The sequence below is a fragment of the Pavona decussata genome, unplaced genomic scaffold (genome assembly GCF_977016875.1).
Source record: "Pavona decussata unplaced genomic scaffold, jaPavDecu1.1 SCAFFOLD_62, whole genome shotgun sequence".
Lineage (NCBI taxonomy): Eukaryota > Metazoa > Cnidaria > Anthozoa > Scleractinia > Agariciidae > Pavona > Pavona decussata.
In genome coordinates, this window is record NW_028145483.1 from 618367 (window position 1) to 690455 (window position 72089).

The 72089-nt window shown below is 37.4% G+C and overlaps 4 protein-coding genes and 1 pseudogene across 10 annotated transcripts; 4 read left to right on the plus strand and 1 right to left on the minus strand.

Moving 5' to 3' along the window:
• Window positions 1–16323, plus strand: part of LOC146478856 (zinc finger MYM-type protein 1-like) — a 62001-nt pseudogene extending 45678 nt beyond the window's left edge.
• On the plus strand, window positions 13019–14526 carry LOC146478860 (neuropeptides capa receptor-like). Its single transcript, XM_085111529.1, has one exon. It carries the CDS (start codon window positions 13147–13149, stop codon window positions 14251–14253), a length of 1107 nt encoding a protein of 368 aa, XP_084967655.1. The 5' UTR covers window positions 13019–13146; the 3' UTR covers window positions 14254–14526.
• Window positions 16324–28925: 12602 nt separating the features above from the next.
• On the plus strand, window positions 28926–36296 carry LOC146478861 (neuropeptides capa receptor-like). Of its 4 annotated transcripts, none has more exons than XR_014865042.1 (2): window positions 28926–29040; window positions 36161–36296. XR_014865042.1 is itself a non-coding variant. In XM_085111532.1 (2 exons), the coding sequence occupies exon 2, from the start codon at window positions 33513–33515 to the stop codon at window positions 34446–34448; it is 936 nt and encodes a 311-aa protein (XP_084967658.1). In that variant the 5' UTR covers window positions 28972–29040; window positions 33458–33512; the 3' UTR covers window positions 34449–35448. The 4 variants fall into 4 exon arrangements, 3 of the variants coding, with proteins under 3 accessions (XP_084967658.1, XP_084967656.1, XP_084967657.1); XM_085111532.1 differs by lacking the exon at window positions 36161–36296 and adding an exon at window positions 33458–35448 and having other exon boundaries at window positions 28972–29040; XM_085111530.1 differs by lacking the exons at window positions 28926–29040; window positions 36161–36296 and adding exons at window positions 31033–31255; window positions 33458–35448.
• On the minus strand, window positions 35910–39502 carry LOC146478862 (uncharacterized). The gene is made up of 3 exons (XM_085111662.1): window positions 39307–39502; window positions 37696–38009; window positions 35910–36545 (listed from the first exon to the last, which is right to left on the minus strand). Exons 1-3 carry the CDS (start codon window positions 39500–39502, stop codon window positions 36111–36113), a joined length of 945 nt encoding a protein of 314 aa, XP_084967788.1. The 3' UTR covers window positions 35910–36110.
• A 4262-nt stretch (window positions 39503–43764) lies between these two features.
• Window positions 43765–59883, plus strand: LOC146478863 (uncharacterized). Of its 4 annotated transcripts, none has more exons than XM_085111604.1 (12): window positions 43765–43868; window positions 44556–44620; window positions 46018–46045; window positions 47258–47288; window positions 47834–47954; window positions 54316–54669; window positions 55958–56134; window positions 56340–56463; window positions 56911–56957; window positions 57326–57380; window positions 58163–58197; window positions 59767–59883. In XM_085111604.1, exons 1-12 carry the CDS (start codon window positions 43853–43855, stop codon window positions 59872–59874), a joined length of 1161 nt encoding a protein of 386 aa, XP_084967730.1. In that variant the 5' UTR covers window positions 43765–43852; the 3' UTR covers window positions 59875–59883. The 4 variants fall into 4 exon arrangements, with proteins under 4 accessions (XP_084967730.1, XP_084967731.1, XP_084967728.1 ...); XM_085111602.1 differs by lacking the exon at window positions 43765–43868 and adding an exon at window positions 44073–44457; XM_085111605.1 differs by lacking the exons at window positions 44556–44620; window positions 46018–46045 and having other exon boundaries at window positions 43766–43868.
• Window positions 59884–72089: the final 12206 nt, after the last annotated feature.

Genomic DNA, 72089 nt, shown 5'->3' on the forward strand with positions numbered 1-72089 from the left:
CTGGTGGTTTTGTTTCTGGTTGATAAGTTAACATAGCAATGTCTTCCAAACCTGAAGTCAACGCTTTTTGGTTTTTCTCCAATTGTTCAATCAGTTTGTCTTGTTTTTCATCAATTGTTTGTTTTGTTTCCTCTTGAGCTTTAATAATTGGTTTGAAAGTTTCTGATAAACCTTGTTGTAAATCTTGTTTATCATGCTTGTACTCCTTCAATGTATCTCTAACTTGTTTGGTTATTGTTCCAGCCTTAATCTTGGCTTCAGATAATTGTTTTAATCTCTGTAGATCCATTATATTATTAACTTATATAATGTATTGATATACATGGAAATCCCAAATTATGATAGACATGATAAAAACACTAATTTCAAAAGATTGTATGGTTACATGCCAAGTGACACGTTTCGGATGTTGATATGTGGTAATTCAGGATCTGGAAAGACAAATTTATTGTACCATATGCTAATGAAACCACTTTTGTATTATGATAGAATACATTTGTATGCCAAAAATTTGGAGCAACAAAAATACAAGGATATGCTACAAACATTGACTGATATATCAAATAGTGTCGGGTATAATGTCCTTGTTTGTAGCAATGATGATATAATTCCAGTGGAGGAATTGAAGGATGAAGATGCCCAGAAGATAGTCATATTTGATGACTTTATTTGTGAAAAAAACCAGAAACCATTGATTGATTATTTTATTCGTGGCAGACACAAGAACTGCTCTGTTATTTATCTGAGCCAATCGTTCTACAAAACACCAAAAGATATTCGACTCAATTGCTCTCATTTCTGTGTCTATGACTTTCCTAGCAGCAATGAAAGAGGTCTGATATCCCGTGAGTTGGGTGTCGAAAAGGATAAATACATTAAAGCAACCAAAGAGCCATTTTCATTTCTATATGTTGATAAGCCCATGAAGAGAATTAACAGGAATTTTTATGGAACAATATAACCAAATGATATAAATGGGAATATTCAACGAACATAGTTCATCGTCTTCTTTCACAACGGTTCCTCTTCAAGGAGCCGCTGGGCCTCAAGGAATAGGGTTTAAATTAACCCCAAATGGAAATTATGATATACAAAACAAAAAACTTGTTAATGTTAAACAAGGAGCTGATCCCAATGATGTTGTCACAAAGAGCCAAATACAATTGTTGGATAATGCTCCTGGTGATGTGCGAGCTAATAAAGCAGTAATTTACAGCAACAGTGGAAGTGTTCATACCAATAGTATCTATCTACAAGACACGCCAGACGGTGCTGGCAGCTCCAATGATGTTCGATTATTGACTGAGCATCAGTCTTATGAAAACATTCATCTTAATATACCAGATTTGAAAAACTTTGATGGCCATGGTGGACGAGCTAAAAGTGAAATAATGGTTACATCAACAGAACAACATATTACTGGACGGAAAACATTTTTTGATATTAGTGTTTTAAAACCTGATAATAACGATCAAGCGGCAAATAAAAAATATGTCGATGATGAGATTAAAAAAATACCATCACCTGATTTATCTACATATTTGAAAAAAGATGGCACTGTTGAAATGACTGGAAATCTGGATATGGGTAATCAACAAATTACTAATCTTGGAGCCAATATACAAAATACATATGATGTCGTTAATTTAGGTTTCTGTGATACTAAATATTTACAAAAAGTCTCCAATAGTGACCTCGATATGGACAATGATAAAATCAAAGATATGGCTCAACCAACTGATGATAACGATGCTGTTAATAAACACTACGTTGATCATAACTTTCTCAACAGGTTAACACCCAATGCTCTTGGTGGTGAATTAGATATGAGAGGTCATAAAATAATCGTTCTTGGAAATCCTTCCGATCCCAATGATGCTTCCACTAAAGCATATGTTGATACAGAAATAGCTAAAATACCATCTGTTGGAAGTGATTTGAGTGTATATTTGAAAAAAGATGGAAGTGTTGCAATGACTGGAAACCTTGATATGAATAATAAACAAATAAAAGATATGGCTCAACCAACTGATGATAATGATGCTACTACCAAAAAATATTTTGATGACAAATTGGAGCAAAGTCATCTTGTCAGCAGCCATAAAACAAATGAATTCAAATATCTTACAGATACCGATGAAAGCAGTTCAGAATATAATATCACAGTGTATGGAATAGCTGCTTTCAATCAATCCCCACATCAGAATAAAAAAGCTTATGATATCACATTGATTAAAGACAGTGGAAGTAATGATTACAGATCAAGGATAGGTTTCAATATTTATACTCTTGCTATTGGAACATACACAATTGTGTTTGAATTCTACCCACCAGAAATGACTAATATTCAATTATCATGTACTGCTTCTGAAGCATACATCCACAAAGCTGTACAGCGTGATTTCACTGCTTATAGCAAGCTATTGGTTCAATTCAATAACAACAGCAAACAAACTCCAAATTACATCTATTTGACGATGCATGGAACAGCTACAGCGACTCCAGTACAATGTCATCTGGTTGTTTACGGTGTCAAAGATTGGTCAGATAGCGTTTATCCAGGAGTGTATGATGGCTTGGACAATGTCATGTTTGAATATAAAAATGGAGATATGGAGATGAAAGTCAATATGGATATGAATAATAAGATTATTTCTGGTTTAATAAATCCGATATTTGATTCTGAAGCAATGAATTTGGGTTATTTTACCAACTTATTTAAAACGAAATACACTGGAACTATTGCCAGTGGTGTTTTCCAAAGAACAAATCCAACAAATAATTTTCAAATCGCTGCTGATGGAAATAACTTTTTCAATCTATACTCCATTGTTTTCCAAAGCAATCAACAAGTTGCAAATGCACAAATTTTGATAAATGGGAAAAAACAAGGTGAAACAACCAACACTGACACATACCACAGAATCGGGAACATAATAAGTGGAAGCAATACATTTGATTTGCCCAAATCAAGAAAATTTGTCAGTATTGATTCTATGTCAATATTGGATAATATTGGAGCAGGAACTGCTGTTAATGGAACTTTTGAATTGAAAGTATTATACTCTGATTATTTTGAAAGATATCATGCTGTCAATAAAAGTTGGTTGTCAAATATTGAAACTTCAAGTGTTGTTAACGGCAACATAAAAAATGGAGTTTTTGAAAATGTTCATGGTTTCCAATTTGGAACATTAGGGCCGGTTAAAATAAAAAATATTGTAATTAATACAAAAAATCATTACCAACTTTCTTTTGTCGCCATTGCTAACAGTAAAACTTTATTTTCCCATTTAATACAATTTAATATGAAAATTGGGAGAAATTTTGTAACTACAAATACAACAATCAAACCCATGATAATTCAAATGGGGATTTTTAAAAGAAGACCAGGGTTTACTTCTCCAATTATAAACCAAGAAGTCACAGGAACTTTTGAAATTTATTTATCAACACTATTAATATAATGCCATACGTTGAAGATGAAAATGGAAACCATATTCTTGATGAAAATGGAGATAAAATAGAATACACAGTAACTTATGACAACTTACCAGATGGATTCAAATATAGAGAACCAATACATCTGAATGATGATGGTCATTTGGATACAGAAAACAGACATTTAGTTATCAAAGATGGAGTTAATTCAAATCATGCAATTTCACTCCAACAATTAATTAACAACAATGAGGACATCATCAAACCATATATTGAAACACAAATACAACAAGCTCTGGCTCAGTTTAAAGCTCAACAAGCTCAGGAAGCTGTAACGTTTCTCAATAATCAAGTTGCAATGAGAATAGGAAGAAAAAGTGGTACAATACCAAAAACAAATTACAAGTGGATAAAATTATTGAGTAAAGATGACATTAAAGGAATCAATACATTGCAAGAGATTATTGTGACAAACACATATATCAGGAGAAATGACAGATATCATCATTCCAAATCCGATTTGGTGTCATCATCATTTGATCAATTGGAATTCTTCTTTGATGTGTCATTTGAAAACTATTATTGCTACTTCAACAATCATCCATCTGATTGGACAATGAAGTATTTTGTTGAATATATTAGGATACAATTACCTGACAATAACCACTAGGTCGTGGACTCCGTTACTTTATTTCATAAAATAACTAAATAAAAATATTGTAATCAAATTGTATAATGAAAGAATTGTCAGAATTGCAAGAACACATTCGAACATCGATGATAGATTTTCACCGTAAATTGAGTCTTCCAATATTACCCAGACAGGAATGCATGATAAAAAGTATCGTAATATTCACATATTTGTATGAAAAACATTACAACACAGGTTTACCTGATGAAGTTTACAAAGAGTTAATTCATGATGGAATCGGATTAATTGGGCCTGGAGATGGATGGTTAACAGCTATTCTCCATCGATTATTTGGTTGGCAACCATATATCAGGTCTCATGGAATACTACATGATGCTTATGGCCAATTTTACAACAGATATCATCATGACAAAGGATACATGTACACCATTAATGAGAAAAAAACATATCCTTGGATGAAAAAATGCATGTTTTTGGGTCAAATAACTGGTCTCTATTATTGCATCAAAAATAAGATAACCATATAATATATGCAAAAGAAGAAATTAATAATTGATTTCAATCATATTTCAAATCGATTATCAACAGAAGAAATTGATGAATTGAAAGCTTATTACATGACATATCACAAAAAGATGTGGATGTACAAAAGTGCATACAAAAGATTCAAAAAATGGGAGTTTGCTGGTAATATTTCATCCATTGTATTTGCAACTGGTGGTATTGCATCATCGGTTGCAACCAGTGGAGCTTCATTATTGGCAATATCATCGGTGTCTGTCATAATTCAAGCTTATATGAAGCATAAAAAAGTTGAAATCAAACTTTATCAATGCCAATATGCTTTTCAAACTTACGGACATTTATTAAATGAAATAAAAGAAATAATGAGAAATGGACATTTTGATAGAGATGATTTGACAAACAAGCTTACTCAAAATGATGATTTCATTTTGGATAATTCGCCGATTGTCGATAAATGGGGTGACAAATATGATAAAAAATATCAGATATTCACTTATGTTTGATTAATAATGTGCATGATTTGGGGGCCAATAATGTCCATAATTTTATCCCAATAAACATTGTATAATTTCATTGTTTTTTTGGATTTTGACAACTCAATTTGGGAAGAATCAATTTTCATTAATTGCAATATTCTATGCAAAAGATATTTCAAACTGATTATTCTCTTTCTTTTACCATTGATTTGTGGCAGTATTTTGTTTATTTCAACGAATATTTTATGAATTTTGAAATTGGTTGAACAACTGATTTCAATTTTGTTTTTCAAAATAATTTTATCTAATGTATGCGACAAATGGTATTTTCTATTATACACTGTTTTCTTGTATATTTTGAACAAATTGACATGAAAATTGATGTATTCCGTTTTGTATTCTTCACCAACAACCTGTCCACAAGCAACACACGTTAATTGACATTCCATGTTTTTCAAATTCTGTGATCCACAACAATCAGGCATTGATGGTTGTGTTTCAACTTTGGATTCATCATGATATCCACAAAATTCACATTCATCTTTGCAATGCAGGAATTGGCACAGAGATGATTCCACCTGCTTGGAAACATCTTTTGGTTTTTTCAATATTTTGGATTTCATTTTTGTATAAATATAGTATATAATATAATTACACAAAAATGTTTTCGAAAATATTGAAACCACAAAAGATGATACAAAGTCTCGAAATCAAATATTTGACAAAAAACAAACCAAATAATTGTAAAGATATTGAAACCAAATTTTCTCCAAAAACATTAAAATTAAATATCTCATCACAAAAGATGAGTCAAAGTGTTCAAATCAAATATTTATCAAAAAACAAATAAAAACCAAGTTTTGTCACAAGTTTTTGTTGCAATGTTTTGATCACAAGTTGATACTATCATTGGATAGCATAATGACCATAGGCCAATGAGTGTATTCCATCAGGATACAAATATCGTTTATCATCAAAACATGACAACGATGTCTTGTTGATGGTGTAACTACCAAGTTCATGATGGTTACTTCTGATTGTTTTCATTTGGTGAAATAATTGTTTCTCATTGAACAACACATCTTTGTAATCAAAATGTTGAATATCATTTTTGATGACATTCTTTTTGATTCCTTTGGCTGTTTTTCCACCATTGTTGTTATCTTTGATATATGAATACATTTTGGATCTCAATCCCACAAATTCAGTAATGGGTACACCAGCGGCTTCATCTTTGAATTTTCCAATAACTTTTTTATTTGTGGAGTCATAAAATTGATGATTTGATGGATAATCCGAGTTATCAAACATTTCTTTTTTATTCCAAAAATCTTGATACACATCTTCGGCTTCAATTTCATATGTCAAACTGTCTGTATCCGTAAACAGTAACTTAGCTTTGTTACCATATTTGTTTTTAACGAAATTGTAATGGAAATCGTACATCAATGTTTTGCTCAAATCAAGGATACACATACCAACATAGGCTGGTCTGTTAAGTGTCAACGATTCCTTTATTTTATGGACTGCAACCAAGTTTTCATTAAAGATTTTGCTATTGATGAATGTTGGTTTGGAAGTCATTTTCAATAATTGTTTCTCATTAGTCACCAGTTTAATGTCTTCCCGTTTTCTGATATTCTCCATTGTTTTACCGAAGACACTATTGTTCATCAGTTTGAAGAAATCTTTCTCAAAAGCATTCTTTGCATTAGTTCTTTGATGTGTATTGAAATCAATGTATGTCTTCAACCAAGGACTTTGATTAAAGGATAATACACGGTATATTTTAGTCAATTTCAAACCCAATTCACGATACAATTGCAGATTACGATAATGTAATACATATTTTGATTTGTTTGCCAATGTTGGAATCAGTTTTTTGACTTGTCCACTTGTTATTCCAAATTTTTCTGCAATTCTTTGGCAATAATCTGACAGCATATTTGGTGCCACTTTGATTTGTTCAGCGCCACATGGATAATCATTATGCAGGTCATGTAATTCATGAGGATATTCCAAATCAACTTCCAATAAATATCCAGTCTTATTATCTTTGGGAATCGTTTTCCAATTAATGTTTTTTATTTGCTGTTTATTCAACCATTTGAAATTCCCAGTTGGAAGATGTTGTGACATAGCCCAACCATAGAGATTGTTGGCATCCAAATACATGATATGTTTACTGGGTTCATTTGGATTCCAATTTTGCATGTATTTGTTGTTTGCTTTGCCGTATCTGTTGGCAATATAACTGATTCCTCCACGCATGCCTTTTTCAACGAATTGATACATATCCACATCACTGATTAATTCAAGTTGGACTTCAGTCATTTTCAACATTGCATCCCAAGATAATCCTGGAGATGTGAAATAATGACAAGGATCCAATCTATAGTATTCCAAACATGTTTTCCTGAAATTTTCAAAAACATCAGCCAGCAATAATACATCAGATTTGAGATATAAATCATGGTATTCGCCCATGGTTTTCAATTGAAATGTATTCCAAACATTTTGTGCATGACTGTATTCTTCATCAGTAATATTTGTATTATTCATTTGACTGTAAAATTCATCTTTGGTTGGTAATTGAGTATCATTGAATTTATCAAAATTACTCATATAATCATACGGATAAACTCCTTTTTGTTTCATTAATTGTAATTTACGACCTTTGAAAACTTCACTGGTATATTTGAAGGCATCTTCTGGTAGATTCTTTACAAGATTTGCCAATGATTGATTCATAAACTGAAGACTGTCGATAAATACTAAATTATAACCCAACATGAAGGCCATGTATTGTTCCATGTTATTTGGGATTACATTAATTTTGTGTTGTCTGGTTTCACCTTTTCTATCCACATAAGTATTGGTCTCAATAATTTTACCAATTTCTTGCATTATAAAATGACTATCATATCCTTTCAAATTATGAAATATTACAGGGATTTTGTTAGTTATTGTAAAATCCCTGTTACATTGATTATGGGCTGAGCCACGGAATTTTCCAGTAATATGGCAATGGTCTCTAACACGTCTATCATTTTTTGTGAATTGTTTGCAACAAATGTGGCAAGATGTTGCTTTCCGAAAATTGGATTCATCTTCTGGAGACATAACTAATGGTTTATTGAATTTGTATTTAATAGTTTGTCTGCAATATTTGACTTCATCAAGCATTGCTTGCATAAATTTGTAAACAGCTTTTTCTCCACGATAATATTTTATTGGTTTTGAATATTTGTCATCATAGCAGCATACAACTTTGTAACCATAACCGCAATCAGTGTGTTTTTGATAAGCTTCAGTAAAAGATTGTTGGTTAGATTGATTACAACCATGAATTGGTTCAGTGATTGCTTCAAAATCAGCATAAATCACGAATGGCGCTTGCATTTGTTTATTAAAATTTTTGAATTCTATTTTGGAACCAACTTCGGGCATTTTGATTGATTGTACACCATTGATTTCAATACATACTTCCTTGTGTTTGTTCAAAACTCGTTCTGATGAAAAACATTGCAAACAATGCATACAAAAATGTTTCTTATGTTGGGTTTTATTTTTACTAAACATGAATCGGTTAAAATCTTTGATAAGACAGTAATGTTTGTTTTCATCTTCTGAGATTAGCAATAGATTCATCACATTCTCAAACTTTTCTTTTGAAACATAAATTGGATAAGTTTGTTTGTTTTCATAACCGAATACGTTGATGTTAATATTGTTTTGTGTTTCAACTTTGTTATAATGTTTGACTGAAACAGGGAATTCAATTCCTTGGTAATCCAATTGTGGCATGAATGCTTTATCTGTTTTTTTGATTCTTTGTGGATTGTCATTTCGTGGATTCAAATGTCTAACGTGACACCAACGAAAGCATTCATTATCTTTATTCTTGAGATTAATCAATCCACTTTTGTTATGTTGTAGTTCAGTTGGAAGTTTAATGTAAGAACTTCCAGTAAGAGGCTCATATTTGATAATATTGATGTAATGTCCATTGATTGATTTAATTATCCAAGCTGAACCTTCACTAATCCATTTGTGAATATCATTCATAATTTGTTCAACATTAACATCCAAAGATTCTTGAAAATCATTGGCATTAGTTATTGTTTTTGGTTTACTATTAAAATATCCAATTCTGGAGACAGTTTGGTTTCCTTTTTGTTGTTCAAAATAAATTGTCAAAGTTTCAATAAATTTAATTCCTTTCATTTGAGTTAATAATTGTTTCATAAAATGAGCGATAGCTAATCTGGTTGAACTCATTTGAATCAAAGGATCTGTTTCATTTTTAATTCCAACTTCATAAGATTTGTTATATCCCTTGAATGCTCTTGCAACTTCTGTGATTTGGGTTCTTTGTGTTGGAACTGGAGCCATTTTCTTAGTCCTTGGTGCTGCTTTGGGTTTATCAGCAAATTGAATCGGAGGTGGAATTATGTTGTTTCTCGGCATAGGTTGAGGTCCATCTCTAAATTGCATTGGCGGCTTGATGATTGTATTCTCGTACTCTTTTACCATTTGTTTGACAGATTTTCGTGGATAGGGTATTGGTTTGACTTTCTTGGTTCTCGGCATTGGAACCGGTTTTTGTTTAGCGATTAACAATTCAATTAATTGATCTTTCGTCAATTTGGATAGATTATTTTTATCCATTTTATATATATATGTCATATTATTTTTATTTTGTGATTCCAGATTTGCTAATGGATGAAGACTGGAGGCAACATCCATGCCATGGAAGGACTGACGGCTTCGTTGATTTGTTTCTGTTTTGTGGCAACATGGCCTCAAATTCCATTTATTTTTCATGAAATCTAAGGTCATAATTACTGTCACAATATTTTATTAATTATTTACCAAAATTCAATGTTTGGTAAATGTTCTTGAAGTTGTTTTTTAAATGGAAAGTTACCATTTTTGATTTTATTGATTATTGCATTGTATTTTTTATCAATTTTTTGTTTTTCATCTTCTGTAAACTCGTCTTCTGATTCCTCCAATTCAATGTCCATTTTGATTGATTTAATTGGTTTTTCAGTTTCAATTTCAATCTTTGTTTTGTATTTCTTGGCTTCATGAGCGTGTTTAGCATTTTCTGAACGAGTCATTAATTCAAGGTTGTTGATGCAATTGTTTTGTTTATTGGAGTCAATATGATTGATTTGCATTCCATCAGGAATTGGATCATTGAATATTTCATAAACTAATCGATGAACATAAAAGTGTTTTTTAGGTAATCCAATTTGTTGTAATGTTATCAATCTATAACCACTTGATAGTAAATTTCCAATTGAACATCTCTTGGTTTTTTTATTAAATATTTGCCCGTCTTTATTGGCTCCAAAATTTGTATAAATTGGATGATAGTAAAAAACATCGCATTTCATTGGAACATTTTGTGGTGGTTCAATTTTTTTACCACATCTTTCATTGTTAGCATATATCATATTTTGTTGTCGGGTTACGAGTTCCAGATTTTCAATTGAGTTGTCTTGTTTATCATTATTAACATGGTGGATTTGATATCCATCTGGTATTATTTGTTGATTTATTGATTCCCAAATAAATCGATGTGATTTATAAATTTTAATTTTACAATCAGAACGAACAGTTGTTTCCAAATACCCAGTTAAATTTAATCTCCCTTTTCTTGGAACCAATCTCTTGCAATTAATAATGTAACCATCAGTTGAACATCCATAATTATGGTAAATTGGATGACAATAGTAAGTTTTTCCTTCATGAATAATAGTCTTTGTGGCTGGAATTTGCGTTGATGAATTTTCACTGGCAGGAAAATCCACATATTCGTTGTCTGATTTTTTTGTTCCACTCATTTTCTGTACAATAGTATCTATCACCAAAGCTTTAAGCCATTTTGGTTTTCAAATTCATGTCCAAATTACCCTCCAAAACCCCATTATTCATAGTCAAATCAAAACATAGCCAAACAACCCTTGAATTCATTGATGATTAATCATTGTAAAGTGGAAAATTAATGTCATCCAAATCGTTACACATTCTGTAAAACATCTTATTGATTATTTTATTTTCTGTGCGTGTAAACTCACAATCATTGTCTTCCATTGGTGGAAATTCCATTAATCTATTGACTGTTTGCAATTCTTCTTCAGAGTATGAGCTGTTAAAAAATTCTTTTCTGGCTTTGTGCATGTGTTTCATATTTTCAGAGGCTGTAACCAGTTGCAAATTTACAATTGAATTGTTCTGGCGATTGGAATCAATGTGATTTATTTGCAATCCAGGAGAAATATGTGTCTGATTTACGGCCTCATAGACGAATCGATGAGCGGGGCATGTATTGTTACGTCCTGGAGAAATTATATAATAGCCATTCTCAGACAAATATCCTTTTCTAGGTTCTAATCTTTTTCGATTGATTATATAACCATCAACTGAGGCTCCGTAATTTTCAAATGTTGGATGAATAAAATATGTTTTATCATTGTGATCAAATTGGTTGTTCATATAAATTAGATTACATAATTTTTCGAAACCGGTTATAATCGGTTTTTTTCTTCATCATTCAAATCAGCGATTGATGAGTTGGTTGGATTTAATCGATGATTGTTTGTGAGTTGGAGTCATTTATGAAAAACCTAAATTTAGCGTCTCCGTTGCAGGAGTTTTGAAAAACCGAGGATTTATGTTTTTAGGTTTTTGAGAAACCGAGGATAAAAATTTAGCGTCTCCGTTGCAGGAGTTTTGAAAAACCGAGGATTTACGTTTTTGACGTCTCCGTTGCAGGAGTCATTGTTGAATCAGGTATGAATTCAGTGAAATTTTCAAAAACCGAGGATTAAGATTTTTGACGTCTCCGTTGCAGGAGTCATTGTTGAATCAGGTATGAATTCAGTGAAATTTTCAAAAACCGAGGATTTAGGTTTTTGACGTCTCCGTTGCAGGAGTCATTGTTGAATCAGGTATGAATTCAGTGAAATTTTCAAAAGTGTTCCAAAAGCGGTAAATATCTAACTACTTACATCTTCAAAATAAGATAAAAAAATGTGGAGTGATCGTACAAAAATCGCTCTAGGAGAAAAAAACTTTTCGAAAAAAAATTCGTAGACACGTTTTTGTTGTTTATATGTTAACCTAGCTACTGTCCAAATTTGAAGGCACACGAACAAATTCCCTGTGAGTTTTAGCTCTTTAAAGTGTCTCATCCAAGTAAAAAATTGATTTGAGTAAACAGTGCTAAACACTCGGCAATTTATTTTATGTTAAAATCCTTGGTATATTTTGATAGCCAGCTCTACATGCGTTAATTTGATATATGGGTTTAGGTATCTACAGTTTAAACTGGGCGCACCGTTCATCGCCGCCATATCGCTTGGACGCGAGACACCTCTGAAGGTATACAGTAACCTTAATATCGAGTGACGGCAGGAAAAAGTTCATTTAAACAGTCTGAGGAAATTTAAATGAGCCTATTTTTTTACTTAAGTCAAATCATTATTCGTGTCATGAACGGAAACCTTTATTACGATCCTTTTTAAATTTTATCCCATTTGGGGGCCCTTTTTTAATTATGTACGTATTGACAATTTAAATATAAAAACAAGATGATTGACTGATGGACTCATTGGCTGACTACTTGACTGACTGAGTGACTTAGCATCTCACTGAACTACTAACCGACGGTCTGACTGTTTGATTGACTGACTGACTGACTGACTGACTGACTGACTGACTGACTGGCTAAATGAGTGATTGACTAAGTGACTTAGTGTCTCACTGACTGACTAAAAGACGGTCTGACTGTCTGACTGATTGACTGATTGACTGACTAACTGAGTGACTTAGTGTCGCACTGACTGACTAACCAACTCTCTGACGGTCTGACTGACTAACTGATTCACTCACTTGCTTCATCGTCCTCGGTTGGGGGCCATTTTCTTCAGTGTGTCCTAACCATGCATTATTGTTGCTTTTTCGGTTACTTACAGGTTTAAATAGCTACTGAGTTTCTTCAAGAAAAAAAGAAAAGAAAGAAAAGTCACCTTTATCACAATGAACAATTCTACCCAAATCAATTCGAGTGATGACACGCGGTGCTCACAAGCCGTTTCTGTTTTCTTCACAACAGTAATGGCTGTAATCACCTTTGGCGGTTTGATTGGCAATCTTTTGGTGTTTATTACTGTGTACAAAAATCTAAACCTTAGAACAAGCACCAACTTCTACTTCGTCAATATGGCGGTTTCTGATTTTTTTGCAAGTCTCACGGCCTGGCCGCAGTACCTCACTGAAGAGATAATCACAAGCAAAGGAAGCCTAATTCAAGGTCGTCTGGCCACACCTGTATGCAAAGTAGGAATGTATGTTAGAATAGTGTCCACTACAGTATCCATTCTTAGCCTGGTGTTGATCGCTGTCGACAGATTCATCGCTACGGTGTATCCCTTAAAAGCCACACTGCTGTCAAGTAAGATAAGAATAAGTCTGTTGTTTGCAGTATGGTTCATAGCCTTAGGCTTTTGTGTACTGATGTTTTACTTTTACATAGTTGAAGACGTTGGGGAGGAAACATTCTGCAGATTTGCATGGGACGACACTTTGGCGCTTGTAATCTACCACACAGCTGGCCTTATCATGCTAACTATTGCACCGTTAATTACTATAGTCATCTTGTATTCTCGTATCATGGGCGCTTTAAGACAGCGGCCTAAGCCAGAATGCAGTGCAGGGAGCAGTACTGCTGGACAAAAGAGACGCAAGCAGAGCCAAAACATCATGAGAATTTTCAAATCGATCGTTATCGCTTATTGTGTATGCCTCGTTCCTTTTATGGTTTATTTGATTTTAAAGATGATTTTCCCCAAACTTTTTACCAAAGATAAGTGTAAGTGGATTTTTGGGTTTTCATATTTTGTATTTCCGTCCCTCAGCACAGCAATCAACCCAGTTATTCTGTTTACATTTAGTTCTAATTTCCGTCTCACTTTGCAAGCCTTCTGTTCATCTTCATGCCCTCTTGAAAAATTTCGATCGTGTTGCAAATGGAAAAATGGCTCAGTTTCGTCTCTCGACAAAAGCGTGGAATTAGCAGTACTATCAAGATACAGAGAGAACGCTTTGGAAAGAAGAAGACAGTGCAGAGAACAAGGACTTGAGTAAAACTTATCATTAAAATTGGTACATTCCGTTTAAGAACTGACTACTCTGGCCTGCTGGTTCTGACAAATGGAAAGATATCGGATAATTTATTTACTCAACTCAACTTTACAAAGGGTATAGCATGAAAAACTTTGAGCTTGAAAAAATTCCACCCAGGGGTCCTTTTACAAAGCAAAACAGCAATAGGTTTACAGATTAATGAGTAACTACGAGCTGGGCCCGGTTGTTCGAAAGCCGATTAACGTAAATGCCCGATTAAAAGTTAATAACCGAGGTTTTCATTTCGCTCGTTAAAAATCTCTTTGATAGCAAAGTTTAAGCTTAAGGCAAAGCCCTGAAAAGGCGAAGTCAAAACTCATTATTGGTTAGTAATTAAACTCGAATGGAAGTTCAGGGTTAATCACTTCAGTATTAGCTTAATCGGACTTTGAACAACTGGGCCTTGAAGCCGGTTTAAAGGGCAATGTTGTAATAATGCAGGCCCGTAGCAAGGCTAAAACAACTGAGGGGGCTTAGCAAAATGGTGAAACAAAACTACCACCCCCCTTCCCCCCACTGTCACTGAAAAACAGACTGATTTGGGAGTTTAAGATGCAACGAGAACATAAAAAAACCCGGTACATTAGCATGTTTTTGCCTTTCCTTTAACGTGGACTACTACGTGAAGTTTCCTAATTTCACGTTTGAAGGACGACGTAGAGAAACGACGACAAATTTTTCTTTCTCTTTTTAAACTTGGAGTCGGGCAGTAAGAATCCGACTGCAGGATAATTTTTTTTCTCTGGTCTTGAAGACATATTTGTGTGGCTTTTTTGTGTGAAAACGCAGGAACACTAAATTGTTATAAACTAAGGACATTTGTATTGCTTAAAATGAGTGGATGTCTTAGAAAACAACTAGTTTATTTCGACAGCTTTCACGGCTTCAGATTGGTTGATTTCAATCCATTTTGATTCTTATTTCCGATTCACAAGATAGGAGTGCCTGTTAGCGAAGGAAACTGACACGGAGTAAACAGACTATTCAACGCTGTGAAAAGGCACTTGCAGCGTCAGAATTCAACATTAATTTGTTTTAATTATATATTTTTGGGCACATTGCTTTTTAACTTCCAAAAATTCTTGGGGGACTCAAGCCCCCCCCCCCCCCCTGCCCCTCCCCCCGCTACGGCCCTGTAAAGTATTAGATAGCAAAGAAAAGGCTTTGTCAAAACTGAAGGACAAAAATCTTTCCGAAAAATCTTTATTGGTTAGTAATTTTAAATGGTCAATGCTACTGAGCAGCCTTTTGATCAACCGAGCTGTTCTGCATATGCAAAGATGGAGTTCCTTTTGCTTAAGGTCCTCAACTCACAAGAAAACTCCAGAGAGCTATACAGTTCATGGAAATATCTTACGCCGATGATGTCGGTGATAGAATGTTAACTGCCCAGCTGGAAATTTTGAAATTGCTACTGAAGGAAGGTGATTTTTTTATGTTTTGACGATATCGTAGTTAAAATCAAAGAGTTGCTTACCCCAGAAAGAAAAATGATAAACAAAGTTATTTCAGTATGCAAACTTTTATTGGTAAATCCGGCAACAAGTGCATCTGGTGAAAGATCGTTTTCCACTTCCCAAAGATTGAAAACATGGCTTCGCTCCACAATGACACAAGAGTGATTTAGCAACCTGACAATATTAAACAGTCACAAAGAAAGAACAGAGAGACTTTCTCATGTAGATATAACTAACGAATTTGCCGACCGTAACGATAACAGAAAGATAAATTTTGATATGTTTAACGAATCTGATACACATTAAATATCAGCCACTTCCGTCGTTTTTGTTGTTGTTTTTTTTGTTTTGCTTTGTTTTCATTCTGATTGATGCACCATTTATTCATCGTTGTGTTGAATACAGTGGAAGTTAAATCGTTTGGATTCCTGGTTTATTTTAGAGCTGGTGCCAGTAAAGGAGATATCATTGTATGATGGTGAATTTAAAGATCAGAGAAAATAAATTTATATCAGTACGTCTCCATTAGGCAACAGTATAGTGATTAAGGAAGTCATTGATTACATTTAAAATGCATTTCTCGGCATTTGAGAGAAGTTAAAATCAAAATTATCCGGGGAAGCATGCCCCCGTATTCCCCACCCCCCTCCCCCCCTTCGTAGTTGACCCGTCTTACTCGTTTACCTTTCAAGCCCCCTCCCCCCCACCCCTCACTCGAAAACTTGCTTCGTGGGCCCTAGTTGCAAAATACTTTTACAAGCCGCAACGTATCTTGTAACGTTTACTGCAGCCAACAGAAAGAGGAGAGAAAAGGAGGGTGCTGGGATCGCAATTTCATCCGCATTTTGTCTCACAGCGCATGCACGCCGTTGCGAGTTGCAAGGAAAATCTTTCGTGTAAAACCACTTTTAATTTCTCATAGAACGCATGCAATTGCAAAGGAAACATTTATAAACCCAGCCATTCTTAATTATAAATTACTTTTATTTACAAATTAACAATCAAATACAACACGCTAATTGCTATTTCGGTTCCATATGAACTATTAAATTTTTAAGAATCCTACTTACAACGATTAACACACGGTCTGTGACTGTTAACTGTTTCGTCATTTCATGTTTAATCGTTTTATACAACGTACATTTATTTACACGAATAGTTCTCTCTAGTATATCACACTAAACATTACATTAACAAATATCGAGACTTATTCTCCCTCGGTTTTGACTCATTAGGGCTGGAATCTGCGTTGAACGCGGCTGTGCGGAAATCTTGCGGGCTCAGCAGGTCTGATCTTGAACTGATCCGGGTGGAACAGAGGTAACGCAGAGGTCTGATTGCCTCTAAACTGGTTTGACTGGACTGACGAGGGATGGCTGGCTGGTTTGTTCGGTCTCTTGCATCGTTGATCTTCAAAGCTTTCTTTTACCAGTGGATAGGTGGTGCATTCAGCTTCCTTCCAATGGTCTGACTGAGGGGATCCGTTCACAAATTGCAGTCTTCTCTGATGCGTTACTCTGTTTTCAGGAAGCTCAAACTGGTTTGACGGAGTGGTCTGACAGACGGACGTCACCTTTCGTTCTAATTTTCTTGACTTAGCTCGTCGGTTTTGAAACCAATACTAGAAAAAGAAGAAAAAAACTATCATTAATTGCGTAATTAAAAAGCTATAATAATCTGAAGAGGCCATTTCCGAGTTGCTGTGAACCTCACTATGAAAGCGAGGCTAAGTGAAAAACATTTCATATGAAGATTAGTTTTGTTTGCATATGAATGAAAACTAATTTTCATAACAAAAACTTTGCACTTAGCCTCGCTTTCATAATGAGGTTCAAAGCAACTCGGAAATGGTATATTAAAGACTTCACAGAAATCGAACAAAAGCAACTTAATTTGTAGAGTGAAAAAATACAGAATGCCTTAGGTTCCCAAGTTATAAACAAACTTTACTGCACGATGTAATAAAATAAATTATTTAGATTTGAAACCAGTTATTTTACTAGTCTGCTCAATGATTCCTTGTTTAAACAAAAATCAAACCAGATTGTTATATACCTAGACTTTCACTCAACAAAACGAGCACTGTGATTGGCTGATTCTTGTTCACGTCCCCATGATCAAATACAAATGTATCCCGACCAGGATACAATTTCGCAGCTGTTGCCCTCTCAGTTGTTTGTTTAATTTGTTTGTTTGTTTGTTTGTTTGTTTTGCTGTGATGGTTGATGGGAAAGTCTAAATATATGGTACCTCGGGAAACTAGTTAGTTTTGTTTTCCCTCGAGTCCTGATGTTTCCCTCGACTTCGTCTCGGGAAACATCAGGACTCTCGGAAAACAAAACTAACTGTTTCCCTCGGTACCATGCATTACTTGTAAAATGTAGTATGAAAGAAATTAAAACGAAACACGATTGGTTGTTAAACCAATCTTGCTCAGCGCAGTTATAAAATTAATCATTTCTCTGGTCGGTATGAAGCAACGATTATGACGAAAACCCGGCTACGTTTTTTCTACAGCACAATCGGTAATCAAACAAGTAACAAGAATCACGAAAGCCTTTCACTTTAGCGATACTAACTTAACATAACTTTGTTTTCAAACATACGCTCTACTCTTTCACAATAAACTGAATGCGACCCTTCAGACCGTTACGTTCCGTTTCATAATTAATGCGCCAAAATTTTTCACATTGCCGTTTACATTTTCCACTCATAAACTTTCAAACTTTATTCAACATTATTCAGTGTCAACTCACCTTTACACTTTTGGCCGGTATCCCAAGTCTCTGCCCCAGTTTCTCGTCATCATCACCAATCAAATATGGCCGCCGTCCGAACGCTTGTTCCAACACCAACACTTCATTCCGCGAGAAGATCGTGCGCTGCCGCTTCTTCGGTGCCTGCTCGGAATGAATCGGTACTGGATCGGGATCGCTCTCAGAATCGCTGCCGGAACTTGAGATTTCGGAATAAGGAGTTAACAATAGGCTGGTTTCTTTGTAGTTGGACCGAGGACATGGGGAGTCGGAGTGAGGCGATAATGGTGGGCTGGTATCATTATGGCGTTCTGCAAGAGAAACGTAAAAAAATTAATTAATTAGACTGAATAGCTCAGCGAATTACTCTTTCGAGTGAGTTCGCTGTAACTGAGAAACCTTAATCATGACTGGTGACTCAGTTCTTTCTGTGTTCAAACTGCCATTTTTTAATTCATGGTAATAGGCCCGCAATGAATATACTGAGGGAAACCTACGCAAGGATCGCCTCAAAATTGCCTGCAACCAAACTCCATGCAATGGTTTAAGTTGTACAATAAACACTACTCAATACTCAATACACAATGTAGATGCAAGGTCTGTTAAAAACTGAGCTGAATGGTAGGAGAATTAAACAAAATAAACACGTTCTCAGTAAACCTCAGCCCGGGAACGTTCTTAATATGATCTTATTAATTTTCTTCATTCTGGGCTGCAATGTTCATACATTCAACTTTAAGGTTCTTATCACAAAGATTTTTATAAAATAGACCGGAGTGTAACTTGCCGGAGCCTGGTGAAGACTGCGTGACGTCATTGTCTATCTCAAGGATACTGCAGATGGAGAAGTCAGTAAGCGATCTGCTGGAGACTGGTGCACGAACGGAGAGATTACTTAACAGCTCACGTGGCCTTCTAGCATGCGCAGAACGTACAAGGGAGTCCACAAGTGCAACAACTGATTTAAACTGATTACACTCCATTTCAACTGTAATCGTCTAATGACCTTGTTACTGTGAGTGGGTCGCTCAAACTGATCCATTTGAACTCGAACCTTATTTATACTATGCCTGCCAAACTACCGAACAACGAAGCCGGCGGTCCAACAAACAAATTGTTTGTTAGCTTTCGTTGCCGATAACAAAGAAGTTCACAGTCATCAAGCTTTCGCGTGCCGCTCTTGCCGCGGTTAATAGACTGTTAACGTTTTGGACACCGACAGCGGTACTGACTGCAAAATTCTAACAAAAGGCTCGGTTTTTGTCGGCATAGTGGTCTTGTTAAGTGTGAATATAGAATCAGCTCCCGCCGAAACAGTTTAAAGTATTTAGTATAACTACGTCAAAATAAGTAAAAAGCAGTTGTAGGTATGACCGATTATAATTTTGACTGAGTTAGCACGGTTTTATGACGCGAATGAAGTCCGGCATACTAAATACTGGAACGCACCCCAAGAGAAAATCTATACCACTTAGGAAACGAGAACAGACTCGCTGCTAACTGAACAGATAGGAAAAGTGTATCTCAATAAAGTTGACTAATAAGCCGGATTATTTCGCTTCCAACAGTCTACTCAGTTGTGATGGAATATTTTACGCCTGGTGAATAAAGGAGAATGATGTATTTTTTAGTAAGTCACTTACTGAATAATACATCATTCTCATTTATTCACCAGACTTAAAATATTCCCTCACATTTATTCCATTGCGCATAAAGTAAGTTTGCCGAAAGAATCGTGTCATCGACACTCAATCGTGCACTAAAAGGTCGATCCTCGACATATCTCCAATCGTGGGTACCTTTAGGACGGTAAATAAACCAAACTAATTGCAGGGCGGACACTTCGGCGGACGGTGCCGAGTTTTGCCACGGCGCATATATTCTGAATAGCAGTTATCCACAGCAGAGCGATCGCATTGGCTCAGTGCCCTCTGTCACAGAGGATCAAAAGCAGCTTGGCGGACGGACATGAACGTTCTGGTCCCGTTTTGAGGAAAGATACCGAGTCTTACCAGCTTAACCTTGAATGGTGCGAATTACAATCCCTTAAGCTGAAGGGGGAACGATTAACGTGGACGAATAACTTTGAATCGTTAAAGAATTTTGTGGAAAATGGCTTGAAACTACAAGGAAAGTGGTCGTCGCCCAGAGGAAACGTAAAGCAATTCAAAAGTTCCAACAATAATCTCGTCATCAACTGGTATAAAAAGAAACAGCTAACCCTTTGTTTCCAAGCTCAAGATGGTCCCGCCTTTAAGGACAAGTTGGTCAAGTTCATTCAAAATAAACTGGGAACGCCTCCAACAACCGAGCAAGAAATTCCGCCTTCGCAAGAAGCCAATGGCATCTATAGTAATCAACTAGCTTCGACCGCTTCGACCGCCGACGCGGGACTTGAGAACAGTATTCAAGAGCGATCGAACTCTGATATCAGTGCCGATATTGAGGGCTTAAAACTGGATTTATTAGCGGAGCTCCGCACGCCGGAGGCGTGCGTGCGGAGCCCCATAGCTAAGAGAATTTGGTAACCCGTGAATGCGAGAAATTTTGGTTTGGGTATGACGTCACTTTTGTCCATCCATACGACCGTACCCCCGTACGTACGACCGTACGCAGCCACAGGAAAACTTAGCTGTGTAAAGCCGTGCTGCGACCCGCGTTTGTTTGGCGGGAAGTTGCATCGCCAACTGCTTTAATTAAGAAAACAAAAAGATCTTTTGAAGAGCACAAAATACAAAGTCAATTTATGTGACCGACAGCGGGAGAAACAGCAAGACGTCTAGCGGCGGGAGAAACAAATCGACTGGCAGAATCTTGAGGTGAAACCATTTTACTCCGATCCTGCGTGACGAAACTTGGATTTTTGCTCTTTACCTGAAACGTTCCGCTCACTTGACGTTGTAAAACAAACGAAAAAAAGTTAGCTATGGAATAAATAGGACTTGTTATTGTCCGGAGAGGCGAGTATATTCATGTAATTTTGTTGACAAAACTTTGCTGGTTTGCTGTCTTGCAAGATCTTGATTTCTTGCCCCTGATTTCTTGCAGTGTTAACACGCCGTTTAATTTAAGCTGAAGCTGCGAAATACTGCTAACTTCAGAGGAGTCTTTTGAGATCATTTTTTTCGGTCCATGTTGATTAATTCCCTGGGAGTTTTATTTTCTAATGGGGTGATTTTCCGCCTTTCCTCGCTTTAGAATTTGGGGTGATTTTCCGCCATTCCCCATTTCGCCGTTCCACCCTTCCAGCTTTTAGCGTCACCGGCATCCGAACATTTCTACTCCGATCTGGCGCGTCGAAACGTTGGATTTTTCCTCTTGAAGTGGAGCGTTTCGCTCACTTAACGTTGTAAAACGAACGAAAAAATCAGCAATGGAATAGAAGCACTGGTCATTCTCAGAAGAGGCGAGTATATTCTTGTGATTTTGTTGACAAAACTTTGCTGGTTTGCTGTTTTGCAAGATATTGATTTCTTGCAGTGTTGACACGCAGTTTATAAGCTTATAAAGCTATAAAAAAAAGTTACTGCTAACGTCAGAGTAGTCTTTTGAGGTAATTTTATTGGTCCATGTTCATCATTTCCCTTGGAGTTATATTCTAATCTCGTCCAATTTTGCCTTCCAACAGCGGGAAAAAGGGCAAGGCGACTAGCGGCGGAAACGCCACATCATGAAGAGCGGCCGAAGAGAAATCATTTTTATACTCTGTTCCGACACGACGAAACGTTGGATTTTTCCTCTTGAAGTGAAACTTTTCTCTCACTTAACGTTTTAAAACGAACGAAAAAACCAGCAATGGAACAAAAGGACTGTTTATTCTCCAAAGAGGCGAGTATATTTATATCTATTTATGTGACAGTATATTTTTGTTGACAAAACTTTGCTGTTTTGCAAGATATTTTTTTCTTGCAGTGTTGACCATGCAACTCATTTAACTTTTAGCTACTGCTTACTTTACAGCAGTCTTTTGAGCTCGGTTTCTTGGTCCATGTTTGTTATTTTCCTTGGAGCTTTATTTTCTAATCTCATTCCATTTTGCTTCATTTAAGAAAATTTTATTCTCAGGTAAAATAGTCAGTCAAACAAACGTCTCGCTACACAGTGTCGTTGACATAAACTTACAGTTTATATAAACTGACAAGTTTTTCTTGCATAAGCTTATATATTTCTAATTTTAGCATTTATTTGTGACAATCTTTACAGAGAACAAACACAAATACTTAAAATAATAGGGTATAACGGCAAAGATTTAGATGTGTGAGTATTTTTGCCTGAGCTGAAATTAAGTCTTTTTAAACAATGTTAAAAGCGAGTGTAAAACTAGTGTGATTTCATTTTCATCAAAACATGATTTCATTTTCATCAAAAACATGTCCCCTTGCTTCTTGTAGGTGACTGGTAATTAGCCCATTCTTTTCATTTTTCAACTTTTTCTCAGTGTGTGGAAGGGAGTGTTTTTTCAAGTAACTCAACTGAAGTGTCGAGTTCAAAAACATAAAGAGATTTTAACCCTCCAGATAGTAGTAAGGTCTAGTAACTCTTGCCAATAATATTTTGGGTCTCGGGTTCGTCGCTTCTCGACGGTTGCTTGATTTTGCAAATCTAATAATTGGAGAAATGGAGATGTTTGAAATTGTCTAGGTATATTTTAACTAGCTCCTCAGAAACCAAAAAGGTACACTGTTGAAGAAAAGTCTGTAATTTTTTTCACTGTGTTGCAGCTTTCCTTCATTGAAGGATTTTTTTGTGCGCTCTAGGCATTAAGTATTCAACTGGTTGTGCTGTTCCATTAAAAGAAGTAGCCGGAGATTCAAAAACACTTTAATTTGTACCTTAATTTTTCTTTATCCGAGAAAGGGCGTGGAATTCTGCCCATTATGGAGCCAGCCAACCATTTTTACATGAAGCGCATTGCTGCTCTTTCTTAACCTTGCAGGTGTCTTTGTCAAATTCCAGTTATAACTCTCCGACATCATAGTGATAGTCACAAATTTTAGCAAAATAATTATAGCCGGGGACTTTTGGATGCTTTCATGTAATCATGATTAGCCGGGTCCTGTTAACAAAAGAAGAAAAAAATAATGGCTGCTCCTCCCCCTCTGTTACAAATTCCCTTTAAAATGTAATCTGTTAGAACAGGTGCATCGTCAGTGCGCAACGCTATGTCATGAGCAACCCTCTGGACATGCATTGCTCTCCATTCTTTATGTTTGTGATTTTCATAGTCAGCTAGTCACAGATCTTCTAAATTCCTTTGTCTGTTTTTCATGGAATGTTACAACATATAAATTCCCATTTTATCGAATTGCCATAGATAATGGCATCTCCAACTGTAGAATTAGTCCTTTCAGTTTCCCCCTGGCCACTGTCTTTGTGTGCTTGATGAATCCTGATGCAGTAATTAGAGTTCCAAATTCTGGACAATTTGGCATCTCTGAACCTGACTGGACAACAGCATTATCTTAAAAAATTAATAATTACTGCATCATAAATACTGTCCATGCAGTATTTATGATAAAGACCACATTAAAAAATGTCTGTTATTGGATTTCATCTCCAAAAGAATTGAATTTTAAAAAGAATCTATTCATATCTTGTTACAATCAATTTGTATGATGTGAATTTTTTTTTTTTAAGAAAAGGAGGTTATATGGGGCTAGATAGATGTAAGTATTTGCATGAAGGAATATTAGAATGATTCCTTGGCAAAGCAAAAAGCTATTTACATTATGTGGTTTACAACATAACAGCTCTGCATTCTCTGGAGTCATGCAGTGAATATCAGCCTTATCTTTTTAACTTTTAGTAAAGGATTTTTGAAAGTGAAATTTATTAGTTAATTGTAAGTTCACAAATGTAATAAAATTTTTATTAATACTCCAGAAATGCTTGTATCAGCCATTTTAGAGCAGGTTTTAAAGTTAAAAAGGGTGAGAGAGGAATTGGGCAAGGTATTTTACAATGGCTTACAGGATATCTCATGAAAGGGTGCCAGAAAAAAAAATATTTCGAACATCATTGGGTGGGAGAGGGGGAGGGGGGCCTTTCAAAACATGAAAGGGAAAAAATAAAAATCATCATAGGCCCTCATCTGCATAAATTATGTACCCTCCCTCTGGATTGTTTTGGAATCTGCCACTGCCTGGACACAAAAGCCACACACAGCGGGTGTAACCTTTTCTGGTAGAGTTTAAGACCTGTTGTTTAAATTGTGACAAAAAAATAAATTGATGTAAGCTTTTTATTTACCATCACAGATACATACCTGTAGATGTGATGAAAACACTGTATGCCTCAAGAATCACTTTGTTAATGGACGTTCTTGTTGAAGCAGTTCATAAACTTGTAAATTATGCATTCTTGTGCGAACGTTTCTGTGCACTTTCCCCATCAAGGGATAGATCCAGTTGTGTATTAAATTTCTTACCTTTTCGAAAATGTTTATGATGGCAGGAGCTAAATAGAATGGGCATCTCATTATTACTCAAAAGAAAATTCACTGAGTAAAGATTTGATTAGTTGGCCAGGTAGGGCTATTGCTCCAGCATGGTCAGTACAACAGAGATTGGCTACTGGATACCTGGGCCTAGCTGTGTTTATAAGCAACAGAGCACTGTAACTCAATCATTCTTATAGCTATTCAATTGAGAGGAGAGGAGGTGGCTGATATTCAGGCCATGTTTAATGCAACCAGACCCTGGCTTCTGTTGATAACTGTGATTAAAGATAAAACATCAAACTTCCTATCAGCCATCTCTTTTAATTAAAAGAAAACTTTAAAACTTGGTAGTGAGTAAAGAATTATGAAATATGTACAGGTATTAATTTTTACAGTGCAATCTCAGTTATTTGAAACTCTCAATTCTTTCAATAAATAGTTGTTTTAAATTCTCTTGAATTGCTTCAGTCAGATTTTTACCTCCTATTTTTGGAACAAAATTATGTTTCCCTTTGAGGTTAAAAACAATTATTGGTATTCCACTGTAGTGATTTACATATCATTATAACAAATGTTATACCCCAAGTCAATTGTTTTCTTTTACTTACTTTTGATCATCCTATAATAACTGTTTATTTTTCATGGGTTTTGTGACGTCAGTGACCAGTGCTACAGTTTTCTACACCTTATCACATAGTCTGGTTTACCTTTTTCAGAAACAATTAAGGATATATATATATACCTACATAAAAGACTAAAATAAATTCTACATTACGTAAAACCGCACCTACGCTAGCGGATTTACATGTAGGAAACAGGTGAAAAGGTGTGCAAGGTGTTACATATTTTGTGCTTGACATAATTTTAGGGCCCACAGTTTTAGCTAAAACTCCAGGGGTGGGGTATTAGGTAATGTTTTGAGTTTATGAAGGATCCCAAGGGGTGGGGATATTATTCAAGATTTGAGCAAGGTTTTTTCCAGATCCCCACCTTGTCCCGGGGTGTGTGTGTGGGGGGGGGGGGGGGGGGGTTTCGTTGACTCATGCATTACTGCTGTCGTTTCCCTGAACAAAACAGTATCACTTTGCACTCTCAAAACAAAAGGATTAATGTGATTGACAGGAAGTTATGAAAGGTTCATGTTTTTCCTATCCCTTCCAAAACAAATGGGAAAATTATACTGCATTCTTAGATAGAGTTAAGAGCAAGAGAGACATCTTGACTCTCTTAAATCAATATCAAAGGCATGGAACTGAGCACCTAATTTGAGTTAATACAAAAACAAAAACAAAAAAAAAACAACTTCATGTGTACAAGAATAGCTATCCACCTGGGAAAATAAATTTTAAAAAAATGAGCTTTTTAATCTAATTTATTGAATTAATCAGCTACAAGTACAGTATTAGAAAATAGAAAAATGACACAAAGCTAACTTGACTTGAAATATTTCTCCTGTATTCAAACATCTCCAATGTGCATCTCCCTCAAATAGAACCTGAACATCAAAAAAAAAAATCACTCAATTTGAGTAGGAAACGATGAAATCTAAAATATTTTGTAAATCCCCATTAAATGACTCGATTTTCAATTGGTCCGCAGTTTGAAACGATCTCTTAGTATTGTGCATATTATGTTACCGACCACATAAATTCATATAACAACACTGGCCTACTATTGTCCGTATTAGCTTGCCATTTTAACATTATCTTGATTAAAGATCAAAGATTTTTTTTAGAAAATTGCTCTTTCTTCAGAAAAAAAAAAAACACTTCAAACAGTACAAAGATGTGCATCCATACATAAAGATTTGAAGTTATCTTACCTCCTTGATTGACAAAGCCGTCGGACCTTTCGCATTCCACCGACACAGCAAAACCCCATCTACTTTTGACATTTATCAAACTAAAAATTTTCCTTCAACCCAACAAATCTGCTGTAGAACGGAACATTTTTCACACAGTCAAGCAGGAAAAATAACAGGAGGCGTAGGAAAACTTCGATCGCTTCCAAACTAGAAAACTTCTGCAAAGTTTCCTAGCGCTTAAAAATATCCTTGCTATTCTTGTCAACCATCCTAGTAGCAGAAGACGTCTAAACAGTGCTATTTTTATCCAAATCTCTAGAACAACTTAGCAAAGAGCCAAAGACAACTAAATTCGCCCCTTTCGCCGCCATGTTTGACGCGCTGGGGCTCTGGGGACGAGATTGGGGCACAAGCGCAACCTGGAAAGATCACCTCCTTCCCCCCCCCCCCCCCCCCCCGGGGGGGTACTCTCCTATATAAGCTATATAGGTATGTGCCGCCCCAAAGGGTATGGTTTTTCAGCCGTTTTGGTCTGAAAACGGGTATAGATTTTGACCATTACGGTCTGAAATCGGGTATGGTTTTCAAGGGAACCACGAGAGAGTATAAACGTATTTGCCTTTTCAATTCCAAATGAATAATATATCATTCGAGCTGAATTTCGGGTAAATTTTACCAATTCTTGATTTCGGAACTGATGTGAAGCTTAATTACGCTACAAGTCAGGTCTGAAAACGGGTATGGATTTTAGAGACCAGGTCTGAAAACGGGTGTGGAAAATGGCATGTTTTGGTCTGAAATAGGGTCAGGATTTGGAGAACCGGGCGGCACACCCCTACCGAGAATTCCGAGAAGTACCCCCGCGGGCCTTCTCCTTACCGCGGTGAAAGGAAAATGAAGAAAAAAATGCCTTCTGTTACAACAAATCAGCATTGAATAATTTTGCCTTCTGTATGACATATTATTGTTATTGTCGATGGGAAGTTTGATTCATATGCACTAAAAATATATCTCAGTGCAGAAAGAATGAGGAACTGGTAAGGTTACTACGCTCATATGAAAAGAAGATTTCTATAAATGCTATGAAAAAAATTGGAGCTCCGCTTTTAGGCTTGGCTAAATATATATATTAATCCTTCAGAAAAAGGTTGAAGCAAATACAAGTTGACAAAATGCCAATTACAAGAAACCGCTTTCAGCGCCGAGTTCCTCGATTACAAAGAGAGGTATGAGAAGCTGCTATCGACGTTATCTAAAAAAGATAATGAAATTGAGGTGTTGGAGGAAACAGCTTATAACTGAACCTACTCGCATAACTGAATCCTCTTCAACATTAGTTGATTTAATTTATACAAACTATACTGACAGGGTAGTCTGTTCCGGAGTCTCTCATATTAGTATCAGCGATCATAGCCTTATTTACGTTTATAGGAAATTATCTCTCGCTTTTCCTTCAAAAGGGCATTCAACCATTTCTTATAGAAATTTCCAAAATTTTAATCGAGAGAGTTCTCGTAACGATATCGCTTAACAAGACTGGTCCTGTATTGGTTCTGAAGATCCAAATGTTTTGTGGACTGGCTGGAAAACGAATTTTTTGGATATTGTTAATATTCATGCGCCACTCCGAACTAGACGTACCAGAACAAATAAAGCACCCTGGATCAATTTAGAATTAAAGAAAGGCATGCGTGATCGTGATGCTGCCAAAAGAAAAGCAATTACATCGAATGTTCCACACGATTGGGAAAAGTACAAAAAGTTTCGAAATATAATAAACAATGACATCAAAACTTCTAAAGCATCTTATCATTCTAATGGTTTTATTCAATTTAAGGGTAATCCTCGAAAAACGTGGCAAACCTTTAATGAGCTTACATCCCGTCGTGTGAATAATACAACGGTGAAAGAACTGAAATTGAATGATGCCATTATCTCTAATTCTAGTGAGCTTTCTAATGCTTTTAATGGCCATTTTTTCAACAATTGGGCCCAGACTTGCTAATGAAATACCTCCAACTGCTAATAATAATTCAAGTTATATCAATAATATAAATGTAAATAACAACAAATTCAGCTTCTCTTCGACTAACTGCAGTATTGTTTTCTCACATCTAAATAAATTATCTAGATCTAAAGCAACAGGTGTTGATAATATTTCTGCTAAAATTGTACGTGAATGTGCTGATCTTATTTCAGTTTCACTATGTGATCTCTTTAATAAATCTTTAGTCTCTGGTATATTTCCTGATGATTGGAAATATGCTAGAGTTACTCCGTTGTTCAAGGAAGGTGAGCCATCTGATCTGAATAATTATCGACCTATTTCAGTCATTTCCGTTATAGCTAAAGTGTTTGAAAGGATTGTTTATGATCGGTTGTATAACTTTTTGACCAATGAAGATATCATTTCTAATCATCAATCGGGTTTTCGCTCGTTACACTCAACTGTCACTGCCCTTCTGGAAGCTACGGATAATTGGGCCTTTAATATTGATCGTGGTAATGTTAATGCTGTGGTTTTCCTCGATTTAAAAAAGGCATTCGACACCGTTGGCCATGATATCCTTTCATCTAAAATGAACCTTTATGGAATACAGGGTACAGCTCTTGATTGGTTTAAGTCATATTTAACTGATCGTATGTCTCGTTAATGGTTCTCTTTCTAGAATCTGCTCACTTAAATGTGGGGTACCGCAAGGAACAATCCTTGGCCCCCTTTTATTTCTTATTTATATTAATGACTTGCCAAACTGCCTAACTTCGTGCCAGCCTGGGATGTATGCCGATGACACCCACATCACTTATGCTGGCGTTGATGTGAATTCAATACAGTTAAATCTGAATCACGATTTAGATAACCTAAACAAATGGCTTATTTACAATAAACTTACTTTGAACACTGCTAAAACTGAATTCATGCTAATTGGCTCTAGACAAAAATTGAGTTCTTTGTCGAACCAACTTGAGCTCTCGATTAATAATGTTCCGATAGAACACGTTTCCTCTGTCAAATCGCTTGGAATATTTATTGATGAAAATCTACGGTGGCAAACACACATTGATAAATTATCTAAAAAGGTCGCTTCCGGAATAGGAGCAATAAAAAGAATTAGACCTTTTGTCCCTCCACCTACCCTTCACTATATGTACAACGCACTAATTCCATCTCATTTCGATTACTGCAATCTTGTCTGGGGTAATTGTGGTAAAACATTATTTGACAGGCTACAGAAGCTTCAGAACCGTGCCGCTCGCGTTTTAACCTTTTCTAGCTATGATGCTGACGCTAGTCGTTTAATTAGACAACTCGATTGGAAAGACTTGAGTGCTCAATTTCAAATACAGAAAATTTATCCTCTATATTTGTTAAACGAAATGAAACGCGTTACTCCGGGACTCTGTTAACAAACTATTTGTCCCGTTTCCGCGCACTAATTTCGTGGAAAACAGCTTTACTACTTATAGCGGAGCAGTTCTCTGGAACAGCCTGCCCTATGATGTGAGAGAAGCTAAATCTCTTTGTCAATTTAAAAGATTAGTTAATGTTCATTTTTAATGTTATAGTACTAGTATACACGGCATTCATGAAAAACAGGTTTTAGTTAGATTGGTTGTAGTTAGGTATTGAATTTTGTTTAGGATAGTTAGCGAATTTCTAATTTTTATACTCCTGATGGATTTTACCGTGTTTAAATAAAGATTTATTTATTGATTGAATGATTGATTGATTGTCAGATATCGGCGATTTTATACGTCATTCGCGGCGATCGGCGAAAATCGGAATCGTTGCACCGATGATCGACTTTCGCCGATCGCGGCGATCGGCGTATAAAATATCGCCAAGTGTGTCGCTGGCTTCACATCAGTTTGGGCGATTTTATCACATGACTTTTCAAAATTGCCACATCGTCGAGATCGGCGAAAAAAATCGCCAAGTGTGTCCGCTACAATCGGTGGCGAAAATCGCTTGCGATTTTCTTTCTTTCCTTCTTTTTTTTTTTTTTAATAATTTTAATTCTTTACAGAAAACAAAATAAATGATTAAAATACTAGATACTACTTGGAAATAACTACTTACAGAGATGACATTAACTATTGTACTAGACGAAGCTGATTATGCTTACAATACTTTACTAACAATGTTGACACTAATAGTATTTACAACAAATTACAATGAAAAGAAAAAACAGAATAAGATGGTACAAAAGGGAAGAAAACGAAAGGCAGATAACACGTGTTACTTACACAGACCTTACTCAAAAAAATTGTGCAAGCTGAAGAGTTAATAAGACAAAAAAATATTATTAGGTTGATTACGGAAAGCATTACTACTATGTGAGAGCGAAGATAAAGCGCATATTACTGTGAGAAGCTCATTGGTGACAGCGTATGTACGAGATGGTTGGCAGAGTTTGAAGATATTGAAAGATAGCTGCAATTGCTTCAGAAGAAGCGATTTTCGCTGATGATCAAATTCGCCGCGATCGGCGTATAAAATCGACAGGTGTGTCGCTGGCTTAAGGTTTTTACTTCTACTCCAAATATCTTTTTTTTTTTTGTTGTTATTCTTGTTATTATTTTGCACTTGTATGAGAATAGGCCTGTAAACAGAAGGGAACAAAGGACTGGGGATAATAATTTGGCGTGCGTTTCCTCTCGTTTACGTATTGAGAATATCATCTGACATTTTTTATCCAAATTAGATACTCAGAATTTCTTTATAAGAGAACATCATTGTTACGTTTAATATACATGTTTAGCTAAACGATAACAGATAGTCAACTATTTTGACGAGCTCTACCAAAAACTAAACCTTTATGTTAATTGATATCGACTGACCGCAGGAAAAAGTTCATTTAAACAGTCTGAGATAATTTATACGAGCCTATTTTTTTCCTTAAGTCAAATTATTATTCGTGTCATGAACGGAAACCTTTAATACGATCTTTGTTTAAATTTTATCCCAGTGGGGGCCTTTTTAGTACGTATTGACAATTTTAATATAAAAACGCTGGGTTATTTAACTTACATGGTTGTAATTTTGCATAAAACAAAATAATTCCTGAGGAAAATTTCTTACAATGAAAGAAGCAATATTCATGGGAGAAATTTTGAGTATGTTAACTGTCAAGATTATACTTTACTTTGACTGGTGGTTTGAAGACGAAATGTCAAGTCGGTTCAGATCGGCCAAAACTGAATCGAAAACGAAAAAATATGAATCAGGATGTCCATTTTTGGTTGAAATCAAAGGGAAACAGAAATCATACCGTTACCCGGTCAGTATCTAGGTATTTTACTACTAGCCCTTTAAAGTTCACTAACTTGTTTCCGTTCTTTTTGTTACTTTAACCTTGGAAAGGTTCGATTCATGTTTGTGTGTTTTCGTTTTAATTTGCGGTTCGAGTTTTGTTCACCGGTTTGGTAGAGCTTGTCAACCGATTTCGAGCGCTGGGCAGGAAAAATGAGACCCTCTTCCCCCTCCCTTCTCGTTCAGTTACTTATTTTTGTTTTTAAAGTGATTGGGAACTTTTCCTCTCCAGTTTGGAATGTTTTCTCCTCTCCATAAGTTAGCAAGTATAAAAGCTATGACAATAAGGCTTACTCACTGCACCTTGTATGAAATTCCCCGTAAGTTCCTTTAAATCGCCTTAAGCTAACATAAGCTAATAGAATTAGAAGTATTGCTAGTTAATACTGATTCCATTTTCCAACACTGAGAAAGACAAGAAGACAATTTAATGACCGCTTTTACTAGGGCATGGTATAATGACTGGTATTTCATAGCCGGTAAGCCAATCAAAAAGCTGGAATTGCATTATCCACTGCCGAGTCCGGGTTTTGATATTTCACTGATATTATACTACATCCTTTTTTACATCTTACTTGAAGACAGCTTTCCAGTGACAGAGTGGTCGAATTTTAATTGCCAAATACTTTAAATTTGCCGAGCATTTCCTAAAATATAATACCTAAAAGTACCTGAAAATTACCTACAAGTTTTACTAAGCACTCTCACCTCACTTTGAGGCCTCCATTTGAAGAATAATAATTGCATTTTATTCAGTTTGAAAACTCACTTACTTGCTTACTAAGCTTCGTACTTACCTACGGACGGACTGACTATCTAACTGGGTATGTGACTAAGTATCTGACTGATTGACTGAATGTCTGATTGGCTATCTGACTATTGGCTGACTGACTGACTGGCCATCTGTCTGACTGACTGGCCGTCTGTCTGACTGACTGTCTTACTGACTGGCCACTATCTACTGACTGACTCAGTGTCTGTCTGTCTGGCTATGCGACTATCGGCTGACTGACTGACTGACTGACTGGCCGTCTGTCTGACAGACTGACTTAATGACTGACCACTTTCTGACTGACTGAATGACTAAGTATCTGACTGACACTCTGACTGTCTGACTGATTGACTATCCGATTGACTGCCTGACTGACGGACTGATTGGCTGACTACTTGACTGACTGAGTGATTTAGTATCTCACTGACTGACTAACCGACGGTCTGACTGTCTGACTGGTTGACCGACTGACTGACTGACTAACAGAGTGACTGAGTAACTCACTGTCTGACCGTCTGTCTGACTAACTGATTTACTCACTTGCTTCATCGTCCTCGGCTGGGTGCCATTTTCTTCAGTGTGTTCTAATCATGCATTATTGTTACTTTCTCGGTTACTTACAGGTTTAAATAGCTAGCTTCTTCAAGAAGAAAAGGAAGAAAAGTCACCTTTATCGCAATGAGCAATTCCACCCAAATCAATTCCAGTGATGACATACGGTGCTCAGAAGCCGTTTCTGTTTTCTTCACAACAGCAATGGCTGTAATTACCCTTAGCGGTTTTATTGGCAACCTTTTGGTGTTTATTACTGTGTACAGAAATCCAAACCTTAGAACAAGCACCAACTACTACTACGTCAATATGGCGGTTTCTGATTTTCTTGCGAGTCTTACGGCCTGGTCGGAGTACCTCTCTGCTGAGATAGTCACAAGCAAAGGAAGCCTTATTCAAGGTCCCCTGGCCACACCTGTATGCAAAGTAGGAATATATGTTAGAATAGTGTCCAGTACAGTATCCATTCTAAGCCTAGTGTTGATCGCTGTCGACAGATTCATCGCGACGGTGTATCCCTTAAAAGCCACACTGGTGTCAAGCAAGATAAGGATAAGTCTGATGTTTGCAGCATGGTTCATAGCCTTGGGCTTTTGTGTACCAATGTTTTACTTTTACAAAGTTGAAGACTTTGGGGAGAAAACGTTCTGCAGATCTGGATGGGACGACACTTTGGCGGTTGCAATCTACTACACAGCTGGCCTTATCATGCTAACTATTGCACCGTTAATTACTATAGTCATCTTGTATTCTCGTATCATGCGCGCTTTAAAACAACGACCCAACCCAGAATGCAGTGCAGGGAGCAGTACTGCTGAACAAAAGAGACGGAAGCAGAGCCGAAACATCATGAGAATTTTCAAATCGATCGTTATCGCTTATTGTGTATGCCTCGTTCCTTTTATGGTTTACGTCATTTTATTGATGACTTTCCCCGAACTTTTTATCAAAGATAAGTGTAAGTGGATTCTTGGGTTTTCATATTTTGTGTTTCCGTCCCTTAGCACAGCAATCAACCCAGTTATTCTGTTTTCATTTAGTTCTAATTTCCGTCTCTGTTAGCACTAAGTTTAAGCTTAAAGCAAAGCCCTGTAAAAGCTTAGTCAAAACTCATTATTGGTTAGTAATTAAACTCGAATGGAAGTTCAGCGTTAATCAGTCCAGGATTAGCTTAATCGGACTTTGAACAACTGGGTCTTGAAGCCTGTTCAAAGGACAATGTTGTAATGATGTGTTAGCCTTTTCTTTGCGTTAAACTTAATTTGCTATCTATGTCAAAACTAAAGGACAAAAATCTTGGCGAAAAATCTTGATTGGTTTGTAATTTTAAATGGTCAATGCTTTTGAGCAGCGTTTTGATCAACCGAGCTTTGCTGCATATGCAAAGATGGAGTCTCTTTTAGTGAAGGCCCTCAACTCGCAGGATAACTCCAGAGAGCTATACAGTTCATTGAAATATCTTACGCCGATGATGTCGGTGATAGAATGGTAACTGCCCAGCTGGAAATTTTGAAATTGCTACTGAAGGAAGGTGATTTTTTATGTTTTTACGACATCGTAGTTAAAATCAAAGAGTTGCCTACCCCAGAAAGAAAAATGATAAACGAAGTTATTTCAGTATGCAAACTTTTATTGGTAAATCCTGCAACAAGTGCATCTGGTGAAAGATCGTTTTTCCACTGCCCGAAGATAGAAAACATGGCTTCGCTCCACAATGACACAAGAGCGATTTAGCAACCTGACAATATTAAACATGCAGTCATAAAGAAAGAACATAGAGACTTTCTCTTGTAGATATTACTAACGAATTTGCCGACCGTAACGATAACAGAAGGAGAAATTTTAGTATTTTTAAGGAATCTGATACACAGTAAATATCAGCCACTTCCCCCGGTTTTTTTTTTTTTGCTTTGCTTTCATAGCTCTGATTGATGCACCATTTATACATCGTTGTGTTGAATGCAGTGGTAGTTAAACCGTTTGGATTCCTGGTTTATTTTAGCGTTGGTGTTAGTAAAGGAGATATCATTGTATGATGGAGAAAACAAAGTTATATCAATTTCTATTAGGCAACAGTATAGTAATTAAGGAATTCATTGCTTAATTTAAAATGTATTCCTCGGCATTTGAGAGAAGTTAAAATCAAAATTATCCGGGGAAGCATGCCCCCGTATCCCCCCCCCCCCCCCCTTCGTAGTTGACCCATCTCACTCGTTTGCCTTTCAAGCCCCCCCCCCCCCCCCCCCCCCACTCGAAACCTTGCTTCGTGGGCCCTAGTTGCAAAATACTTTTACAAGCCGCAACGTATCTTGTAATGTTTACTGCAGCCAACAGGAAGAGGAGAGGAAAAGAGGGTGCTGGGATCGCAATTTCTTCCGCATTTTGTCTCACAGCGCATGCACGCCGTTGCGAGTTGCAAGGAAAATTTGCCGTGTAAAAGCACTTTTAATTTCTCATAGAACGCATGCAATTGCGAAGGAAACAAATATAAACCTAGCCATTCTTAATTATAAATTACTTTTATTTACAAATTAACAATCAAATGCAACACGCGAATTCCTATTTCGGTTCCATATGAACTATTAAATTTTTAAGAAACCTACTTTCAACTATTAACACACGATTTGTGACTGTTAACTGTTTCGCCATTTCATGTTTAATCGTTTGATACAACGCACATTTATTTACACGCGAATAGCTCTCTCTTCTATATTACACTAAACATTACATTAACAAATATCGAGACTTATTCTTCCTTGGTTTCGACTCAGTAGGGCTGGAATCTGCGTTGAACGCGGTTGTGCGGAAATCTTGCGGGCTCAGCATGTCTGATCTTGAACTGATCCGGGTGGAACAGAGGTAACGCAGAGGTCTGATTGCCTCTAAACTGGTTTGACTGGACTGACGAGGGATGGCTGGCTGGTTTGATGGTCTCTTGCATCGTTGATCTTCAAAGCTTTCTTTCATCAGTGGATAGGTGGTGCATTCAGCTTGCTTCCAGTGGTCTGACTGAGGGGGTCGGTTCACAAACTGCAGTCTTCTCGGATGCGTTACTCTGTTTTCAGGAGGCTCAAACTGGTTTGACGGAGTGGTCTGACAGACGGACGTCATCTTTCTTTCTAATTTTCTTGACTTGGCTCGTCGGTTCTGAAACCAATACTGGAAAAAGAAGAAAAAGTATCATTAATTGCGTAATTAAAAAGCTATAATAAACTGAATTAAAGACTTAAATATTGAGCCAAATATCTTAATAGTCTACAATCATGCAGTTAAAATATCAACAGAAATCGAACAAAGGCAACTTAATTTGTAGAGTGAAAGAATACAGAATGCCTTAGGATCCCAAGTTATCAACAAACTTTACTACACGACAATAATAATTAAATTATTTAGATTTGAGAGTGGAAATAAACAAAAAAAACGAACGACGTTTCGGTGTCGTCATGAGGCCGTTATCAATGTCGAAGTAATTGAAATAAAGTCAATATTTTATATTTTATTTCAATAACTACGAACTTGATTGGCGCCATGACGACACCGAAACGTTGTTCGTTTTAATTTTATCGTTTATTTTCACTCTCCTAGCATGAAAGAAATTAAAACGAAACACGATTGGTTACTAAACACATCTTGCTTAGCGCAGTTTTCAAATTTATTACACCCATTTTGAAATTACTGGTGATCCTTGCAATCTGATTGGCTCTCAACAGTGCGACTTATTCCTAAATTGCACCATTTTTGGATCCAATTCGGAACCTTCCTTAAGCCCATCAAAATGGAAATGAAGTAACAAAAATAGAAATGTAATACTGACAATAAAACTCTGTGATTTCAAAATAGGTGTGATAAAGTGGTAATTGAACTTTGCATCGTGCAATTTTGGTCTGAAATCATACTTGTGATTTCAAGTCGAACTCGCGCTGCGCGCTCATTCAATTTTGAAATCACGCGTATGATTTCAGACCAAATTACACTGCTCCACTCAGTTCAATTGCCATTATTAATCATTTCTCTGGTCGGTATGAAGCAACGATTATGATGAAAACCTACGTTTTTTCTACAATACTACATGTATCGGTCATAAAACAAGAGACAAGAATCACGAGAGCCGTCCATTTTAGCGATACTAACTTAACATAACTTTGTTTGCAAACCGTTACGCTCTAATCTTTTACAATAAACTGAATGCGAATCTTCAGACCGTTCCCTTCTGTTTATAATTAATGCGCCAAACTTTTTCACAATGCCCTTTACATTTTCCACACGTAAACTTTCAAACTTTATTCAACATTATTCAGTATCAACTCACCTTTACACTTTTGGCCGGTATCCCAAGTCTCTGTCCCAGATTCTCGTCATCATCACCAATCAAATATGGCCGCCGTCCGAACGCTTGTTTCAACACCAACACTTCATTCCGCGAGAAGATCGTGCGCTGCCTCTTCTTATTCGGTGGCTGCTCGGAATGAATCGGTACTTGATCGGGATCGCTGTCAGAATCGCTACCTGAACTTGAAATTTCAGAATAAGGAGTTAACAATGGGCTTGTTTCTTTGTAGTCGAACCGAGGACTTGCGCAGTCGGAGTAAGGCGATAATGGTGGGCTGGTGTCCCTGTGGCGTTCTACAAGAGAAACGTAAAAAACGTAAATTCATTAGACTGAATAGCTCAACAAATTACTCTTTTGAGTGATTTCGCTGTAGGAAACCTTAATCATGACTGGTGACTCAGTTCTTTCTATGTTCAAACTGCCTTTTTTTTAATTCATGGTGATAGGCCCGCAATGCGTATATAGACAAACGTATACGTGCCAAGGATCGCGTCAAAATTGTCTGCAACCAAACTTCATGCAATGGTTTAAAGTTGTACAACAAACACTACCCAATACACAATGTAGATGCTAGATCTGTTAAGGCTACCGTATACCTTTAAAGGTGTCTCGTGTCCACGCGATGTAGCGCGTCCGGTTTAAACTGTAGATACCTTAACCCCTATATCAAATTAAAGCTTATAGAGCTGGCTATCAAACTATACCAAGAATTTTGAAATAAAATAAATTGTCGAATATTTCACCTCTAAATGCGAGCGTCTGGATCACCTTTTGAAAGCTTCAAGTCAAAGCGAATTTCGGTTTTCGCTGAGTTAATTTGCACCTCAGTTTCCGGACCCGAAGCGCTAAAAAAAAAGGTGTCTGCGTGTTGCCATATTCAATTGCAGCGAAAAAGGATAACTAAATGTGGAATGATCGTACAAAAATCGATCTCGGAGAAAAAATATTTCAAAAGAAAAAATTTGGTTTTGTTGTTTATATGTTAAACTAGCTACTGTCCTAATTTGAAGGCAAACGAACAAATTCCCTTTGAGTTTTAACTCTTTAAAGAGTCCCCTTCAAGTGAAAAAATTGATTCGCGAAAACAGTGCGTAAAATTAGACAATAGAGGGTGTGCACGACGGCCATGTTGGAGGACCGAAACAATACAATGATTTTCCTTTGGGAAATATATTCTATTTTTATGCAAGTATCTTCTATTGTTTTAGTCCTCCAACATGGCCGCCGTGCACACACTCTATTCATTTTCGCTTGGACGGAAGACGCCTCTGACTGGTATTCGGTAACCTTAAGAACTGAACGTGCTTGCAAAAAAGGTAAACAATTCTCGTTTATAATGTGGACGTGGCCTAAATAGTAGATGTAGTATTTGTTAAAATTAATAATAAGATAATTAAAATGTGTATACGTGATATGTACTCTTGTAGCTTGGGTCAATTTGACTATACATATACATTTACTTAGAAGCAAGTGGACAAAATAAACACGATCTCTTATAAACTTTCTTCATTCTCGGCTGCAACGTTCATATATTCAGCTTTAAGGTTCTTATCACAAAGATTTTCATAAAATAGATAGAGCGTAACTTACCGGAGCCTGGTGAAGACTGCGTGACGTCATTTTCTAGCTCCAGGATACTGCAGATGGAGAAGTCAGTAAGCGATCTGTTGGAGACTGGTGCACGAACGGAGAGATTACGTAACAGCTCACGTGACCTTCTAGCATGATCAGAACGTACAAGAGAGTCCACAAATGCAACAACTGATTTAAACTGATTACACTCCATTTCAACTGTAATCGTCTGATGAACTTGTTACTGTGAGTGCGTCTCTCAAACTGAATCCATTTGAACTCGAACCTTATTTATACTCTGGCTGCCAAACTACCGAACAACAAAGCCGGCGGTCCGACAAACAAATTGTTTGTTAGCTGTCGTTGCCGGTAACAAAGAAGTTGACAGTCATCAAGCTTTCGCGTGCCGCTCCTACCGCGGTTAATAGACTGTTAACTTTTTGGACACCGACAGCGGTACTGACTGTAAAATTTCAACAAAAGGCTCGGTGTTGTCAGCATAGTGGTCTTGTAGTGTGAATATAGAATCAGCTCCCGCCGAAACAAGTTAAAGTATTTATTATAACTACGTCAAAATTAGTAAAGGCAGTTGTAGGTATGAACAGTTGCAATTTTAACTGAGGTGTTACGGTGTCGCCGGTTTATGAAGTCATGCTAAATAGCTGAGAAAACGAGAAGAGACTCGCTCGTAATAACAGATAGAAAAAAAATAAGCCGGATTGTTTCGCTACCAACAGTCCTTGCTCGTTAAAGTAAGTTCACCGAAAGAATCAGTGTCGATGGACACTCGATCGCTACCCTGGGTACCAGAGATTTTTGTTGCGCGGCGGAGACAAAGACTTGACCGAAACCGGAAACCGCGCCTGAAAAGTCTCTAGTACCCAGGGTACTCGCTCGCAGGTGCCTTTTGACGTTGCCTCGTTTTGCTACGCGCATATGTTCTGCGCATCTTTCTGAGAAACTCAGGTTTCTTAAGGACTGGGTCAACTAGAACAACAGCCGGCTATTTTGCGCCGTTTATGACTATGCGCGGAAAGCAAATCTTAGCAACGGCTATTTGCATCATAAACTGAATAAAATAAGGAGTAACCATGCGCGAATTTTTCAAAGAAAATTAAGCTTTAATTTGGAAAAAAAATCCCATACAATGTTATCTATTTTAAAGCTTTTTAGAATTATTTTTGCTTCGGTTATCTTTGAAAAGGTGTGGTTATGCCAGTTTTCCTACTGGATTCTAAAATCCCTTGCTAAGATCTGCTTTTCCGCATAGTCATATTAAAACCGCGAAAAAATACCTTTACATTAGAAGACACCGACCTTAAATACACATCACCTCAAATAGATCATTATGTGTGCGATCCCAACTTTCACCGGCGCTGTACACTCCACTCAATTAACGTAAGGACGGTGCCATTCTCGTCCCCAGAGCCCCAACGTTTTTTTTTTTTTTAATTGTTGAACGAGTGGCTCTGGCTCCATCTGGCTGTCGAAAACCTGATGCACTATAAGGTAAAAAATGCTACGCTTCTGCGCATTTGTTTTTACTTCCTAATACTGAGCAGTACTGAGCAATAATAATACTGAGCAAGCGCACTGGTAATTTATCACACTGAGCGTGCGCTACCGGATGTCGTGAAATTCACGACATCCGGTAACGGCTGTTACCAGGGCCTACGATCCAACCGCTGACCAGAAGATCGTAGGCTCTGGGAACGAGCCGGCTACTTTTGCTACTGCGCATACGTTTTGCGCATCTCGAGATACTCGGTCTCCTATGGATATTTTTGCGCGGTTTAAAACTACGCGGGGAAAGCAGAATTTAGCAAGTGCTCTTGGTATCCAAAATGAAAATTTCGGGTAACTATGCATTTTTCAGATATAATAAAGCTTCAATTTGGAAAAAAAAAAACGCCTCATAAATTGCTTTGTATTTTACGACCTTTTAGAATAATTGTTGCTTAATTATCGCTAAAAATGCGTGATTACCCCCAGTTTTCTTTTTGGATTCCAATAAGATCTCCTTTTCCCGTATATTCATAAATTGCGCAAAAATACTTCGGTATTTGTAGGCACCGTCCTTAACTGATGACTCAGGGAAAACCGCGAATTGTTACTTCTTGAGCAGTAAATGTACACCTTTTTGCGGCTTTCGATGTCCACTATAATCACTTAAATAATATTGCTAAGCACCTACAATGAGGAATAAGAGGAATGACGGACTCCTGGGGAAATGTATACGATTCCGTTGATAAAAAAAAGGTATACCTTCCCCATGGAAAGTAAACGATTTCAGCATTTTTGTTTGGGCAAAAAGGAAAAAAAAGATCTCCGAAAGCTAAAACAGAGATCATTATCAGTGTAATCATAGTTAATAAAAGGCAATGGTTTTGAAGCCTGACAAGCTTCTTTGTTATATATTTTCGTTAGCATTTTTGGCCTTGACCGTGCACAAACCACAATAGATTTAAATTTGAAATGTGTTGGACCAACTGACCAATAGAAACGTTCTTGTTAAGATATTCAACTGTAGTGAGATCGTTGAAACAAAGGATTGCGCACGGTCGCGGCCCTTCCAACATAAATTGCAGCACTATTGTTGTCATGACAAGGTTTCATAACCAGTCTCTCAATTAACTATGGTGTAATCGACTTCAATTCTATACCCGCTATATTTCTCTCCCTCCCCCTCCACGCCCCCTTACCCCAGCCCCCTAAGATTTTGAAAATCCAACACGGCGGCTACGAATAAGCTATATCCTGGATCAACAACAAATTTGGCTCGAGTTTAATTACACAACAATAAAGACTTTTCTGAAAGTTTTTTTTTAATGTTTGGTCCCGAGTGAAACAGTTAGTTTTGTTTTCCCGGGAGTCCTGATGTTCGTCGAGGGAAACAATAGGCCGGACTATAGGGAAAAGAGAACTACTAGTTTCCCGAGGAACCATGTAAATGAAGTGATCGATCAATTTTAATAAAACATATTCCACTCGCGTTTGTTGGATATGAGATGAATATAGCTAACTCTGCGCTAGTCACCTAATTGGCTATCTATCATCTCATATCCAACGCGCGCTCGTGGAATAATTGTTAAGGGTGCGTTCGATTGACACCATTCCGGAAGACGCTATTCCAATTCCGGAATACATGGAATGTATTCCAAACATTCTGCTCCAGAGAGCAGAATACTTGGAATAATATTTTTTTTTTAAATCAACAAACAAAATGGCTTCCGCTGCGTGCGAGCAAAACAAAATTTTACTCAAAAAAGGATACTCCTGGAGTCGGGAAGAGACCCTTCTCCTCATTTCCTTGTACGAAGAAAAGAAAGAGATGTTCCAAAATGTTAACTACAAGAAGAAACAAGTCTGGGAAGTGATTGCGGCGATAATGCAAGCGGAGAGTGTCGAGAGTGGTCGAAATATTTCGCTGCGGGCTGACCAGTGCGAAGGCAAATGGAAAGCTCTCACCCTTGCCTTTCGCAAATGCGAAGATCATAACAGTCAAACTGGCAACGAAAGAAGAGAATGTCCATTTTACAAGGAGCTATCGGAAGTGTATGGCTACCGGCCTAATGTCGGCTGTCTGCGTGTTATGTCGCGGGCATTATTCCAGAAACGGAATAATCGTTTTATTGACGAAAGGATGGAATAGCTATTCTGGAATAATCCGGAATGTATTCTTATTCCGGAATAGGGTCAATCGAACGCACCCTAAATATATAAGTACCGCTTGCTTATTTGGCAATCGAGTGAAAAAGTTCGATAATATCAGCTCGGCGCCATTTTGTCCACTTGATCCGTCTGAGTGCGTAGGCCGGTCCGTGGCTGTGTTTCGCTTTGGACCACACAGTGCGCGCTTGAAAATTCCAAATAAAAAAGAAATTCATTTGAACACTAGCCATAAACAGTGTAGCTACAATCTCGTCCCCAGAACCCCGCGCGACTTTAGGCCAGCTAACCAAAAGGAACGCAGTCTCTGGGAACGAAATTGATGTAGCTAGGGCAAAGAGAATAGACAGAAATTGACATGGCTGAGCTGTGAGCTAAAATTGAAGACTAATCTTGTTCATCTCTGTTGTGAGATTATTGTCAGTTAAGTATGAAACCTCCATAACAGAAAGCCAAATCTTCAATTTACCAAGGCAGCCAAATGCACTGATAAACTAATAGGAGCACGATTAAGAAGATTTCATGCTACTACAAAGATAAAAGGACCAAAAACGCGCGCCCTTTCAGATTTGAATATTTCCGTTTCTTGCACGTTAAGTAATTTTCAAGCTCAGGAGCGAGAATTATTTCCGACCTCTTACAAAATATTTGAGCTAGCGCTGACCCAAATATACTTGGTCTCTGTGAACGGACTGTGTAACCTGGCTTTTTGTTATCGTAATTATGACAATTAATCAATTATTGTCGAAATTATGACGATTCATCACACCTGACGTCATAAACGTAATTCCGTAATTAGTATTTCCTAGTCAGAAAACGTGCAAACGCGATTGTTAGGCTGCGGTAAAAAAAAACTTTGTTTTCAACGAGAATTTCTAAAATTGGTTCATTCAAGATGCTTGAAGTAACAGGTTAGTGTAAGGAGTTTCTCTACTAAATTATGTAGAACGTCGCAGTTTTCCATTTAAATGAAAAAAAAAAAACAGAAACTTCCGCCCAACTGCCCATGTGCGGAAATTGTAGGACGCGTCGGGAAAAAAGAAGCACTCCCGATTTTGCCCATTTTGGGGTCCGAATGTACCAGATAATCTCGCATGTCTTCTAGTTTTCGTTTTCGAAGTCAGAAAAATATGAGACAATCAGAAAACAGAGAAATCCGTGGTCTGGAATTTTCCAAAGATGTACGGCCCAGTCGATCGGCCGATGCAGAATTTTGTGTAAGATCAGGAAGCCCAGCGATAAAAAAGGTTGGGGCTGGGACGGAAATGCTTCACTGTCTGAATAAAGATCGGCGTCCTCTCTTTTTATCGTTTATCTTTGGGAACAAAGGTGAAGAATTTTCCCGCCAAACATGCGCACACATCACAGACGAACTGACGTCAGCAGTGCTCGCGCTTCCTGTTTTCTTCGTTTTTCAGTCTCTGGTCTCTGAAATTTCCTGCATTCGATTTAAAACCGTAAGGCCTTTTTTAAAGCCTTCCCTCAACTCAAAATCCAAAGGTTCGCTGTCTCCTCCTCCACAGAATTTATGAGATTTTTCAAATTTTTGCTTAGTTCAAGCTCGCGGCTTAGCTTTCTTTCTTTCGTTTCATTTTCAGAATCTTCTCCAGACCAAGGAACACCTGAAGGAACAGGATTCGAGAACCCTAACAAGCTGAGTCAGGTTAGTAATCCATATTTTTTGTTTCAATAAAATTCCTTACAGCTCTTTTGTATTTGAATTCTACGGACAACTTTGAACTGACTGGAGAAATTCAAAATTGTTTGAGGTAACGAAGCAAAAACCTTCACAAACAACCTTTTATTCTTACAAGAAATCAAATGGGTCGTGAAATGTTCGCTGTGTTTAGTTAGTCTAAAAAGCTAAACAGAGTCAGGAGTTCATTACCCCAATAGAACATTCGTTTCAAAATACTTTTCTACGTCTTTCAGATCTAATTTTTAGCCAAAAATTACCACTTGAAATAGACCTTTTAGCTCCTTTTCATGATTTTTGCATGCCGCCATTTTAGCAGATTTTAGCTGAGGATCAAACAAGACTAAAATTAGAGTAAATTCGTAGTGTTTTAGCCGACTTCTAACATCTGCAATTTTGTCCGAAACTGACGGAATTTCAAAATTAGAACTATTTTACTGTACATCATTCATCTGACGTTTCGACGTTCGTAAACTGTGGCAGTCGTAAAAATTCTTCTGATATCGCTCGTACTTTTACGTCAAGTTTTAATATTAGTAGGGCTTGAATACAGTTTTAAACTTTTGTTTACGACATTTTTAGCCTCTTCCGTATAGAGTCTGTTCTATATTTAACGAAAACAGTCTTCTGACTTCTGACTAAGAATTTTAAGAGGAATATATGCCATTAAAATGCGACAAATATACTAAACGAAAGAGGCCATTAAGGTTTTCCTTCTGAATTATTAGAAACGAGGCCGTGTTATAAACCTGTCGAAAGCGGTGGGTCAGTTCATTTTTTAACTTATTAAACGTTAAGCTTATATTTTCATAATCTAAAAGCCATTTGCAAGAACAAGGTTTTGGCGTACAATTTAGGCCATCGCTGCCGATCCATTTTTTCAAAACGTAAGTTACAAGGGAATGAATAGCTAGATTTAGCATCGCGTTTACGGCAAACGGCAAAAACCAGGCTGAAATTTTCTCTTTGATGAAAAACAACGAAGCTTTTTTGGTTTTAGCCTATCTCCACCCAATCGAAGACAGCTATCGAGCAAACACGAAAAAGAGAGTAGAGAGTACGAGAAACACAAGTTTATGCATTTTAGAACAAACAGCGGCTTGACGTTTCCCGTTTGGCGTTAGCCGTAAACGCGAAGCTAAATCTCTCTAATATTTCTGCATTCAGTGCCTGTAAATGAAACATTTAGCCGCCCCAATTTTGTTTAAAAAAAGCTGAACAATAATATAATTTCAGTGCAATCTGCCTTCACGGTAAGTTGTCTTTCTTAACATAGTACATATGACAATGTTTTTCTTTTCGTTTCCTTTTTTCTGTATTTGTGTTTAATTTCTATAGTTCTAATCATCTGAATTTAATTTTAGACAACCATCAGTTTGAAGAGTTCAACAGGTAAATAAGTTGTATATTTAGTTTTAACAGTTAAGAGTAATGGTAATATATAGCACAGGGGCATTAAAACTTTGTGGCTAACATCTGTTGTTTGTAACTAGTCCGAGAATAAACGGTAGATTGGTAGGTTGATTCATTGACTGCCCGCCTGATTGACAGACGTATTGATTGTTTGATTGATTGATTGATTGATTGATTGATTGATTGATTGATTGATTAATTTGGTTGTATTTATTGATTCCTCAATTGCTTTTTCAAATGATTGATTGATTGATCGATCGATCGATCGGTCGATTGATAGATTGACTGATTGATTGATTGATTGATTGATTGATTAATTGATTGATTGATTTATTGGTTGGTTGGTTGTTGATTGGTTGATTGATTGATTAATTGATTGATTGATTGATTGATTGATTGATTGATTGATTGATTGATTGATTGATTGATTGATTGATTGATTGATTGATTGATTGATTGATTGATTGATTGATTGGTTGGTTGGTTGGTTGGTTGTATAATTGATTGATTGTTGGGTTGGATGGTTGGTTTTGGTGTGTAGTGATTGATTGATAAACCTATTGATTGACTGCATAATTGATTGATTGATTGATTGATTGATTGATTGATTGATTGATTGATTGATTGATTGATTGATTGATTGATTGATTGATTGATTGATTGATTGATTGATTGATTGATTGATTGATTGATTGATTGATTGATTGGTTGGTTGGTTGTTTTGTTCGTTAATTAGCTGGTCCATTGGCATATCGTACGTTAGCTAGTGGGTTGATTGCTTGGTTATTTAATTGGTTCGTTAGTTGATTGATTGGTTCGTTCGCTGGTTGGTGAAGGACGGGGAGTTTGTTGGTTGGTTTGTTAATTGTTTTCTTTGTTGGTGTTAAAGTAAGTAAGAAAGTTGGTTAGTTGATCGTAGAACATTGATCTGATGACAGTTTCACGAGGTTTGATTAGCTGCTGGGTTGGTTGATAAACTGATCGAGTGATTTGCCTTGCACTGAAATTATCATCAGGTCCACTTATATAGACTGTAGGTGGATCTCATGATCAGTTTCAATGCAAGCTGCCTTCACATTAAGTTGTCTTTCTTAACATAGTGCATGTGACAATGTTTTTTCTTTTCCCTTTAAAATTTATTCTGTATTCGTTTTAATTTATTTAGTTCTAATTATCTGACTTTAATTTTAGACAACCAGCAATGCGGTGAAGAGCCCAACAGGTAAAGACGGTCGAAATTCAGTTCTAACAGGTAACGTTAGAGAAACAGTGTAGAGTGTGAATTTAGAGCCTCACACTGCGGTCTTAAATGAATGCTTGAATTTTCTCCTCTGAAATGTTTTAGAAGTGCCTATCAATCATGCAGTAGGAATAAAAAGTTTCAATCGCTTTGTCCTTCATCTGCAGCACGGATTTCTTAAACCTGCTGAAGAAATTTGGTTTTATAGAAAACTCCATTGGGTAGTTTGGTAACTATGAAACTAATTTTTCAAACAAGAAAATGAAATGCTTTTTGGGCATATCAGTCCTTGGACGTTTTGAAAGTAAAGGGCGCACGTCCACTCATTCTTCCAGTCTTTTTTCCTTAACAGTCTCAGTGGTCTTTAATGGTTGATTTATCAGAACAAGAAATAAGTTGAAATTAGGAGAAAGGGTAGAGGTGCATGCGCGTTTTAAAAAACATCCAAACACAGATATGACTCGCGAAGTATGTCTGTGAATAGTTTTCAAAATTACATTACTAACGCCGTTTTCTGGGTTGTTTAGCCTCTTGCGACGCGACCTGGAGTCGTCCACCTTCCGCCTAGACGAACAATTCCAGCTTTGGGGAAAATACAGAGAAATGGTTCCCACAGACGGCCACTGCCTCATACATGCTTGGCTTAGGGTGAGTGTTTTAGATGAAAACTGAAAATAAAGTGCCGGAGAATAACAAAAAAAAAAAAAAAGGGAAAAGGCAGTGTGCTTCTTTTCTCCCCGTTGTTCACTGAATAAAATTCCCCGGTGTGCTCACTTTCCAAAACCTTTCGGTAAAAAATTTTAGTGTATCCTCAACAATGGTCTCTGGGTTCCGAATCGTGAATTTTCGTCATATAGCTTGAATCCAAAATACTATAAATTTGAAACTATCTGACAGTAAAACCAGTAAACAAAGGTATAAGTCACAATTGCGAATCCTTTGGTACCGACGCTACCCAATGTCAATCCGTAGTTTCTTCACTTTTCTTTATCTTATTCATTATTTCCTTTTTGAAATTTCTCTCTATGTACCTTACCCTGTGTAAGCATATGTCAGCTATAAGGGTTGCGCAAGCGTGACAATGGCGGACGGTCACGCTTTTAAGAGCTTCTAGAATATAGCCGGATTATTCGGCTCTCAAACAACGATGTCGCTCAGATCAGACTAAACTTTTAAAGATCGGTCAATGCCTTTCCTTTTATGAAGAAAAAAAAACAAGAAAAGAGCAGAAAGATCCTTCTCTTATCGCCCACCGTCGACCGACCCGAAGAAACCGAAGATGGCGGCGCCAACAAGCAAAGAACATGAGGTTGGAAAAGAGCATAACGTTCCCCTCGATGGTGTCTTGAAACAAATCGTCGATTCAATCAAATCTTTGGGCGACAGATTAGAGAACAAAATAGAGCGACTCCAGACAGATATGGATTGCTTTCGCCACGAAATAAAAGAGAACTTGGATGGTCTGAAAGCTACCATCAACAGCATTGAAAAGTCTCTGGAGCAAGCTTGGGAGCATATTGAAGATCATGCCGCCGAGCTGAAAACCCACAAAGACGTCAAAGACTCTCAACAAAAGGAAATTGACGAGCTGAAGTCTGAATTACAGAAAACAACGCTGCTTCTAAATGTGGAAAAAGAAAACAACATTGCTTTAGAGAACTACACGCGTCGCGAAAACTTGAAATTCATGAATCTACCAGAGAATCGCGGGGAAGATTGCAAAGGAATGATTATCAATCTGATACGAAACGACCTGAAAATAGATGTCACCAATGTCAGATTTCATGCCGTTCACAGGGTAGGAAAGCCTGCAGTCGGAAAAACGCGGCCAATTATTGCGAGATTTGTGTGTCGCGAAGACAGGGACTTGGTATGGTCAAGGAAGAAAGATCTGAAAAACTCCACAACATATCAAGATGCTTACATTACGCAGGACTATGCTAAAGCAATTCAGCAGGAACGTCGCTTTTTGATCAAGGCAATGAAAAAAGCCAGAGCACTCGGATTTGATTCCAAAGTTATTGATCGACATCTTGTTGTAGGCGAAGAAAGATTTACCTGCGGAACCATACCGGAGCACTTAAAAGAGAGCCCAATGGAGACTGAAACCACAACGTAAGTCAAAACTGCCTCTTGGAACTATGCTTTTACCCAAAAGCTTTATTCCTTGTTTTTCTACAATTACCTTTATCAACAAAAAGAGCATTGTACAGTTTCATATATAACTCTAAAAAACCTAAACAGAGCTGAATTTGCATACACCGGCTAACCCCAACACTCCCTCAGGAGCGTTTTACATAATAGCTGTCATCTTTTTGTTATTGTCTCGTACGTGCTTTCCTTTTATGTATAGAAGTAACAAAAACACTTTGTTTGGCAATTGCATATATTCCGTGTTTACATTCTACTTTTTTAGATACAGGTATGCTTTACAGCAAGCTATTCAAATACGACAGCCTAGGTTTAAGATAAGTCCAAACAAATTCAGGTCAGTTAGTAACTGCTTTAATACATTAATGCAGGATGGATAACGAAATTTCATCGATTAATTTCAAAATCGTTTCGCTAAACGTAAGAGGTTTAAATAATTCTATCAAACGTAGAAAAGTCTTTAAGTGGCTTCATAGGCAGACCGCTCACTGCTATTTCCTCCAAGAAACCTTTAGTACCGAACAATCTATAAACATCTGGCGATCGGAATGGGGTGGAAATATCTTCTACAGCCATGGATCAAATCATAGCAAAGGTGTGATGATTCTTGTTAATCCAAGATACCAATTAGAGGTGATAAGAAGTATCAAAGACAAAAACGGAAGATCAATAATTTGGAAATCAAGCTAGATAATCAAAACCTCGTCCCTGCCAATGTATACGCTCCGAATGACATTTCACAGCAAATCAAGTTTTATCAAGATTTAAATCAAACTCTAAGTGGATTTTCAGAGTGCAACTTGATAATTGGAGGGGATTTCAACTGCGCGCTAACGCCAAAAGACAGAAAAAGTGTGAAACAACGTTCGAACAAACATACTGTCATAAACGAAATTGAAAATCTATGCTCTAACTTCGCTCTCACAGATATTTGGCGTGAATTAAATCCCCAAGCTCTGTCGTTTACATGGCATGACAAAGCATTCAAGTCTCAAAGCCGACTTGATTTTTTCCTAATCACAGCTGATTTAGTTGATCTAACAAAAGAAAGTAATATTATGCATACTCCTTTCTCAGATCACTCTGCTATTATGTTGAATATACAATCGGTCGACCAACGCAAAAAATCAGGCCCTGGTTTCTGGAAATTTAACGCAAGCTTGTTAGAAGATAAAAAATATGTAGAAAAAATGTGTGTAAACATCCCCTCGCTCATAGAAAAGTACAAGGATGTCACAGATCTTGGCCTGAAATGGGATGTCATCAAAATGGAAATTAGAGGCTTCACACTGCAGTACTCCAAGAGAAGAGCTAGATCAGAAAAAGACCAGGAAAAACAACTACTAAAAAATCTAAATGATCTACAAGAAAAACTATGTTCCTCTAGAAATGACCCTAATTTGCTGAACGAGTATTATTCACTAAAAGCAAAATTAGAAAAAATATCAAACAGAAAAATTAAAGGTACAATATTGCGCAGTAAAGCGCGATGGTATGAGCAAGGAGAAAAAAATTCTAAGTACTTTCTCAATCTAGAAAAGAGAAACTTCTTACGGAAAAAGATCTCAAAGCTGAAACTATCTAATGGTGAAGAAACTGACGACGTAAAAACAATACTCGAAGAAGAGAAAACATTTTATAAAAATCTGTATTCTACTAGAAATGTTAATCCCAACAACTTCGAGTTTGATGCTTTCTTTAACAACAACCTGCTAACACCCCTTAATGAGGATCAATCTAAGGAATGTGAAGGCTTTCTAACCGAACAAGAATGCTACCAAGCTTTAAAACACATGGACAATGGAAAGAGCCCAGGCTCAGACGGCTTCACGTGCGAATTTTACAAATTCTTCTGGGATTACGTTAAACAAAATGTTATTGCAAGCATAAATTATGGCTTCGAAAAACGCCAATTATCAATATGTCAAAGAAGAGGTATCATAACACTAGTACCGAAAAAAGACAAACCGACCAATCTCCTTGGCAATCTAAGGCCTATCTCACTTTTAAACACAGACTACAAAATTGCCACGAAAGCAATCGCAAAAAGACTGGAAGCCGTCCTGCCGCTTTTGATAAACGCTGATCAAACTGGCTATATCAAAGGACGTTATATTGGTGAAAACGTCAGACTCATAAGTGACATTATTAGCTACACCGCAGCAAAAAACCTCCCCGGTCTTGCTGTCTTCCTCGACTTTGAAAAGGCATTTGATTCTATAGAATGGAATTTCCTTTTTAAGGTTCTTGACAAACTTAATTTTGGTCCTGACTTCAAAAACTGGATACAAACTTTTTATTCCAACACAACTAGCTGTGTCACAAACAATGGTTATGCCTCTGATTTCTTCAAGCTGGAGCGAGGCGTCAGGCAGGGTTGCCCACTATCAGGCACACTCTTCGTCCTTGGTATTGAAATTCTTGCACTTGCGATTAAAAAAAACCCGAACATTGAAGGCATTAGAGTTGGAGCACGCGAGATAAAAATCACACAGTATGCGGATGACACAACAGTTTTTCTAAAAAACCCGGAATCAATGAGTCACTTGCTTGACCTCCTAGAAAAGTTTGAAAGATGCTCGGGATTAAAAATTAACCACACGAAGTCAGAAGCAATGTGGCTGGGAAAAAGGAAAAACAGAGAAGATACCCCGTTCAATGTTAAGTGGCCGAAAGACTCAGTTTATGCTTTAGGTATATACTTCTCAAACTCGAAAAAAAGGTTAGTAATAAGCTTAATTTCTATGAAAAATTAGATGTTTTGGAAAAGACCTTAAACAATTGGAAGAGACGGAAACTAACTCTGTTAGGCAAGATCAACATTGTTAAATCTGCGGGCCTCTCAAAGCTTATTTACAATTCATCCGTACTGCCAGTCCCTAAAAACTTCTGTGAGCAGGTAAACAAAATCACCTTCAATTTCATCTGGGACAACAAAATAGCCAAAATTAAAAAAAACACAATTATTGGCGAACGCAAAAATGGGGGTCTGAATATGATTGATTTTACCTTAATGAACAAAGCCCTAAAGTCCATTTGGATAAAGCGACTTCACCTGAGCGATAATTCAGCATGGACGGTCATTCCAAATGAAGCCACATTACACCTGGGAGGCTTAACCTTCCTCTCAACCTGTAACTGTAACAGTAAGGATCTCAACATCAAAGAGCTACCACTCTTTTATGAGAGAATGTTACAATACTGGTTTGAGTTTAAGAATGTGCAGAATAATAAAATGCCATGCACAAAGAAAACAATTATATGGAATAACCAAGATATTAAAATTGATAACAAGATGGTTTTTTTCCGTACTTGGTTTGATAAAGGAGTTTACACCTTAAAAGACCTTCTCGACCCGAATCTAGATTTCCTTAGTTATGAAGAGTTTAAACTCCGTTATCAGCTACATACCAATTTTTTGACCTATTTTGGACTAATAAACGCTATTCCACAAGAATATAAAATGGCAATAAAGCGAACGGGGCTACAGCAAGAGCATCCTACACAACCGTGGGATAACTTGAAAGCGCTAACAACCAAAGCCATACACAAAAGTTTCGTGAAGCGTATATTTGAAGAACCCACCGCAAAACAACGCCTTATTGCCAATGGGTTAAAACCGGACCAAATAAGCAAATACTTTAACTTAGCTTTCTCTATCACTATAGAAATAAAGTTAACTATGTTCCAGTATAAAACCTTACATGATATAGTTTTTACTAGTAGCAAATTATTTAAAGCTAAACTAGTGAGCAGTGATCTTTGCTATTTATGTTCAAAAACAAAACAAGATCTAAAACATATGCTTGTTTCATGTCCGGTGGTATCAGAGTTCTGGAAAATCTTTCTGGAATGGTATGAGACTCATACTACCATAAAACTAGAATTGTCAACCGCAAAAATCTTATATGGTATCATAGATAACGACAACCTTTGTAATTTAACTAATCACCTCCTACTAATTGCGAAATACTATATATATTGTTCCAGTATTAATGAAGAACCGTTGTCTTTTAGTACTTATCTAACAATAGTGATAAGCAAAGCTGAAATCGAAAAACAAATATCAACAAGAACTAATACAAATGAACGTTATAACAATAAATGGAAACCTTTAATTGACAAAAAGTTTGTGACCTAGAGCTGTATATTACTTTTCTTTGTACTTTGTAAGATGTAACGGAAATAAGCAAGCCATAGTAGTGAATGTAATTGTATTTTCTTTTTTCTTTCGTTGTATCCTAGTGTATTGTAAGTATTATTTGTACGTATTGTAAGGGTAATATAGATATTGTCAATAAAAAATAAAAAAATAAAAAAATTAAAAAAAAAATATGTCAGCTATAACATTGTGCTGTGCATAATAGACCATTGGCGAGTTGCTTTGAACCTCATTATGAAAACAAGGCTACGTGCAAAGTTTTTGTTCTGAAAATTAGTTTTCATTCACATGCAAACAAAACTAATTTTCATATAAAAAGTTTGGCACTTAGCCTCGCTTTCATAGTGAGGTTCATAGCAACTCGGAAATGACCTGTTATATTCTCAAGAAAAAAATCATTTTAAAAACGTTTACTTACCAGCATAACAGATAGGACTTGCTTAACACACGACATATGTACTGATGTTCACTTTGATAAGATTTGTGTGCTTCTTTGATTTTGCTAAACCATTTGATGGTCGTTCTGTTTTAATAATTTCAGAGCCGTAAAAATCGGGAAAATCTTTCCCCCTTTTCTGAGTAAAACGGCTAAAAATCCACACCCTTTGGGCACACACATAGCTATATAGCTTATATAGGGGGTACCCCCGGGAGGGGTCAACAATACCTCTAATAATCAGTTCATCGTTGAAACAGGCAATCCAGGCGGAAGGACAAAGACAACAACAGACAGCCGTAGAACTCCTAGATGATGTTGTCGACGAGCTCCACTCAAATCAGGAGTTCTACGGTGCATTCCTGACTGGCGACTGGATGCAGCAGTTGAAGGATTATAGGTTTGATAGGGTGTTTAACAGTGACATTGTTGATATTATAATAAACGCCCTGTCGAACCTCACAGTAACATCTTGTGAGGTTTACACTGTTTCGTCCGGCCAGGTCAGGAAGGAGTTCAGCATCACTCCAGGCCGCGTCCACGAGGCGAAACCAAGCTTTATAAGCTTGTTTTACCATCGCCAACATTATGAACCACTCCTGGACACAGGAAAAGTAAGTTAAACAACGTCAAACTAGTAAGATCTTAAAACATGCTTATGGTGTTAAGTTTGGATGAGGCCAACCAGAGCACCATTAGCTTATTTTTTTTTTTTTTTTTTTTTGCCATGGGCAACACCATAAACCGCTCTTTGACACTAAGTACGTTAAACGTGATCCTACTAGTTTGACCATGCGACTTAAAACTAGCTGATGGTTCTCTGTCTGGCCTCCTTTATGAGGTCGTCAGCTTCTTCTTCCGACCGATGGGCAACATGCCATAAGCCGTTCCTCGACACGAAAGTAATTACTTCGGTGTCCAGAAATGGTTTATGGCACGTTGTGTTCTAAAAAACGACTGACCAAGAAAAAGAATTTTTCAGGGAAGCTGAAGCTTTTTTTAAAAGGAAAGGTACTCCAGACATTGTTATTGTCAACTTTTTAAACAGCATTCTTAATTAGCGTGCGTAATAAATTAAATAACTGAAAGCACACGGGACCCACACTATAAGAAGAATAGACTTGCAAGACCACGTGACTTAGGAAGTGGATTCTTAGCCTTCAGCCTGCGTGGCAGTTGTTTTCGTGAGCACTAGAAGCCATGGCAAGTTTTTAAGGTGAAGGAACAGAAAACTAATATGTACTACTATCCTACTTAGCCTGGCGTCACGCAACTGTCCTCCCTTTTCATTATAAGAGAAACAGAAACTTTGATGAACTTTTAATCTTGGGTAGTGTTAATCGGCTTTTGAATAGCCAGGCTCATGAACAAGTCTAACAAGTACAGATGTTTTGTGTCAAACCTCTTGAGATAATTTAGGTATTAAAATAATTTACGATTTAGTTTCTATCGATTGGCCGAGCATAGATTTATGGGAAAAATTACAAGTTATTTGTTAAAGTTATAAACACATCACTTTTCTACTTATTCCTCGAGTAACTCTATACGCCGTTAATATAAAGCATTTGGAAGATGAGCTCTTCCAGAACTTCTTTTAAAGTTCTTTTGAGCAATGAAAACTATTATTTTTGTTGTTTTTTCACAGTTGTTTAGCCTTCTTCCAGTTTTTAGCGATTTGAAGCCGGAGGGCAACCCAATATCAAGGGAAACAATGAAAATTTAAACTGTCAATATTTATACAATTTAAGTAAATTAATTAAATTCGATGCTTTTATTGCGAAATGTAATAACGGGTTTTGGGAGAGTTTGCAAGCACTGAGGCCGGTACAAGGACCATTAGCAGATGTTGTTTTGAATATGGCTCGTTACATTTGTTGCATTTTGTTTCTTTCTTTTCTAAAGGCAGCAGAAAGCGAGAGCTCTGCGGAAATTATCAGTGAAAAGATGGAAGAAATAAAGGCAGCAGAGAGTGTAGAAGATCTTACAGAAGAGATGCCGGGCACAAAACAGGACCACGACTCCAATATAAGCAAACAAAAAGAATTAGACGTACAAAATCAGGAAATTTCACTCCTTAAGGTATGTGTCTTTTAATACCTCAGTCTTCCTTCCTTTTTACAAACTTTAATAAGAACTTCTTATCCCCATTTTTCATCTAAAAATGTTTACTAGGAACAAAAGGTTTAATTCCACAGAATAATTTATATGCAGTATGAAATAGAGAAATACTAATATCCAGGGGATGTCAACCTCTAAGTTATAAATAAATCATTTTGTTTGGCAGTTCGAAGCCATAGTGTGGGTAGACTCCATGGAGTTCGCTGAGTTTTTATTGTCAAATGCTCAGCGGAAGATAAAGCAGCTTGAAGATCAAATTCATGAGAGAAGAGAACTTGAGACAGAAAAAGGTGAGTTTGCCTAAAGACGGTGCATATATATAATACTGGTGTACAGTTTTCTGGTCTTTAAAGCAACGAGCTAGGATCACAGTGTGTCAAATCTGTATCAAGGCAACACTCCGATTTTTAAAGATTCGAAATTTATTTGAACTAAATTGCTGTAATGCAAACACTTCTGATAACCCTATTGTTACTGGTAGGGAGGGGAGGGATGGGGGGACGCAACTTAATTTTCGGTGTACTCAGTGTAGACTCACCCCTCTTATGACGGACATTGATTTCTGCTGTAAACTGCTTCTGAACTTAACTAAAGAAATGGGAAAATTTAGCTATTAGTGCATACTTCTTTTTTTCATAACAAAATTATTGTCACAATAATAATTATATATTGTGGGATGGAGCTACTACAATTGCGCCAAAATCAACAGCGGATCTTTGTTTCTTTGCATTTCGCAGAAGACTTGCAGGATAGTCTTGGAAGCGAGCTCGAAGAAACTATTGAGGTAAATATTGAAATACAAATTTAACCATACCTAGTTTACTGTCACCCAGGGAGGTGGGCACATCATAAAACATGTAGGGGCCTCAAGTTCAACTTTCTTGAGGTCACTGATAGGAAGAAGAAGCCAAGTAGAATTCTTTTTGCGTATTCTGACGTCATTGGAAGTTGCGACAATTGTACCTACATACATATATGATTTTTAATTAGACAGAGTAAATATAGTCATTAACCTAAAAAAACTTAATATTGTTTCAGTTGATTGCCGTTAATCTCTGACGTTTTACCAATAACCCTTTTCCCGAAAATTCTGTAGAACATTCTAGAACGCTTTACAGTGCTAAAATCATTTTTACAAATACCTTTTTTCAGGGCGACCAAGAAGGAGGAATTAATCTTAAAGAGGAAATGAATTCGAGTAATAATGGTAAGTGTTGGTCTTTAGTAGAAATGCATCTTCATGTTGTTGCTGTTGTTGTTGTTGTTGTTGTTGTTGTTGTTGTTATTATTATTGTTGTCCTTGTTAGTGTCGGTTGTTGTTTTGATAATCGTTATTGTTGTTGTTGTAAGAGTTTGAATTGAATTCTATACAAGAGAAGCCTCTCTACATGATTAATAATATAATGTAGTTAATTAAGAAAACAATAAGCAAGGAACCGCAAACGAAAATGCTGCAAGTATACACAGGATCTGTAAAAGATCTAATCAGCCAAAAATATAAATGACTCAAGTTTTTGCAAGGCTGATCGGACTGCGTAGAAAACTTAACACGAAAGTGACATGATAGAGACCTGTTGATTCTCGGTTTGGTCTCTATCATGTCGCTGTCGTGTTAAGTTTTCTACGCAGTCCGATCAGCCTTGCAGAAATTTGAGTCGGTTAATTAAGACCCGTGACCTGTGGTTTAATACGCCTATACCAAATGCAGATGCACCAATGTTTGTTTATTTGCGTTATTTCTGCAATACCGCAGTCTAGATCAGTCTAGAATAAGAACCCTGGTTTACCCATGTTTAGAACGGCACGAAATACTCAATAGATGTTAAAGGGAGGAGTCCTACGTGACGATACCAAAAAAATTACGTTGGAAACTAATGCTGATGCAATAATTCAGAGATGTTCGAAATCTCACTTTTTCAGAATCTCATAGCGGAATACCAGAGTCGGGTAAATACTTAAAATACTATTTAATTTGTTTCATTTTCTTAGAAATCACAGCAGAGAAGCTACAAGGGGAGAGTAAGGTAATTCAAAGCCTGCAGAAAAATCAATCATGCAGGCCGCGACTAAATCAAAATACGTAATAGAGCGGTTTCCAATTGACTGTCGTAAGATCAAAACCAAAGTAATAATAATAATAATAATAATAATAATAATAATAATAAAAGTCTTTATTTCTTCACAAGATAAAAAATACATATCTTATGTCACAATTACTCTGGCCAATCGCAACAGACGTAAACAACACTGCGAGCCAATCAGAATTCCAAGCAAATACATGTAACTGGCGCCAAGCGCGGAAAAAAGCGTGCGGCAAAAACACGATTGGTTTTGGTTTGGATTCCCATTGGTTGAGGTAGTGGCGCGAGTTTTCTTAACCAATCACGGAGCGTAGTAATGCAAAACCAAACCAAACGCAAATTACTTTCGAAACTTAATTGAAAATAGCTGTAATTATGTGTTTTCTGTTTTGACTGATCATTTTTACGTATTAGATATTTTAGCGCCTTAACACACTTTCATATTGTCGGATTCTATACCTTCAGTCTCTCTAAACGAATAGGTGGTTTTCACCTCACACATCGTCACGCAAGTGAAAAAGATAAAATCCTCAACCATTCAATAGATAAAGTCAAGAAATTAATATGTTGTAGAAGAGTGATACATAAACAGACGTGTGAAAGCCACAGGGCTGTGCGATATCTCCTAATTGAGTAATTCGAGAAAATGTACCACGGAAAATTACAGAGTTTAGTATGGGACGCCATGTTGGTGCCCCGTCTGATGGGCACCAACATGGCGGCCGGAAACCAGCAAAAACATCTGGAGTTTACCTTGGCTATTTCAAAGCCTTTCTTCTCCCTGCTGAACTTTCACACATTGACATTAACGCTTCTATTACATGTTAGCTGATCAGACCTAAAAAAAAAAAAAACACGAGGCGAATCGATGTTTTCATGTACGTGACATGTTTAGAGCAGCAATCCTTCTGTCACGGACTGCGCAAAAATCTAAAATTCAAACTGCTCTTTTTTCAAAACAAAGAATGCTATCCTGCTGAAAACAATCAAGTCGATGGAAATTTAGATTTTCTTATATGTGATGAAGATAAAAACCCACAATTGTGTTTAATTATGAATTTCAGTTTTTTATGACGTCATGTGAAAACCAAGAATTTCCCCCTACGAAAACAAAAAGACTACATTTCCCACTGTTCCAAAAGTTTGAGGGGGCATTTCCCAGATTGAAAGGAAAGTCGGCCCGGTTTTTATACTAGATACCGTATCTAGCATCTGGTAATGCGTGTCAAAGAAAAGATACTGAAAAAAGCTACAATGTATTCCTTGTTGGAAAATAAATTCAACAGGCTTGGGCAAGACGGACATCTCTACCCTTTGCAAATGGAGAGATGTAAGAAGATTTTTTCATTTCTTTTGAAGCAATAAAGTATTTTTTCAAAGGGGATATTTTTAAGGCTGATAGTGTATAATTAAAACAAACAAACAAACAAACAAAAAACAGTCAGCACGCGTTCTGTCACAGTCGCACACCTTCGAGGCAGCGTGTACTAAACTAATGTTTTCTTTTCAAAGGTCACCGGAAGAAAGAAACACAGGAGGTGTTTTAAACAGCTGAAATGCTGTTTAATGAAGGCATTTAAGAAATGCCTTCCTTGCTGTTTAAGCAAAACGAGCGAGTAACAACAACAAGGTAATGATCCCAATTCTTTTTTGTTTTTTGTTTTTGTTTCTTTTACTCTAAATGATCCCCAAGTAATTCTAGAGTGGCGTTTAAACGGAGGATTGAGGATAGACCAAAAATAAAGACACTTGACAAAATTTTAAAATTTTTCTAAATTTAAGTTAAAATATAACCAATCTTCACTCTGTCGGTAATTTTTTTTAACCATGTAAAAGAAACCACTTATTTAATTTTTCATAAGTATAATTCTTTATACTATTAAATAACATCTTGAATTGCATCTAGTATCAAAGAAAGGACACTGAAATGACCATTCATTTTAAACGCTTACAGAAGATCAAAAATCGTTTTTGTTAAATAAAAAATCACAAGCACAATGAACGTTAATTAAATGATCGAACATGAAACAAGAGAAACATACATATGGATAAATACAGTACTTTATTTCTTAACACAGGCTGATGTAGGCCTTAGGAGAAGAACACAAAACGACAAGAGAAAAAAGGTATGAATATGTCATAGATTATATTCTTAGATTTTATCAAACAACCTAATTTGCCTTTTTTCCCTGCTAACGATAAAGGTTTTTGTTCACAATCCTTCACTCGGGAAATTCCAATTTTAGACTTCATACACAATTCTGATTATGAACCACAGTAACAATTAAGAAAACATCAACTTGCTTAAATAAGAATTTGTTACAGGAGCGTTACTGACGGAATGGTGTGGGCGATGCAAATTTGAAGAAATATATTTCCCTGTGAATTCGAAGGGGAAAATTCCATGTATTTTGCTATGATATGAGAGTAATCTTTAATGAGGAAACCAACATCACGAAAGTGGTTTGCAGAAGGGTCCTTTAAAAAATTACAAGAATAAATAAAAACCTGATCATGAAATATAGAAACAAGAAACAAAAAAAAAAAATGAAAAAATATATATACAAGAGTTAAAAGGAGAACTATAAAAGGATTATAAAATGGCTTTTGCCAGTCCACGTTTAAAAGCAGTCAGTGACTCTGCCTCCCTTATCGCGGGATCTAATCTGTTCCAGATTTCTGAACTAAAATTAATTGACGACCAGTGGCAGTGGATTTGCGGATATTATTTCTAGACCTGGTATAATAACCGTGAAAATCGCCATTAAATAAGATTGGAACCGTGTGGCAAAAATGGTTATAAAATATGCTATCATATCATGTTCATTGTTTCACAAGGCTTCACGGCAAATTCGATGAAAACTCTCGTTGTAGAAGATGCGACCTAGAAATACAGTACACTGTAGCAAAATATTATACAGATTTTTTTTCTTTTCCTTTTACTTGTTATAGCGGTGTGGGATATAGCAAACACGTGGCTCAAACCATGAAGGCGGGGCGGTCAGCTCTGGTTCAAGAGCAAAGCTCCATGCACGAAAGTCGCGGACGGCAAACCAGCAGAAGAACAAATCAATTGTTTTATTCTATTCTGTGAAGAGTTATGGGCAGAAAAGGACCACAGACATTGAAGGACTAAGGCCGTGGAATTGCCTACAATGAGGAATAAGAGGAATCACGGTCTCCTGGGGAAATGTATACGATTCATTGATAAAATGTATACCTTCCATATGGAAAGTAAACGATTACCACATTTTTGTTTGGGAAAAGAGGAAAAAAAATCTAAGATCCCGAAAAAAATTTGTTTTATTCTATTCTGTGAAGAGTTATGGGCAGAAAAGGACCACAGACATTGAAGTGCTAAGCCGTGGAATTGCCTACAACGAGAAATAAGAAAAATCACGGTCTCCTCGGGTGAAATGCAATTTCTCTCTAGCAAAATTTCTCTCCCTTCCATGGGGAAGGTATACATTTTATCAATGGAGTCGTATACCGTATTACGGTATACGATTCTATTGATAAAATGTATACCTTCCCCATGGAAAGTAAACGATTTCAGCATTTTTTTTGTGGCAAGAAGGAAAAAAAATCTAAGATCACGAAAAATTTTGTTGTATTCTATTCTGTGAAGAGTTATGGGCAGTTAGAGTTATTTTTCTTAGAAAAATATAATTTTCTCAAGTCTTTCGAAATTTGATTCACAGACATTGAAGTACTAAGCCGTGGAATTGCCTAGTTGTATTTTTGCTCTTGGGCCTTGGCAACAAATCTGTGAAGAATTTAGCGAACCTTTTGGGAAGCAGAATGAAAGTTGGTTTGATTATCGTGGCAACCTTCTTGTTTCAGTGATAATAAACTGAGCTAGTCTGATTAAATTAACGTTTAACCGAGCAAGTCTCGCCCTTTAGACTTAAAAAAAACCTTGCGAAAGCCGGCACGCGAGGTTGTTCTCTCGCAATATTTTTGCCGAAGTTACACTTGATAAGCGGTCCGCTGTTGTTTCAATTCACCTCTAATTGAGCCTCTCAATCTCGCATTTTATTGACACGGGCGGAACAAGTGAGCTAACTGGAAAAGTCAAACAAGAAACTTAAGACAATCAGCCTTAAGACGGCCTTCCGGTCGTTCGGTGCCTGACGGCTATGCCATGCTTATGAGGCCTAACAAGGCCGAAACAGCTGTCCATGGCTGCCACTGCCCGAGTGAAATGGCTGTGCGCATGCGTAAGGCACTGGCCAGGCCGTGGGTTGGTGTCGGAGTGTGTCACTTGCTTTAATTGATTGTCTTAAAGTGCCCATCACCCCTACCCAATTCCTTTCATTCTCAAAAGTAGACGTAGAAAGTAAGCCAAAACAAGCAAAATAATGAGATTTAAAGTTATTCTCGATTTTTAAAACGCGATCGAAATCACAATTTCCGAAGTTAAAACCGCGCCATTAGAGGACTGGCACTAGTGAGTTGTGACGTCGACCCGGTATCTCGATAACAAGCACACAACAAAACAGTAGTGAGTCGGAGTGAATTCTACGCGAGCTGTTTGGGGTTTCTGGCCGATTTTTTAGCCTAAAATCCGAACACTGACACCGAATCCGAGCAAAGCTGTAACGCAGATGATTCAGAATTTAACTACAACCCCGGCTACGTGATTGACGCGACGATCAAGCACGTAAAATAGGAATGAAAGGCCTACACAACTCCTACTCGCATGTTTATCGCTTCTGTCTCAGTCTTTTGATCAATTTAGCTTCTTATGTGCTTACAGCTAGTTGGCATGACGATTTGTATGATAATCATAGAACAAAACCATGTGCTTAACTGTAGCATGTTTTGTATTTTGATCTCAAAGGACATTTTGGGGTTAGAGTTAGCGACTGTTTATTTCACCTCTTGTTGTTTCTGTTTAGCCGCTGTCGTTCTTATGCCATTTCATTTTACTAATATTTAGATCTACAATGCAGGTCAAAAGTGTTGGGACACTTAGCGAGATACTACTGAAATAATCTCCCCCCACCCCCTCCCCCCCAAGCAATGTTGAGATTTGACACTACAACACAGATTTCAACAAAAATACTGTTTATCTGCATCTTCCAACATTGTTTGGGGGGGAGGGGGGTGGTACGCTCCAATTGTGACCCCAAAAAGCCAACTTTACTTGGAATACATGATTATTGGACAGGTGTCCCAACTACTTTTGACCTGCATTGTAGTTTGGCTCGTCTCAGTTCGCGGTCCAGTGACAGTACAGCTTCTAGTTAGGATTGAACCGGGTGATAATCTTTAACCTCCGAAAGCGACCGCTATTGTTGTCATCTTTGTTAGGATTTAACTGTGTAGTTACATCAGTTAATCTTACAGTTTTTGTATTTCGGGGCCTGGCCATTTGTTTTTGTGGCAAAATGTTGTGTCTCTCGTCGTTGCTATCTGTTTTTTGATTCTTTCTCTAGCACTTTAGATTGCTTCGAGAGCTATGCAATGCGTGAAATGTTTGTTTAGTTACGGCTTCGTTTTTGCATGACCCTTTGCATCGCCTCGCTTCGCTCCGCTCTGAGGTTTGTGTTGGGGGAGCTTGCTATTTTCTAAATATTTGAAATCTTTCGGTTTTTAAAGAATATTTTACTGGGGCTCGAGGGAAGTGTAAATAAGCAAGACTTTTCCTATGAACAAGAGGCTTGCATTTTGTCAACAAAACCACCCACATCAAATTTTACTTCGCGACAACATGCGGACCGCTGAGGAGACATTTTTCGTGGCGTAAATATAAGCTTATTCAGTTGATATTTTTGCCATTTTTAAATTGTTTTTAGCTGAAATTGGTCTTGTAGTAAGAGAAGTAAAACCGCACAACGTTTGGAAAGCCGTTGCGTGTGTAATTTTTCAAAATATCTCGATTTCCAGGTAAGAAAAGCCGACCTTTCGAGCAGTATTTTGAGCAGTACAGTGTATGTCAATCGACCGAGATTTTCGATTGACTCTTACCTCGTTCTTCACAGACAAATTCAAGACTGAAGCTTTTTTAAAAAGAATGATCTGTTCTTCTTGGAAAGGCTAATCCCAAACTTATACACGTGGAATTGAGAAAGAAAAACAACTAGCTTTATCATGTCACTGTGGCCCCTCATCCGCGCGCCAACAGACAGCAGTCTCAGAAGTAAGAGACTCCATTCGCCTCTTCGCATTCTTGTGAGTCTAAACCAATTATAAATTAAAATAAGTTTACTATTTCAGTAGGTTTGTTTTTGGCTGCACCTATAAGCTTAAATAAAAAAAACGGAAACATTTCTTACCGCTCGTTCGCGGCGATGTTTGGAAATGGTTTAAATCAGTTCACCTGGACTTCTGGTCACCGCTTTAGCAATTTTGGGCAGTTGGCGTCACATTAATACCGCTATCATCTCGTTTCAGTCTTGGGAGGGTTGGCTTGTTACTCACTTCATCAATAAATCAGAATCGACGCATGAAGTCGTCGTTCGCGAAGTGCTTGGAGCATATTGACGGTTTTCCAGGTTAGCCCGCTTTTGTTTCATGAAATCGATCTATTTCTTTCTGCATTTCCTTGCTTCATCATTATCGAACAGTATAGCGTGCAGAACTATACCCTTCTACATAACTGTGAAGGCAGCATATTCACCTAGTACCACATACCATCCTAACACATTCCAAGTTCAGTACAGAGAATGTAGTGACAAATGAGCAAATGCGCTGTGGCTGAGATACCGGGTCGACGTCACAAGCTTGTTAGAACCCAGTCTCTCAACTGCTCCTTTTTGTATTCAATATGGCGGAAAACGGCCTATTTTGGGCGATTTTGTCGTCTGATAAAAACAAAACGAAACATGGAATACGATTTATTTCTTCGCAAAGCGTCTTAGACATGCATAAATTTTCGAAATTCATTAAAACTGTGTAAGGGTGATATGCACTTTAAGAAACTTGAGCATGCACTGCTTTTTTTTTTTTGGTGGGTGCGGTAGTCTGTACACGCAGGGTCATTCACATTAGCTCCTTTCTCCTCCCTCCATAGTCTGCCTCCCAACCGAAATTAAAATTGATTTCACTCATCAAACGTTGAGAAGCTGTTTTTGCAACATTCAAATCTACATTGCTGGTGGTAATGTGGTATTGCTTAGGCTTGTGCGTTTTGGCGAAGGAAGAAGGGGAATTTGGAGGGAACTCGCTCCTTTCCTTTCTCTTCGTAGCTACGTCATGTACACTATAGTTAATCATTAACCAATTATGTTGACTATCAAATTTAAATTTTTAAGAGCCGTTATTTTCTCTCATTGTAACTCTGGCTCTAGCTGAAGAAGACTAGTGGTACTACATAACATATTTTCCCAAACAAATACACCCTTTACCGTAGTGTCAGCCTTCCAATCAGTTTGGTTCATTTACACTGCTTTAAACTTTCACTTCTCTCCAGCGCGTGGTTATTGAAAGTCAATTCTGTGAAAACTAGATTTATACCCACCCCGCGTTTGTCTGCACTTGCAAGAATGTACAAGACAAAGATCACCTATAGCCTGCGAATACATTAGCCGCCTACCTCTCTCCCGGCAGCCAAGCGATGTGTCCGCAAGAAGTTTGCGAACGCCTCTAGAGGACGGGAGAGATAGAAACAAATACAAAATATTAACGGTAGACTGATCCCAACGGCGGAGGTGACGAGCTTGATATAGAACAAACAACAAAAGCTAGAATAACTGAAATATATTTGTTTTTTTTTTTAAAAACAAATTTTTTGCCCGATATTTCGGTTTGCAATACAAACCTTCCTCGGGGGCTGAAGGAAAAAGAAAAGTGAGAAACATAAAAGGATCGTTACAAAGAAGATTTAAAATATAAAATACATTACAATGATTGGTTGTTTAGGACTAAGTTACAAGTGTGAGACATGTCATTGGCGTGTTTCGTCACGTCTATTTATACCAAGAGGGTGCAATGTTTTAGCTTTGCTGATTAGATGAGCTTCACGAGCCTTTCTAACTGAGTCACGTTTGCTGCCGTATAAGTTCAAGCGGGATTAGTTGGACGTCGTTGATTGAGTGGCCAGGTTGGTAGAAATGTAGCGAGACAGGAGTAGGGTTGAGTAGTTGATGGTGATTCAGGATAGATCTGCGATGCTCCCCGAAACGTTCATTAAGTTTGCGCTTTGTCTCCCCAATGTATTGGGAATGGCACTTCTTACACTGAATTAAATAGATTAGGTTTTTGGAATTGCAAGATATGAAGTCAGTAATTTTGCGTGTTTCGTTAGTGTTGAAAAAAATGTAGTTCGTTTGACCTTCTTGGAGAAATGGGCAAGTTAGGCATCGTGGGTGGTTGCATTTATGAATTCCAGCGGGTTGTTGATTGGAAGGCTTGTTTTGAGGTAGCTCGGAATGGACCAGGAGATCACGTAGACTTGCGTTACGTTTGTAGGCGATAACTGGTGGATGAGGGAAAACTTGTTTGCAGTTGGCGGAGGACTGGAGGATGTTGATATGTTTTTTCACAATAGATGAGATCTTGGGAAGAGCAGGATTGAAGGATATGACGAAGGGTGTTCTGTCTGTTTTTGTGGCTTTCTGTTCTTGTGGCTGTAGTGTTGCGTGACGTGGGATGGCTCGTACGCGATTTGCATCTCTTTGTAGGGAATAGCGGCTATAACCACGTTGGACCAGGTGCTTGATGAGTTCTTCGCTTCGTTTATCAAAGAAAGCGTCGGTAGAGCATATGCGACGGATTCGCAGGAAAAGGCTGAATGGAATAGTTTGTTTAGTGTGGTTCGGGTGGCATGAAGTTTTGAGGAGGTATTGATGCCTGTCTGTGGGTTTTGTGTGGAGATCTGTTTGGATGTGGTTGTTGCTGAGGTGGACTTGGACATCTAGGAAAGGGAGTGTCTGATGAGAGGAATTTGAGTATTCATGGGTAAATTTGATACTCGCGTGAACAGAGTTTAAGTATCTGATGAAATCTTTAAGGTGTCTAAGGTGTTTAAGATGAAATCTTTAAGGTGTCTAAGGTGTTTAAGGTGTCTCACACTTGTAACTTAGTCCTAAACAACCAATCATTGTAATGTATTTTATATTTTAAATCTTCTTTGTAACGATCCTTTTATGTTTCTCACTTTTCTTTTTCCTTCAGCCCCCGAGGAAGGTTTGTATTGCAAACCGAAATATCGGGCAAAAAATTTGTTTTTTTTAAAAAAAACAAATATATTTCAGTTATTCTAGCTTTTGTTGTTTGTTCTATATCAAGCTCGTCACCACCGCCGTTGGGATCAGTCTGCCGTTAATATTTTGTATTTGAGATAATTTGCTGATCCAGGTCTACAAGTGATCCGGCACCACTCATTGGTTTGTCGCTGTGGAATTGCAGATTTTATTGTATTCATTGAGATAGAAACAGCCTGTCTTCGCAGGCCAAATTACGTAGAGAACTACATTGTACCACCCAGCTTCATCCCCACGCTCGGAATTGTCCTTGGCGCATGGCGCACGGTCTAATTTGATGTCAGCGTTGATTAAACCCGTTAAGCTATCGCTCTGTGCCCCAAGCCCCGTGCTCACAAACTCGGTTAGCTCAGGTGAACGCGCTGAGCCCTGCATGGGAACGAGGCTGTGTATGACCTTGACACTTCATCAGCACTTCATGTTAATCTTACTTGAATATATATTTTTAATTTTTTTAATTTGTTTGGCTTTGCTAGTTACAATCACGTACTTTTTTAACCCCTTTCCAAAGGTGAGAAAGGCTTAGGGATTTTTGCTCTGGAAGCTTTTCCAACGGAAATGACCGCTAAGAAGATAAGCTGCGAAGGCCCCTACAAAAAGACTTCCGTTCTTAGGCCATCGTAGCTTGATCAGAAATAAAAAACACACAGCGGTGATAATAAACTTGCACATTTAGCTGTATTCACTGTTAAGATTGTTTTCTTAATCTCGGTTCCAGACCCCTTACCACAATTACATTATACGGTAGTTGTCAAAAATTGTAACTTTCTCTTTTGAAAATGTATATGTTGACTAGCATGTATTTGTTTTCTTATATAAAATGTGCAAGGTTATTATGTTTATCACCGCTGTTTGTGTTTTACCCCTACAAAAATTTCTTTTAATTCTCCAGTGCGGGTTGAACTGGCTGGCGATCATACCTTATCAGGATACAGAATATGAAAGCGCGCGAGGAATCAAGTTCCGCGCCGGACGAGAAGGATTTTTGGCCATAAAATGAAAATGCTTGGACAGAAATAATACGGCTGTTCAGGAAAATTTTTCTGCTGTTTCAGCCGGAAGTACCGCAGGCAGTGGCTGCTTATCTTATCATACATTAGGTAGGATACAAATGAAATTGTTTTAAAAAGCTTATAGATAACAATTTAAGACGATCATGTCCTCGTGCTAAGCTATTTTTATAAGGAATTAAGCGTGAAGCATCCGGAATAGCTCAAATTTGGTTTTATAGAACCACTAGTTATTTTATGTAATTGTATAGTTTTGTATAATGTGGTTTGTTTTATTTAAACTGAAGTTTCCATCCATCCTATTGCGTGTCAGAAATGACGAAAAGACTAATTAAGCGATGCCATTTTCTGGTTTCACCTAGGTCGCTAGCAGGTCGTTAATGGCTTGCATTCCCAGAATTGCTACAAGTGGTCTTAATCAACGCTAAACGGGGTATTTGCCGACATTCTTAAACTGAGTATTTTTTATGGTTAACTATTTTAATCTTATTTAATCTTGTTACTCATTGAACACGTATGCAAGCCGTTGGCGCCGATTTGGACCGAAAACAAAATAAACAATAAAATATGCCGAGACGACCAGGCTAGCCAGGTTAAATACAATTGTATGTAGTTTTGAAGATCTCCGTGATGATGAGTTAAAACCCCTTTATAATCCTAAGCTCCGGGAAAATCACTTTAATTCCAAGGCGACTAATCGTGATCCTCATTGTATATGGCGAATTAGCAGCTAAAAGCTTTGCTTTAACTCGGGGCTATAATACCTCCTTTCTCCTGGGGTTCAGTATTATGTGGAAATATGGCGGATTCATTTAGTACGAATATTCGTTGCTGTCTGCTTCATACGAGATTTGGTTTCAAGTTTTTAGCGAATTATTAAGAGGAGAAATATCTCAGAAAGCGTCATTTTACTCTTTGTGAGCGACGAACTTGACGCAGTTGTTTTGAATCACGACAGCTAAGCCCTTCGTGATTCCAAAAAGACGAGATCACCTACGTTTTGAGGACTTGTTTTCGCCACTACGCCGTTTTCACAAAAACTCGTAGTAAAATTACGACGGCTATCTCGTTTTCCCGCCAAAATGACACCAGCGCACTCCTGCGCCAGTAGTGAAAGTATCAGATCGTTACATCCTGCAATAAGCGACTATCCCATTACTGCGATGCAGGGGTGGGAGGGAGGAGGGGACCCTAGAACAATTGAAGATACAAGATTGATGCGACAAGCGATTATCTAAACCACACAGACTAGAAATTTGGAAAGTCGTGCTCGGATCGTACTCAATCTCGCCTCGTAGTCAAATCTAAAGGTCCATAGTAACTCTATGTAGAGCCCAGGCCCCAGTTGTTCAAAGAGTGGATGACTTTATCCACTGGATAAGACACTATCCAGCGGAGCAGATTTACTCCAACTAATGCTTTTGGCAAGTTTTCCACACAATTCCATACTTATATTTGGCATATGTTTCTACTCTATCCACAAATTATGGGGCTATCGGGAAAATCTTGCACACATTTTCATCTGCCGGATAGCGAACTGTCCAGTGGATAAAATTATCTGCTCTTTGAACAACTTGGGCCAGGTATATTAGTTGAATGAGCAGCCTCGTTCCCAGGGAAAAGTCCTGGAAACGAGGTTGGTGAATGAGCTGAACTGTTAGACCCAAAAAGTCCCATTACTGTGCTGAAACTGAAAATAAAAGACAGGCGTAACAAGGTCCCCGCCAAAATTCTTTCGCATCCAACCCTTCTCCAATCAAAATTTTCGCCGATTGCCAATCGCAAGAGCCAATAGACTCTTGCCAATCGCTAACTTCAAAGTACGTTCCTAATATACCTGAGAACCCCACCCCCCACTTTCCCCGGCCTCGATCATCCACTCTCCACTCAGGACTTGGGATCTTGTTGATCTTTCCTCCTCCACGTAAACGCTTCCACGGAACCGGTCGTTTCACTGAAGAACTAAACGTACGCCTCGACGTTTGGAGATGGGACATGTACAGCGCCATACAAATGATTCAGCTTGAATGCAGAGGACCACCCGATTATTGTTCTCACGGTCATGCTGTGATAATTGCTACTCCAGTCAATATAACATCTCTTCATTATAAAGGTCTCATAGAAACAACGTTCCTTGAAGGTGCTGAGTTTTACAAGACAGCCCCTTATTCTCTCTTACAGACTCTTCCCCAGGCCCCCTTACGTGCAATAGATTATGACGTCACTCGTCGAGCCCAGCTTTGGTCTTCACCTGGCCCCGGTTGTTCAAAGAGCGGATAACTCTATCCAGCGGATAAATCGTCGTGATCCAGCGGATAAAATGTGCTCCAACCAATACATTTTATCCTCTGCATAGAGTTATCGGCTCTTTGAAAACTGAGACTAGATCAGAAGGCTCTACCTATCTGTGGCTGTGCTTGCTTTTGAAGATTGAGTTTTGAGTAACCAAAGAAAAATGCAGGAATTCCGGATCGAGTTAACACCATTTAAAATTTAAATACCAGGCAGGAAATTAAAGGCCGGCGGTTTGAAACTCCCACTTTAACTTTCTTTTTTGAAGGCCGTCTGGAGGCTGGTCTCGGCTGCCAATTTTTTTTTCTTTTTACCTCTTTAGAAACATACCTAACACGTTTTTTCCATTTTTGTTCGGCGCGAAAGGTCATCTTTTTTAGTTCTCAGGGAAAAATCTAAAAAATTCAAAGTCATACAGTATTTTGATTTGTCTCATTGATTAAAAATGAGTGCCAACACGCAAAGGGTGCCGGAACTGTGCATGCCTAGGTGTAATAGTTCTTTTTTAACACAGATCGCCGAACGCCGAGACAGAAGATCGTCAGTCAGTGAAATTATTGTTACTTTTTAATACATCGTTTAACCGTACTATCCCTTTTCCTTTCAAACCTGGGACAATATTGTTTTAAAAGCACAATTAAGATATCTGTTTATAAACATGATGTCAACAGGGGTCGACCGCACCTCCTCCGACAAAATTTTTCGTCTTTTTCAAATAGCTTTATTTAAACTTTCACCCATCAAGGGAAAAAAATGAGTCCGAACATGTGCCAGTCAGTAGATATTTGTGGCGGTAAAATTTTTCAGACAACTATTTTTAGTTTCTACAACAGAATGATAGCTTCTTTGTCAGGAAACTCAGAAAGAAGTGGTGAAACCGGCATTCCTAAGGACGACTAAAGTAGTGGATGATGAATTGGAAATTTATACATGGCACAAGAAAATAGATTTCCGGTTTGATCGCCAAAATATCATCTTCATTCAATTTGGGGAACAATAACATAATGAAGGACCGTAAATCAATTGTCTATGAGACGGACAAGACAAATTACTTTTTTCACGGCAGTGTAAAATTTGGATCGCAACTTGAGTCGCTTTTAATGGCTTCCCTTCTTTCTCTTTCCCTTAATAAGAGCTTATTTTCAGTTCACTAAATTGAAACCCAGTGCACAAGTTTCTTAATTAGCTTTTTGCGTGACGAGCCGAAGGTAATTTTGTCTTGTTTTCAGAATTCATGATTGCCAAATGATAAAGGCACGCTTTTTAGCGTGTTTTGTCGGGAAAGTTGACAATTTTCTGAGTACAATATATCAACAGCCATATA

Excerpts from the sequence above, each read along its gene's own strand:
- LOC146478860 (XM_085111529.1), top strand. The coding sequence starts at position 13,147 with ATGAACAATTCTACCCAAATCAATTCGAGTGATGACACGCGGTGCTCA.
- LOC146478863 (XM_085111602.1), top strand. The coding sequence starts at position 44,088 with ATGAGACAATCAGAAAACAGAGAAATCCGTGGTCTGGAATTTTCCAAA. Across the intron at positions 46,046-47,257 it reads CAGTTTGAAGAGTTCAACAG|ACAACCAGCAATGCGGTGAA; the intron begins GTAAATAAGTTG and ends CTTTAATTTTAG. Across the intron at positions 54,670-55,957 it reads CACTCCTGGACACAGGAAAA|GCAGCAGAAAGCGAGAGCTC; the intron begins GTAAGTTAAACA and ends TCTTTTCTAAAG.
- LOC146478862 (XM_085111662.1), bottom strand. The coding sequence starts at position 39,502 with ATGGAGTGTAATCAGTTTAAATCAGTTGTTGCATTTGTGGACTCTCTT. Across the intron at positions 38,010-39,306 it reads GCAGTCTTCACCAGGCTCCG|AACGCCACAGGGACACCAGC; the intron begins GTAAGTTACGCT and ends TTTCTCTTGTAG. Across the intron at positions 36,546-37,695 it reads TACCGGCCAAAAGTGTAAAG|TATTGGTTTCAGAACCGACG; the intron begins GTGAGTTGATAC and ends TTCTTTTTCCAG.
- LOC146478861 (XM_085111532.1), top strand. The coding sequence starts at position 33,513 with ATGAGCAATTCCACCCAAATCAATTCCAGTGATGACATACGGTGCTCA.